General features: G+C 36.8%; 4 protein-coding genes across 8 annotated transcripts; 1 reads left to right on the forward strand and 3 right to left on the reverse strand.

Annotated features, from left to right (window-relative positions):
* The first annotated feature begins 17,534 nt into the window (after positions 1–17,534).
* On the forward strand, positions 17,535–27,541 carry LOC136230776 (GTP cyclohydrolase 1-like). Its single transcript, XM_066019954.1, has 3 exons — positions 17,535–17,596; positions 25,145–25,378; positions 26,054–27,541. Exons 2-3 carry the CDS (start codon positions 25,165–25,167, stop codon positions 27,247–27,249), a joined length of 1,410 nt encoding a protein of 469 aa, XP_065876026.1. The 5' UTR covers positions 17,535–17,596; positions 25,145–25,164; the 3' UTR covers positions 27,250–27,541.
* A 2,850-nt stretch (positions 27,542–30,391) lies between these two features.
* Positions 30,392–33,908, reverse strand: LOC136228764 (uncharacterized). Of its 2 annotated transcripts, none has more exons than XM_066017242.1 (9): positions 33,730–33,906; positions 33,586–33,646; positions 33,222–33,440; positions 32,864–33,045; positions 32,569–32,743; positions 32,285–32,496; positions 31,561–31,686; positions 31,313–31,416; positions 30,392–30,676 (listed from the first exon to the last, which is right to left on the reverse strand). In XM_066017242.1, exons 1-9 carry the CDS (start codon positions 33,788–33,790, stop codon positions 30,632–30,634), a joined length of 1,185 nt encoding a protein of 394 aa, XP_065873314.1. In that variant the 5' UTR covers positions 33,791–33,906; the 3' UTR covers positions 30,392–30,631. The 2 variants fall into 2 exon arrangements, with proteins under 2 accessions (XP_065873314.1, XP_065873313.1); XM_066017241.1 differs by lacking the exon at positions 30,392–30,676 and adding an exon at positions 30,950–31,176 and having other exon boundaries at positions 33,730–33,908.
* Positions 33,909–38,367: 4,459 nt separating this feature from the next.
* LOC136229184 (uncharacterized) lies at positions 38,368–46,962 on the reverse strand. Of its 4 annotated transcripts, none has more exons than XM_066017782.1 (6): positions 46,774–46,962; positions 46,221–46,453; positions 45,645–46,130; positions 39,768–40,773; positions 38,832–39,425; positions 38,368–38,721 (listed from the first exon to the last, which is right to left on the reverse strand). In XM_066017782.1, exons 3-5 carry the CDS (start codon positions 45,717–45,719, stop codon positions 38,989–38,991), a joined length of 1,518 nt encoding a protein of 505 aa, XP_065873854.1. In that variant the 5' UTR covers positions 45,720–46,130; positions 46,221–46,453; positions 46,774–46,962; the 3' UTR covers positions 38,368–38,721; positions 38,832–38,988. The 4 variants fall into 4 exon arrangements, with proteins under 4 accessions (XP_065873854.1, XP_065873855.1, XP_065873853.1 ...); XM_066017783.1 differs by having other exon boundaries at positions 45,645–46,133; XM_066017781.1 differs by lacking the exons at positions 45,645–46,130; positions 46,221–46,453; positions 46,774–46,962 and adding an exon at positions 41,967–44,014.
* A 5,528-nt stretch (positions 46,963–52,490) lies between these two features.
* Positions 52,491–54,298, reverse strand: LOC136230268 (anthocyanidin-3-O-glucoside rhamnosyltransferase-like). The gene has a single exon (XM_066019286.1). The coding sequence runs from the start codon at positions 54,037–54,039 to the stop codon at positions 52,636–52,638; it is 1,404 nt and encodes a 467-aa protein (XP_065875358.1). The 5' UTR covers positions 54,040–54,298; the 3' UTR covers positions 52,491–52,635.
* Positions 54,299–72,089: the final 17,791 nt, after the last annotated feature.

Here is a 72,089-nt window from a genome sequence, read left to right on the forward strand (position 1 = left end):
TACAAACACAAGCAGAAGAGAGAACAAGAAATCTGCACTGCACATTTAATTGTGATGAGACAGCTGGATGGATCTCATCAAACTTCCTCAACAGATAATGGATCCCACCAATAATAAGGGGCAGCTCGAGTTTGTGCAATTATCAGCTTTTTACATTCTTTTTCTTTTATCTTTTTGAAAAAATCAATTCATATCATTTTCACATCAAGAAATTATTTTTTTTTTCTTGAAAAAGCTATCATCATCTCTCGTAAAGAATTTGTCTTTTCAATTTTTTTTGTTTAAAAAACTGCCATCCATATTATTTTCTCATAAATAATTTGCCTTTTTAATATTATTTGAAAATTTGACCATGATAACATCGGGATATTATCGCAAGGACCAAAGGAGATAATCGCCTCAAATATGCCACGTGGCATAAGAAACCGCCCGGCGGATCCCCCTGGGATAGCTCTAAGAGATCCGCTGGCGGATCTCTAAGGCGAATCTCTCCATTTACTTAAATAACGGCTAACCGTCAACTCGGCCATAACGATCATTAAATGAATCATTAATAGTCTTAACCCGCCAGGTTAAGAGTAACTTGTAACCGCCATTAAATGAGCATTAATGGAGACTCTCTGGTTACCTAGGAGTTACAAATCTATCTACTATAAATAGCCTACGTCTAGGCTATCAAGGTACACTCACTCATACTTACTTTTCACTAAGCTTTGTCCATTCAGTTTATTCGCCATATTTGTTACTGACTTTGGCATCGGAGTGTCCCCGGCCGATCCCAACGGCGCCTCACAGGGACGTGGTCCGATCAGAAGTTTCATTTGTGTTATCAATTGGTGCGATGAAGGTGGAATCCTTAACCCAATAAAGGATTTTCGGTCACATTGAAACATCATGAATGATGAAATACTAAATCCCTCCTCGGGGATCGAGTCACCAGTAATCACACCATCCAGTGCTGGGCACACGGGTACGACCGCTCCCACAATGAATATCGATGGAAATATGCCCCCAGCATCCTTCCTTGATATGTGTGTTCTGGATATCGAGGCGCGATATGGGATTGAAATTGGAGACCGCCTTCGAGCGTTCACAACTATTCCTTATAGTAGTACGGTTTCTACGTCAGTGGTCTCGTCTCTACCTCCGTTAAACTTTGGTCTAGGACCAGGGGCTCGTAGCTCTTCATTCCTTCAAGCTCATAATGTTGACTCTACGGTAACTACCACGGCGGCAAGTGGATCACGACCAGTTATGAGGGAGCTGTTTCCTGGCGAAGGAAGTCGTAGGAATGACGTGGTCCCCCCTGGCGGATCAGAAGTTCCAAGGTTTAATCTTGATGGGCCGAATGTACCCAGACGACCACGAACGAATTCGTCCCTTGGGGGATTTAAAGAGCCCATTCGCAAAAAGCACAGAAAGAACAAAGATAAGCAGCCAAGATCTCCTTCGCCCCGGCGAGCAAAATCTTCACGCCGTGGCAGATCTCCTCCATCTACTGGTCGTAAAAGGAGTAAGAGACCGGAAAAAACGTCTTATTTAGGAGGACCGCCACCCCATCCATCTTCGGGAACTGTTGGACACACTCTGACAGGAGGTCAACAAGGAGGAAACGAGCTGAATCCTCCAAACAAAGGAAGTGGGGGAGGAGGCAATGGAGGAGGAAGGGGAGGCGGACGAGGAGGACATTCGCCATCGGATTCATCGTCCGAATCGAGTTCTTCATCTTCTCCGAGCAGATCGCCACGAAGAGATCGTCCCAGGGCGGAGCCGGAGAATTTTGATGACAGAGTCAGAGCCCTAGTGCTTCAAATGAATGAAGAAAATGCTAGGTATAATCCATTTGCCAACAGGGATTCGCCTTTTGCGGCTTGGATTGAAGCAGAGGAAACTGAAAGAGCGTTTAAAATCCCTAATTTGGCAATTTATACAGGTAAAGACAATCCGGAAGCTCATGTTCGAAAATACAGAATCATGGCCAGACTCAATCGAGCCACCGAACCTGTGCTTTGCAAAATGTTTGTCACCACGTTAGGAGGCCCGGCTTATTTGTGGTTTCAATCCCTACCTCCAGGCTCAATAAACAGCTTCGATCAATTGAGTAGGGAATTTTGTGCTAAATTCGCCGGTTGCATTCCTGCAGTGGTGAAATCCGGAAAGCTTTTTGAGTTAAAACAAAAGGCGAATGAATCCCTCCGAGACTATGTAGACACTTTCAATCAATTGTGTATACAGATCGTTGACGTAGACATCTCCGTAGCTGTGGAATGCTTTGTGAGAAACACTACTTGTAAAAGTTTGCAAGAAGACCTCATCCGCAAGAAACCAACCAGCATGGCGGAATTAATGGAACGTTGCAAAGATTTTATAGAGGTAGATGATATTCGCCGAGGCTCACCATCATCGCCAAAGAAGGATCGAGGCGAATCCCGCTCTCGAGACCGAGATCGGGACAGAGACAAACGTCAAGATTCTCCTCGAAACAAACGAAGAGATTCCAGGAACAAATCAACATTTGTCACCTCCTTCACACCTCTTAATGCTTCTAAAAGTGAGGTTCTTATGTGGATCGAGAACAGCCAGCACAAACGGAGCATTTCATACCCCGAGCCAAAAGGGGGGGAGTATACCAATAAAGGCAAGGATCCTAAAAATTATTGCAAATATCACAGGAAAAATGGCCATGATACGGATGCTTGCTGGGAGTTAGCTCGAGAAATTGAACGACTCATTGAAAGAGGTAAATTGGATCGGTTCATCCAAACGGAGGGAAAAGACGATGATAGATCCAAGGAGGATTCAAAGAAGAAAGGAAAGGGCACTATTAATGTCATAGCTGGCGGACCTGGTTATCAGCCAGCATCAAAAAAGACAAAAATGATCAACCTTGATGGGATATCGTTAAATCGCCCTTTTTCAGACGCATGTCCGGAGATTGCACCCCATGCGGATGCACTGGTCGTCACGATGATGGTTGAAGGCTGGGAAATTAGACGGGTGATGATTGATACGGGAAGTTCATGTAACGTCATCACTCGAGAAGCATTCATTAAACTCAAAGTTGATCCTGTCCAAGTGGAACCAACTATGGTCGATATTCTAGGAGTCACTAGTCATACCATTCAGACGAAAGGCCAAGTTATTTTGGAGTGCGAACTTGCTGGGGATGATCAAGTTTGGAAAGGAGATCTGGAGTTCTCAGTCCTAGATAGACAATTGGCCTACAATATTATTCTCGGACGACCATTTATCTCCGAAGTTGCGGCCCTTATCTCTATTCGCCATCTAACACTTTACATTCCTACGGTCAAGGGGGGGAGTGATGGTTAGAGGTTGTCAAAAAGTGGCTCAAGAAACTTATTCGGCTTCGTTAATGGTTCGCCCTCAATCTAAAAAGAAAACAGAAGAGGAATGCACTACAATAGCAGTGGATAAGGATGATGCGGAGGACAATACATTACCACACATGGCGAATCTCTTGAGCCGACGTGAACACTTAGTCAGAGAATGAAATGCACCTATGGTCTTGAGTACTCTTTTTTCTTTAACAAGCTTTTTCCCACGAGGTTTTTCTTGTTAAAGGTTTTAATGAGGCTCATTTGCAAAGACCTATTTCCTGTAATAAGGTGTTTCTTCCATTAATAAAGATTGTTGGTTTTATTATCCATTTTCTTTTTTATGATTCACTACTGCAATATCAATATTCCAGTCATAAAAAGGAGGCATCCAACACTCCTCACAATCACAACAGATCCGCCACTTGGCAGATCATGGTCACCAATAGAGTTAAAACGATCCTTGGACGCAAGGTCTTTACACTCTCTTATCCTTCCCTAAGAAGGACTTACAAGTACTACGGGCGGATCGTTTCACCTCAAAGATAGGTGGCAAAATGAACCCCTGGGCAGCTTTACTTCCTCTAAGGAGGAATAGAACAGCTTCAAACCTTCATAAAGGTTCATACGGTGAAGTATAGCTGGCCACCTACTTCAAACAAAAATCCTGAACATATTCACATTCAAAACACTATCGGGCACAAAAGTGTAAAAGTGAATTAAATAGCAATGTTTGGAATCATACTGGTTTTTACAAAAACTTATACAAACAAAAACTAAATGATAGCAGGGGCATCCCCTTTTACGCTTCCCTCACCAACAGGGCACACTGGAGGATCCTTTTTTCTCCACAGTTGTAGATTCGCCACCAAGAGATACCTCCTTGTCTCCTTTTGGTTCTGAATCAGCCTTAGACGGTATCTCCTGAAGATCATCCTCCACAGCTATGGTAGAAGGCTTAGCCTCAGGCAAGGTTCCTTTCATCCATCTTCTTACATAATCGCGGAGATACCCCTTGGCATCAGGCATCTTCTTGAACCTCGCCACATCCTCCGGCTCAGGAACGGCGAACTCAGGATCTGTAAAATCGATTCTGGGACGAGCTAAGGAGAAATACGCCATAAGCATCTCGCCATAAAAGAATGCTTGTTCGCCTGCCGTGTATTCCGCCTCCCCGAGAGCATCTTCATGATTTTTAGCATCGGAGGCTATCTTTGCCTTTAACTTCTGTATCTCCTCGTCTCGGTGAATCAAAGCAGCTGTGGCAGAGGCCAAGTTCGCGTTAGCGGAAGAAAGGTTGGCATTGACAACGGCAAAGGAAGAATTGGCATTTGCCAACTCTTTCTCCAGCTTCTCAACAGTAACCCTATCTTGAAGCAGCCCATTCTCCAAGGTACGAAGGCGAGCGTACAGCTGAGAAAAGCAAAACAAGTTAGCCAAAAAGCAGAAACAAAGAAATCATCACGTTCTTCCAAAAAAACTTACTGAAAGAAGCTCCGATTTCCCCTTTTGGACGTGGATCGATCTGGGGATTTGGTCATAGCCCCTTTGTACTTCTCCTACTTGTCCTAGAGCTTCGTACAGGTTATTCAAAAGCGATTCATCCTCGAAAGTTCGTCCAGCCAACTTGGCGGACCAAGATTCGCCAGTACTGGGCTTCGCCGACTGCATAAGTAAGAAAGACCATACGCCACTTCAAAATCTGACAAGCAGGCAAAAGAATTAAGAGATGCATTACCTGAACCGTTTTTTCAGTAGTCTTGGCGGATTTAATGGCATCCGCCATTATCTTGGTACTCCCAACGGTGTTGGGCCGCCTCTTCTTTAGAGGCGGATCAGCAGTCGTCTCATAGGGCGTTTGCCCGTATCAGTTTGAGGGATGGCCTCTTGATTTTTCTTGCGGGCTTCCTCTTCTCGAAATTGCCTGCGCGTCTCTGCAAGAGCACGATTTGCTTTAGATGCAGCCCTGCCAAAAGAAGATATCAAAATAAATTAAAGCTCCAAAAATAAATAAGGTACCTTGATCAAATTGAGTTATTTTCGAGTAAACAAGTTGATCCTCCACTCGGCGGATCAAAGGAATGTCGCTCATCATGAAGGCTAAGGCATCCTCATAAGTCCAGGCATCCGCCTTAATTTGCTTCATGAGATCCGCCACAGCCTCATCACCAAGCGTTAAGATTCGCATGTCTCCCGCCATGTGTAGTGGACGAGAGTTCCAGACTAAAGGAAAGTCCAATGGCTCGTCCTCCTTTATCCTCACATAGAAGAAACTCTCATCCCAGCTGTGCACGTTAGAAATTTTGTGGTAGAAGGGCGAATAAACACCAAATTTGGCGAATGTAAGATAGGACTCTGACTTCCTCTTAGAAGGTTTGTGAAAGGCTCTGAAGATACGACCATTATACGTTACGCCTAAATTTGACGCCAGATAGCAATCCAAGGCCATATCAAGCCAACCATTAGGATGTAGTTGGCTGACAACGATGTCAAAATACGAGAGGATATCCGCCAACATCTTGGGAAGAGGAAGGCGAAACCCTCTCTCAACATGACTACAAAAAACAGTAAAAAAGCCTGTCGGCGGATTGGAAGGGCGTTGATGTGAAGCAGGGAGTTGGGTTTCGTAGTTTTTAATCCATGGAAAGCGATCTGATAGGTTCGCCAAATCCGCGGCACTCATGCGAGACGAAGTGGATTCTGCTCGAGGTGTCTTCTTCCTAACAGGAACAGAAGAAGAAGCCATTGAACCCAGAAACCGGTTACGGGCGCCGGTCGGAGCGAAACTAGAAGAAGGATTTCAAGAGGAACGAGTCCGATAATGGCTCTGCACCGAGTTATTGAACTCAGCTAAACCGGAATTAATTTCTCCAGCAAGAGATTGGGAATCCTCCGATGAAAACGAAGACGAGGACCAACTAAAATCTACTTCAATGCGAGGAGAAGATGGCAAATTAAAAAGTTCTGAAGTTGACCCCGAAGACGAAGATGAACTTCTAAACATTCAAAAAATGATGTAAAGAACACTTACATGGAAATGCACAAGCTTGAGGTTTCTGAGAAAAAGCTCCGAAAAACAGAAGAAAATGGAAAGCAAGGGAGAAAGAGAACTCCGGAGAAGGAAGACGGCTTTTTAAAACGCTCCTAGGGCAGTGTGATTACACGTGTCAACCATCAAAGAACCTCGAACAGAGCGCTCATTAATGCGGAAGCGTGTGACGGCGCACAGAAGTCTAAAAGCCCTAAAGGACTTTAAAGGCATTTTGGGGGGGCTTCTGATAACATCGGGATATTATCGCAAGGACCAAATGAGATAATCGCCTCAAATATGCCACGTGGCATAAGAAACCGCCCGGCGGATCCCCCTGGGATAGCTCTAAGAGATCCGCTGGCGGATCTCTAAGGCGAATCTCTCCATTTACTTAAATAACGGCTAACCGTCAACTCGGCCATAACGATCATTAAATGAATCATTAATAGTCTTAACCCGCCAGGTTAAGAGTAACTTGTAACCGCTATTAAATGAGCATTAATGGAGACTCTCTGGTTACCTAGGAGTTACAAATCTATCTACTATAAATAGCCTACGTTTAGGCTATCAAGGTACACTCACTCATACTTACTTTTCACTAAGCTTTGTCCATTCAGTTTATTCGCCATATTTGTTACTGACTTTGGCATCGGAGTGTCCCCGGCCGATCCCAACGGCGCCTCACAGGGACGTGGTCTGATCAGAAGTTTCATTTGTGTTATCACATACAAATTTTTTTCTAATAAAGACATTGCGATTTTAATATATTTTTAAAAGAAAACGTGAACATCCATATATATTTAGAGATTAATATAAGATTTTGGATAAATACATCTCTAATGTTTATAGTCAAAAATAATTTTATCTCTAACGATTAAAATAATACAATTTTATCTCTATCAAGAACAAGTTTACCCCTAACATCGACAAGTTGAGTTAATTTGAGAAATAATCATCAAACTGTCTTCATCATACTTCACGTATGCATTATTTTATCACTCATTAGTAACAGATAATAAAAAAATATGATTAGACGTGAAAAATATTTAAAAAAATATAGTCTTTTGTACGAGTTGGATAAAAAAATTCATATATTTCTCTGAATTTATAAATACTAATACCTAATTTTATTATTAAATCATAAGAAATATGAAATCTTTTTTTTATAACCAACAGACGTGTAATCTGAAATTGAACCAACTTGCCAACATTACTGGTAAAATTGATGTGTACTGCCAATGTTAGGGGTAACATTGTACAATTTTAGACGTTAGAAGTAAAATTGCTTCTATTTGTAAATGTTAACGGTATTTTTGTACCTTATCTCTAAGATCTATGATTGAGCCTTAACTATCGGACCTTTTAGTTTAATTAGTTTCATGACATGCTATTAGGTCTTCTTAAATCAAACGGTCGAGGGTTCAAATCCTAACAACCTTATTAATTTGTGAAATTAAAATCGGGTTTTTAGTTCAATTGGTTCTATAACATGGTATAGGTCCTTTTAGACCAAATGGCCAATAGTTCCAATCCTACCAACCTCATTCATTTGTAGAATCAAAAATAAATAATTAAACCTTATTACATTTTTTTTTCTTAATTATGGTGGTGTGTCTTTAGGCTTTAGCCTATTTTAGAAAACGTAAAGGGCTATAATTGTGCCTTTAGCTTTTTACAAATTATTTTTGAAAAAACTAAAATTCATATAATTTTCTCATAAATAAATTGTATCTTTGATTTTATTCTTCTTGGAAAGTAGCTATCTATTATCATTTCCTTGTTAGGAAATTTTCGTTTTGATTTTTGTTTGGAAAAGTGGTCATCCGTATAAGTTGTCTTTTTTAATTAATTTATTTATTTATTTTTTTTATAGAGTAGAACTTGTTGAGTTGATTAGTAGCGAAATAGTAGGATCTAGCACGATCTCGTATAACTGGTCATGAATCACCCACATAGATGTTAGTCTCGAGGTGAAAATGATGGATTCACGAACTAAAGCATACTTCTGAGCTCGAGAGGGAGTATGTCGAGAGGAGTGTGTTTGAATTGATTAACCTTGATTGAAGTTAGGTGACTATCTAATTATAGTCTAGGTTTAACTTATAAATCTCTAATCATAATCCTCCATCTTTTTGGACGGGCTTGACCCGTTTCACTTACGGATGGATAAATATTTGGTCCATAACCTGAATATTCGTAACAGACTATACGTACGATTTTCATATAAACTTTTTTTAGTCTAGACCACATGTGTCCTCATTGAGATAATTCTGTATAAAGGATATAAGCTGAAGTGAGTATTATTGATAGAGAGCAAACAACGATATAAATAGGAATACAAACCTAGAAAATACAGAGATAAGTTTGTTGTAACAGAAAGATCTACAACTAATAACCAATAGATAATTACAAATAAATATTAGAGATATATACGAGATATTAATTTGAAGAGGTTAATCCTTATCACTCCCCCTCAAAATGGTCGGCCAAGTTGAGAGACCGATTTTGTGAACTAGGGAAGTAAAGACAGATTGTGAAAATGGTTTTGTAAGAGCATCCGCCAACTGATCATTGGTGGAGATATAAGAGACACGTAGAGTGCCCATTTTCACGGGAAAATTGATAATCAAGGGCAAGATGCTTCATTTTGGAGTAAAATACTGGATTAGCACTAACATATGTGGCACTGACATTGTCATAGTAAATTACGGGAGTGACAAAGGATATTAGTTTCAGTTTTTGAAAGAGATTACGTAGCCATAAAACCTCAACTGCCGCACTAGCTACAACTCGATATTCTGCTTCGATAGAGGAACGAGCTCGAGTGTGTTGTTTCTTAGATGCCCATGAAATTGGATTTTTACCAAGGTAGACAATGTAAGTAGTGGTAGAAATGTAGTCGTCTCTATCACGAGAAAGCATGAATTGTAAGCAAAGAGTTCTTGTAGAGAACAATACCCATGTTCGATGTTCCATTTAAATAACGGAGAAGACACTTGAGAGCATGCATATGATCTTCAGTTGGACACTGTATATATTGAGCCAATTTATTAACTGAAAAGTCAACATCAGGTCGGGTGATACTGAGGTACTGCAATCTGCCAATTATAGCACGATAAACAGTGGGATCAAGAAGAATTTTCCTAGCAGATGTCAGTGGAGGATTGGTAGCTTGAGGCGTTGCTGCAGGCTTTGCATCGGTCATGTTTGCCTTACATAATATATCAGAGATGTATTTTCGTTGGCTGAGAAATAAACTGTTGGTCCCTTGTGAGTTAGAGTTTAGTTCCAAAGGGAGGGGTGAATGGAACTATTGGGTAAATTTATCCCTTAATAGATTTTTCTCACAATTTAATTCAATAGCACAAGACAAAGAGAAGTTCGGAATCAGAGGCAATCTTTTTTTATTGCGTAATACAAATAAACGATGCTTGATTCTACTTCTAGTCTTTCTTAAACAGGAGGCAACTCAAAAAAGGGAAATCACGAGAAATTTTTAAAACTTTTTTACCTCGTCCATTTCCGGAGTTTTCAGGTCCATTTTTTAAAAAATTTTAGTTTTGCTCGGGAGAGAGAAAGAATTATCAGTTTTTAGAAAATTATCAAAATGGAGGCGGTGATAAGTGATTAGGGCGTGGTGAATAGCAACTCTCTATCTATATTTTCTTTGGAAAATGCAGATTTAAGTATGGAATGATGATATTTTATCCTTCCAAATAAAATCAATTTTATTTTTACTTTACATATATAAAATATTGTAACATTTTACATTTTAAATATTTATGATGTCTAAAATATTTACTGTGTTATTAATATGGATATAAACAACATGCTAACAACTAAGTTTACTATATATAAGTTAATTATAAAAAATTATCTAAATTGTTTGTATGTTATTAACACAGTTATAACCCACCTGTCAAAATTACGAAATTATTTGAATTTATTGACAAACTTATAGTACGAGTAAATCTGAGGATGATTTTCTGATGTCTACTAAGGTTCCCCAATGCCTAAGCTAACACATAAAATATGATTAAAGAAAGGTTGAGAACTGGCTACCCCATTCAGATCCCAAAATTGGCAGAGTTAAGGAAAGATGAACGAGAGATTAGGTCTAAATTATAGAGAATATCAGTATGTACCTTAGAGCATCTCCAATAGAGGGTGTTTGGAAGAGTGCTTGATGATGTGACAATGACTTTGATAACTTTTGAAAAGTGTCATATATTGGAGTGATGATGAGTGCTTGGAATTTTCAAGAAAATTTTCCACTTTTTGGCAACCTTCTAGCAAAATATAAAAAAATGATATAGTTGTCTACTATTGGTCCATTTTTATGACAAAATTTATGATGAAAATAAAATTATATATAAAAAAGTAATGGTTTGTGGGATAATAGTAGCAACTTTTAAAGTTGCTTATTATTGGAGTGTTTTTTTAACAAAAATTGCCGGAAGTAATATGAATGAGTTAGCAAATAAAATATTATATTTTAGTATGATTTGTTAATTTTGTGCAATCTTTATAGCAACCTCTATTGAAGGTGCTCTTAACTATGTAATACACAGTTCTGTTTATAAGGTGTCAGAGATAAATCTAATACTTACTCAGAATGTATGATCTAACTTAGCCTACAAATATTAGAGATTATATTATTCACATATAGCACGTCTTATCTGTATATTCAAAATACTTAGTTCCCTATTCTTAGCCTAACTTATAGGATTAGACTTTCACTGTAATGTGGAGTGTATTCTGTATATATTGGTTTTACACATCAATAACAATTACGCAATTGACCAAACTCTTACATGGTATCAGAGACCAAACCCTAATCCCTCCATACTCTCTCTTACATGGTTTGTCGATTGCCTCGTCACCAACGATCAGATGGTCCTGCAACTTATATCTGGCCTAACCGATGCATACGACACGGTTGGCACTCAGATTCGACACGGAGATCCCCTCCATACCTTTCAAAAGGCCATGTATATGCTAATTCTTGAAAAAACAGGTCGTGCTCGAAAGCAAAATCACACTCAAGACTCACTCTCCCTCACCATTGCATCCTCCGACTTCTCACCGTCGCACTTCCCATCGCCCCGACCCGCCAATCATATACACCATGCAACTCAATTCCATTGCGATGGTAGACACGACGGTCGCTATAGCCGCGGAAGAGGGGGTCGGTAAGGTCCAAGATCGTCGACGGGATCTAATTTTTGGCAATCCACCTTCCCGCCTTAGGGTTTTCCATACCCTTAGGCGCTGCAGCAGCCATGGGCCACCCCACCATATCCGTTTTCAACGAACCAGTGGCCAAATCAAAATTATTCTGGTCAACAGTCTTCTCATTCCGGAATACTTGGACCCCGTCCCGCCATGCAACAAGCAAATCTCACAGTAGCAAATCTAGCCTATGTGCCTACTGACATTGCAGAAGCCATGCACACCATGTCAATCACACCACCTTCTAAACAATGGCATATGGACACGAGAGCAACCTCCCACATGACAGCTCATAAAGGTACGCTCACTTCTTATTTTAATACGAGCCTCAATGGAAATATTATTGTCGGTAATGGTCAGTGTGTACCTATTTGCAGTTCTGGTAATGCATTTTTAGCCACTAAACACCATTCGTTAAAATTAACAACGTTTTGCATGCTACTAGGCTCATTAAAAATCTTATTTATGTTCGTCAATTTACTGTTGATAATAGAGTTTCTGTGGAATTTGATCCGTTGGGTTTCTCTGTGAAGGATTTACAAATAGGGACACCTATCATGAGAAGTAATAGTACGGGGGATCTCTATCCAGACGTGTCTTGCTCATCCACCCTTTTTTGTCTTATTTTTCTCTTACTGCACCGTCGTCTGATGTTTGGCATAATCGTTTGGGTCATCCAAGGCCTCTCATTTTGAACAATCTTCTGAATAAAGGTTTGATTTCTTGTAATAGGATTAAGAATGATTCTATTTGCTCTTCTTGTGTTAATAGAAAACAAGTTAAATTACCGTTTCACTCCTCATACAATTTTGCTTGCATGCCTTTTGATTTAATACACAGTGATATCTGGACCTCACCTACACTGAGTTCCAGTGGTCATCGTTATTATGTGCTTTTTTTTAAAACTACACGAATTTTTTATGGACCTTTTCGTTAGCTTATAAATCACAAGTCTATTATGTGTTTCTCACCTTTCATTCATTTATTCGTACACAGTTTGAACATGACATTAAAACGTTTCAATATGATAATGGGGGCAAATTCAGTAATCATGTCGTCAGTTCTGTCATAACAATGGAATGCAATTTAGGTTTTCATGTTCATACACATCTCCCCAAAATGGCAAATCTGAATGCACCATTAGAATGATAAATAATGTAATTCGAACCGTCATGAATCATGCCTCTGTTCCGTTTAGTGTTTGGCACCACGCATTAGAACTTGCCACTTATCCACTCAACATTTATCCTCACAAAATCTTAGGTTATCATTCTCCCACTAAAATACCGTATCAACGTGAACCCACCTACAGTCACTTACGTGTCTTCGGTTGTCTTTTCTTTCCTCCAGTCACATCTCTATCTCGTCATAAACTAGAGGCTCGCTCATTCCCTTGTGTGTTTTTAGGATATCCATCGAATCATCGAGGATACAAATGTTATGATTTGTCTAAACGATGAATAATTGTCTGTCATCACATCGTATTTGATGAATCGAATTTCCCTTTCTCCTCGACACTGTCCAATCATAAATCTTCCTCAACCGTTTTTTATCATGGCGACGACCTTCTACCGACACCGCCCCCCTACCGTAATAGTCCCTTCCATCCCCTCGGGTACACCCGCGTCTGACCCTAACGTTAATTCCCCTAGTTCGTCTCCTTCGGTCCGTATGTTGTCCCATTATTCGTCCCCGTCCTCCTAATCCGCGTCTGCCCCTTGCATCCATTCACCAGCATCGCGTCACTCTCCGCCATCCCAAGCCGTTTCTCCATCAGTCCGTATGTCATCACCCGGTTCGTCTTCTCCTTATCATTCAACTTCATCCCCAGCGTCTTACCCAGCCCTTATTATGGCGTCTTCTTCAGACACGACAAATCCACTTTTAAATTCCAATGCTCATCCAATGGTCACTCGAGCACAACATGGGATATACAAACCTCGTCGTATGTTAAATCTGTCCATCTTAATGCAACCAGTCCCCTCTCCTATCCCTAAAACACCAATTCTTACATTACGTGATCCAAATTGGACACAGGCCATGACTGATGAATTTGAGGCTCTTATTCAAAATAAGACATGGGTCCTTGTACCCCATCCCAAAAATGCTAATGTTATCCGTAGTTGGTGGATTTTCAGGCACAAAACAAAGTCAGATGGGTCATTTGAACGATACAAAGCTCGGTTGGTTGGCAATGGCTCAGGACAATTGGCTAGTGTTGATTGTGGGGACACGTTCAGTCTTGTGGTTGAACCTGCTACCATCAGGGCTGTTCTAAGTATTGCATTGTCTAAAAATTGGAATCTTCTCTAGTTGGATGTTAAAAATGCATTTCTACATGCTGATTTATATGAAACTATCTATATGCATCAACCATTGGGATTCTGTGATCCATAGCATCCAGATCATGTTTGTCTGCTTAAGAAGTCCCTTTACGACCTCAAGCAATCCACACGGGCCTGGTACCAACATTTTGCAACATTTTTCACAACAGTGGGATTCACTAACAGTGTCTGTGACCACTCTCTGTTTGTCTATCACAAAAGAACAGACACAGCTTATCTTCTGCTCTATGTCGATGATATAGTTCTTGTTACATCATCTGAAACACTTCAATCTTCTATACTATCCAAATTGGGATCTGAATTTGCAATGAAGGATTTGGATCTGTTACATTACTTCTTGGGGATCTCCATCACTCAGTCACCAGGCTCAATGTTTTTGTCTCAGCGAAAATATGCTTCCGAAATTATAAAAAAGGCTGGACTTAGCTCATGTAATGCCGCAGCAACACCTATCGATACAAAGCAGAAACTTAGCATATCTTCTGGTTCTCCGTATCATGATCCGATAGGATACAAACGACTGGCTGGTGCTCTTCAATATTTGACTCTTACCAAGCCTGACATATCCTATGCAGTTCAGCAGGTATGCTTGTTTATGCATGATCCCAAAACCTCTCACATGGCTTCTCTAAAACGAGTCCTTTGGTATATTCACGACACCCTTGATTTCGGTCTCCATATAAACGTATAATCTCTCGGACAACTGGTATCTTACACTGATGCTGGCTGGGCGGGCTATCCTGACACCCGTCGATCGACATCCGGCTACTGTGTCTTTCTTGGAGATAATCTTCTCTCCTGATCGGCAAAGCAACAGCCTACTGATGCTCGTAAAGTATATAGCATTTAATAGGACAAGTGTATCATATCGCAACAAGTAATATTGTGCTAAGCACGAGATCGAACCACAAAGACTATTTGTTACAACTAGTAAATCTACCTAGAATGATCTAATTGTTTAGAGGGTTGGATAAAGATTTGGGTTTGTGAATAACTAATTAACTAATTGAAAGCAATAAAGATACAAAATAAAGTGAACAATTGACAGGGTAGAAGGTGAATTAATGGATGGCACAATCTAGGCTGAGGAATCCTTTGATTAAATCCTATGTATGGGTTTAGGGAGTTCAGATTTATGTTTTACCAATGATTGAAGGTAATTGTCCCAAGTGAAAGACTAATGTGATCAGTATTCGTCCTTCCTATTCACATGCATTCGGGTGACGGCTTGATTAGGCATATACCCTAGGTCATGCAAAGCATTAGGTTTATTGACAACTAAGGCTAAAGCCGTAGCCCAGCCACAAAGCCTCATTCCTAGTGGTCTTTAGCGAAGTCAGGTTAATACAAATTCGGTATAGACGATTCCATGGTCAGGTTCTCGTCTATCTATAATCCTATCTAAGTCAGGGTCACGTGCATTAAGCACATTATATACATAAACAGGCTAGTTGACCATTATCAATGCTCATTCTAGCATAAATCATGTTCCTAACATCATCTAGGCATTAAGCATGCATAAACTGATCAATCAAAAGGCCCTAGTTCCCTAATCATACATATTCATACAATCAATTTCATCCCCATCCCAAATTGGATGGGGATCAGTTCATAGACAACCCAATCAGAGCAATAGGCATATATGAATAATGGAAAAAGCTTCAATTAAATATAAAAGGACAAGATAAGAGGGAGAGATAGAAATCCAGAACCCGCTTGTCGATTCTGATTACAAAAATAGAAGATGAGGAGCTTCTCCCATCAATTGTTCTTCAATAAGAAATAAAAACAGAAATAAACATAATCTAGAAAGCAGGAAAATCTAATCTAAACAAAAAAACTAAAGCTACATTGTGGAGGAGAGAAAGCCCTAACGGCTCTCTGATTTATTGAATGGCTAATCCCCCCCTCAAGGATTAGGATTAGCTCCCTATTTATAGAGTTAGGAAGGAAACCCTAATGCATCGAGGGTAAAAATGGTATTTACAAAGTATTTTAGTGGGCTTTAGGGCCCAATCCTGCGCATTCCAACAAAGGGGAAGGCGCTGGTGCACCTTCCCCCGCCTCGTCTTGTCGAGACAGGGCATGTCTCGACGAGACAGGTCCTAATTGGGGCGATTTTGCTCCGGCTTTTATCTGTTTAGGTCATTGGGCTTCCGAAAAGTGCTCTAATGGTCCCTGATGAATCCCAAAAGTGCTCTAACGGTCCCTGAATAATCCGGAAATGCTCCAATAGGCTTGCGTCTGGTTCGGAAATGCTCAAATAGGCCTAAAAACACCTGAAAACACAGAAAATGTCATAAATAATGGAAATTACTAATTTTAACTAAAAAGTAATAAAACAATACTGAAATTAAAAGGAAACAAAGGGAAAACAAACTAAAATGATCCTAAAAACCTATACAAATGGGAGTTATCACCTACCCTGTCCCGTTCCAGTGCTGAAGCAGAGTACCGTGGAGTAGCGAATGTTGTGTCAGAAACGTGCTGGATCCGCAATCTCTTGCTTGAACTTCGATGCCCAATTGACAAATCAACTGTCGTGTATTGTGACAATATAAGCGTCGTCTACCTTACAGGAAATCCAGTTCAACATCACCGCACAAAACACGTAGAGATGGATATTCACTTTGTTCGAGAGAGAGTCACAAAAGGCGAAGTCCGAGTACTACATGTCCCATCTTGGTATCAATTGGCTGACATCTTCACCAAAGGACTTCCCTCACCGCTATTCGATGACTTCAGGAATAGTCTCAATGTTCGCCCTCCAAACCTTTCAACTACGGGGGTGTATTAGAGATTATATTATTCACATATACCACATCTTATGTGTATATTCAAAATACTTAGTTCCCTATTCTTAGCCTAACTTATAGGATTAGACTTTCACTGTGTAATGTGGAGTGTATTCTGTATATATTGGTTTTACACATCAATAACAATTACGCAATTACACATCAATAACAATTACGCAATTACACAAAGTCTTACAACAAACACATGTCCATCTCTGAATTGTGGATCCCTGTTATAATAAGGACAATTTGTATTTTACTAAAATTGTTTTCCTTTGATTCCAGACTTGGAATTATGGACGTATTACATAATGATTTCGAAACTCTTCTCTACATGTTTTGGTGATTTGCACGTACTGATTTAGTTTGATCTGGAGGCTTGTGACACGTGTCTCAGATAAGATCACATGTATAACTTATTATATTCCCCAATATCAAATTATTTAAAAGATCCGATGTATCAATCACATAACAGTTAAACTAGCTCGTTAGTTAAGAAATGGAGCGGATAAGAAAACTGGTGAAGAATCCTCCGGTTTGAAGCTGGAGAATTGTTGTTCGGTTTGACAGTGAATTTGAGGTGGTCTGATTTCTATAATCTCCAAGTAGACAAGCCACTGTGTCAAACGTTTTTCTTTATTTTCCATCTTTCCCACGCTTTGTAATAAAATAATCTGAAAACTCATCATTTATGGGTATTCAATATATTTTAGCTTAATAAATTAATAATGCCATAAATTTCCAACAGCTATAAAATGATGATAGTTTAGAACAGAATCTGCAAACAAAGGTTTTTAGTCTACTCCTTTAATTTAGTTTGGCGCTTGGCTCTGCAATTCACAAGTCTCTATCTCCGAAGTAAGTCAGCATTTCACTTCTGCAACTTTTTTTAAAATCCCTTCAATATTAGTTTTCTGAATTTACTTATAGAAATATATTGTTTTATTGAATTTATTTAAAGTAATATATATTTCAATTTTATTATTTGGCCAAATTCAGGGGTGGATACAGGGAGGGGTTCCGCCCCTTCTGGCTGCCGGAACCACCATAATTACGAGTAGTTTCGACCTCCTTATCTCTACAAACTTTAATGCTGTGGTGGTTCTAATCCGTCTTCAAGAAATTTAGATTTGATCCTGAATTAACATCACAAAAATTAACTCAGATTCTGTTAGGCTATCTCAAAATCCAAAATTCATATACTTATGTATTTAGCGTGAAAATAAATGATGACGCTATGGCTTGTCCAATTTTCGAAGAAAGATATCCAAAGAAAATAAGAGAAACAACCATAAATAGAAACCACAGTATGTGACATCTAGTATCTTGGAGAAGAATTCTCCGATTTTAGTGTCATCACGAAACCATATCTTTTTACGAAGGGATATATAAGATGAGATAGGGATAAAAAGAACACGAGATAAGTTATCCCGTGTTTGTTTGGGAGATAGAAAGTGAGATAGATGGGGGATAGACCTCTTATCCCTCAAATCCTATACCCAGAAGGGGTTGGTATAAGGAGGTGAGATAAGCTCATACGATTTTAATAGGATGGAAAAGTATATCTTATCCTTCAAATTAATGTTATATAGTTTAAATAAGGTTAAAATAGTAAAATGTATTATTTTATCTCTATCTTTATCCATATCCCATGTACCAAACATTGAATAATAATTCTCGACTATCATATTTTTATTCTTATCCCAACCATTTATCTTTATCCCTATCCCAATAGAATACCAAACGCCCCGTTAAAGTTAACTAAAAAAACCTTTTATATGTTTTTCTTTTCTTTTAATCAAAGTACGGTTGTTGTTGCGGTAAGTAAATTAAGAAATTTCAGTTACCACCGTAAAACTAATAACGTGAATTTTATCTATTTATTATCCCCTTTAATTGTTTTTGGATCAATTTCAGATATATGTCTTGTGATTTTACGTCTTTATAAATCGGCATCTGTACGTTTTTTTTGTTATGAACCGAAACTTATGATTTGTAAATATTTTATCTTTTTTTTGTTGACCTTGTCAAATTTGAATGATAACGACTTCAAAATGAAAAATTTTAAGAATTAAATAATATTTTAAAGAATTTTAATTCTTCAACTTTTCAGGTTTGAAGTCATTTAAGTATTATTTTTTTACGAGAAAGACAATTAATTTTAGAGAGAATAACTTTTAAAATAACGATTTTAAAAAATTAAAATATTTACTAAACAACTTTAATTCTAGAAAATCATCATTTTGAGATCGCTATCGATTAAATTTGATAAAGTTAATAAAAAAATAATTTTTTTTGTAAAACTTAGGATTCAGTTTGTAACAACAAAAAATACAAATACCAATTTGTTCGTAAAAACATTTATTTAAATTAACCTTTTTTTTAGAAATCGCATTTAATTTTTCAAAAGTAAAAATTAAATATATATGTATATATATAATATTATTTTTCTCCAGTAATTTTCACCTGGGCAGTGACTGATCAAGTGAATTTGATTAGTCATTGTTAGATTAGGAAGTATAAATCTTAGCCTTACGATTATTTTAATCTTCACCATAAGATTTTAATAAATCTAAATCTAACAGTGACTGATCAAATTAACTTGATCAATCACTGACTACGTGAAAACAATCATTCATCCCTTTTCTTTCTTTCTCTTTCTTTCTTCTTTCTCTTTTATTTTTTTTTTATTTTCTCCAAATTGAAATTACTTTGAGAATTTAAAAAATTTCTGGAATACTTTTGAAAGAATTCCTTCTGGGAGGAATTAGGGAACATTCCTTTTAAAAGAAATTGCTGAAATTCTTTAGAAAGGAATTTCATTCTAGAAAAAAATTTAGATGAAAGAAGAAGAATTTTTTAAAAGAAGTGTAAAAAAATATTTCTGACTTTTAGCCAAAGGGGATATGATTTTTTTAACAAAATTATCTTTTGTCAGGTCATCTTTTTCTTTGAATGGGTTTGTCAGGTCATCTTAAAAAGGTATTAATTGAATTTCTAACAATAATAGTCAGAGTCTTTCTTTTGATAAAAAAATAAAAACCACAAAACTTAAACGATAAATCAGTGTAAGTATATGGATTTTTTTTTTGGGAATTAACCCTATTTTTTTTATCTAGTTGAAAATTGGAGAAATTATACCAGTTTCAATCAGATTAAAACTAGCATTACAATGAAAACATTATTAAATCGAGCATTGATGAAAGAAATTTTCTTAGAAAAACATTATTTCGGAGTAAAGCCCTCAAAAGTCGGAGCAAATAAAGGTTTGACTCTTAAAGTTGACAACTAAGGGGGTGTTTGGTTCATTGAAATCATGGTATGCAGTATGGAATCATAAAGTTGCGATAGGACAAAAACAAGTTCAAAGAGGGGGTTTGTTTGGCTAAGGTCATCTCCAATCGTGCTCTCTATTTAGCATACTCTATCTTCATTTTTCTATATTCTATCTTTAAATATAGAGTTGCTACGGTAAAATTTCTCTAACCATCTACTCTATTTTACCTACTCTTTAAATATTTTCTTATTATTATATTCATTTTTCGCATAACATTTGTATTCTTTATTTTTTTGAATCTATATTCTTTATATTATTAATCAAAATATATCTATTTATTAATTTTTATCATGTTTTATAATTTAATATTTTTATTTAATGATAATTATTAAAGTCAATAATTAATAATTCAATTAATTATTATTATTATTATTAATTTGAAATATATTTTTATAATATTGGAAAAAATATAAAATTTAACATGAATAAAGAAATACATTAAAAAAAATTAAAACATTTCAATAACACTAAAGAGAAATTATATTAAAAAAACTAAAACATTTCAAAAACACTAAAGGAAAGTACATTAAAAAAAACTAAAACATTTCAAAAACAATAAACATTACAATTAATGAAAAAACAAAGAAATAATTATATCGAATTACCACGAAACTTCCATAAATGCTCCATCAAAGCATTTTGAAGTTCAAAATGTGCAGTTTTGTCCTTCATTTTCTTATATCGCTGAAGGAAGTTACAAAAATAGGCCTTCTCATCATACACATTTTCAACTACTGGTGTTGGAGCAACAACTGAATCCATAACTGGTGCACTCAAATCACGTTCATCTTCAATAATCATATTATGCAGAATAATACATGTTTTCATAATATCATGGAGGACTTGTTGTTTTTCTAGTTTGTTTTCGTTTTTTCTAATTCGTGTAATGTTTTTATAATTCGTGTAATGTTTTTCTAATTCATGTAACATTTTTCTAATTCGTGTAATGTTTAAATGTTTTTCTAATTCATGTAATATTTAATGTTTTTATAATTATAATTAAATATTTAAATGCACAACACAATAAAAAATCAAATAACACTACAATTAAAAATTAAATAACATGAATAATCAAATTAAAAAAAATCAGATTTAAAAAAAAAATCAGATTTTTAAACAAATATTATATAAAACACACTATATTATGAATTTAAAACAAATATAATATAACACATAAAACAAAATAAAATAAAATATCAATTAAGTAAAAGAAATAAACATATTTAAAAAAAAAATATTTTATATTATCTTGCCTTGCGGCATCTTTGCCGCAAGTATATCCAGCTCCATTGGAACTGGATTTTTCAAGGGCTCTCTAAAAATAGAGAGCCTTTGAAGATGGCCTAACTCATTCTGATGTATAAGTCAGCTTTGTGAGAAGATTTGATGATGATCGCAATATTAAATTAAAATTGTAATGTAAACTTAATGAATGAAGTAGTGTCTTGCTCTATTTACAGTATATGTAAACTTAAAATTGGAGAACGACTCCAGTATTTTAGAGGCTCTAGGCATATTCGTACTTCATTTTTCTGCAAATTTAAATTTAGTATATAAAATATAATTAATTTAACAAACTTTTTGGTAATTTGAAGTATTGAGGGAAAACAGATTTAACTCCATGTATAAAATAATGCAATTTCAAGCTTCATTAATGAAAGATGAGTTTTTTTAATGTGCATTTTTATGTTTTGGATGTCCTCTAAACCTCTAGCATTATGACCACCCAATAAAGCTTGAAAATTGTTAATGAAAAAACTCATATTCCGTTAATGACATTGAAATTGTATCCTCTCGTAAATGCTAAGCTTAAATTGTATTGTTTTGCATGTAGAGTCTAAATATACTCTTCCTACCATATAATATAATAATTATTCATGAGGATAATTTTTAACAGCCGAGATGTTAATAATTATTGTAGTATAATTGAAATTAGTTTTGGATTTTATAAGAAAAAAAATAGAGTGGAGACTTCCTTAAACGGGAGGTCCTAGGCGGCTGCTTATGTGGCCTCCCCTGGAACCGTCCATGTTGTGATCGAGTTATGAGAGGTTGTTATAAGATTTGGAGTGGGTCGTGTTACGTGTCACCTGTTGATAGATGAAGGTATGCCCGTAGATTGGAACTGGGCATCCTTCACGCTCACTTAGTCCGTGATTCACGATATTGGGCGTGATTGCTATAACAAATTTATCCTTGACATGGTCTACGGAGGCTTCCCAAGGCAAGATTCTAAGACTAGATTGTACTACTAAGTAGATTTTTTATAATGACTAAGGATGACAACGGATACGCTATCCGTGGGTATCTGAAACTATCTGATCCTAATGAGATTACATATACTCTGTATAAAAAGGTATTAGCTTAAAAAAATTACCCGTGGCGGATAGAAGAATATCCCATAGAGCACCCATTTCTGCCATATATTTGACTTCTATCACTAAACAATTTATTCTACGATTAAGATTGATTTAGAATTTTAGAATTTTTAATATTTATTAAATTTATAAGTGAATTATTTATGGATGATTAATTCAATTTATTTTTTATTAAATTTATAATATTTTTACTTTATGTATTACTATCATTGTACGTGTCCTCTTCCCAAAATATTGGTCCGCAGTTTATAAATGCGACATAAACATATTTATATATTCCCCTATATCACCTACCTAGTATATGGAATCAACCATTTTACCTTCGATCCTAGAGAATTAAAGTTGATTCTACCCTCTTCCGTAAAGAAAAAAAGAATGATTCTACCCTCCAATTTCTTTTTCCTTCCCACGTTTCTTTCTTTCTTTTATTTTTTTTAACACGCATTTGTTTTCTCAAACTTAAAAATAATTTAACAAATTTTAAAAATATTAAAGTGAATGAACAAATTTTACGTGGTTATTAAAATGTATGTGATCAACACGGTTGATATAATCAACAAAATTTTAAGTCATCTAAAACTAAAATTATAAATAAATAATAAATTAAATTTAAAAACCATATTAAGAGGTGTTTGATTGGGTTAAATGTATCATTGGTCACTGAACTTAAATTGTTATTTTAAAATGGTAACTCAACTTCAATTTGTCTCAATAGAATCAATCAATTTTGAGTTTTGTCTCAATTAAATCACTATGACTAGACCTGGCAATTATCGTGTTCGAGTCGTGTCATTTCGGGTTCGTGTCAAAAAGAGTAAACCCAAACCCAACCCAAAAACTTTCGTGTCAAAGTCGTGTTAACCTGTTCGGGTTAGTGTCGATTTCGTGTCGTGTTTTCGGGTTACATGTAATTTTGTTATGTATATATATTAATAATAACTCTTAAAAATATAAGAAGATATGGTACTGTTTTTAAACATTTTATATCATTTTTAGATTAATATGTTAACAATAATTATCGAAAAGTTCGATAATATCATGTTAGAGGGTCATGTAATGTGTTTATAACAATTTAGGAAATTCAAATCAATATTTGCAATTGATAATACTAATTTTATTATCTTTATTAATAAAGTGACATAAAAAACACGAGAGAATATAACAATAATTTTCAATATCCGTGTCATTTCGTGTCGTTTTCGGGTTCACATATCAACACTAACCCAGCCCAAAAATTAGCATGTTAGTTTCGTGTCAACCCAAAAATGACCCATTACCTATTAAGCTCAACACTAACACTAAAAATCCGTGTCGTGTTCGTGTCGTGTGTCATTTTGCCACCTCTAACTATGACGATTTCAGTGATTAAAAAACATCAAAATTGTGACATAAGTGATACGTCAATATGAGACAACTCATATTTCTAACCGAAATGACACATGACATCTACATATGCGCCACCTGGCTATCACGTGTCGATTATCATATGAAGAAAAAAAAAACTAAAATTTAGTTTTGTTCGTAAAGTTACTTGACATTGTGGCTGTCACATTTCGTTTCGGTCAGAGATTTGAGTTAACTCATGTTGACGTGTCACCAATGTCATTATTTCGATGCGTTTTAACTACTAAAATCAACGAAGTGACCTAATTGAGACAAAACTTAAAGTTGAGTGATTTTATTGAGACAAATTGAAGTTGAGTGATCATTTTGAGATAACCATGTAAGTTCAGTAACCAATGATGCATTTAACTCGTGTTTGGTTACCTACTTTTTTACCTTTTGTTTACCTTTTCACTCTAAAAGAGAGAGTTTTAGATGTTTGAGTAGACACCTCATGTTTACCTTTTACAGGTGAAAAGGAACTTTTTTACAAAAACATGAAATCTGTCTCTTTGGAAAGTAGCCAAACATACCTAATCAAAATCTTTATACCAATAATAACTGAACATTGATTTCGATTCCAGACTAAATAAATAAAATAAATAATTGTGATTTCGATTTTAAAATTTGAATCAAGCACTCTCTCAAATCAATTAATTGTAATATTTAAAATTATTATTTTATATATAATTAATGTATAAAATTGTATTTTTGATTGAAAAACATATGACAAGGAAAACATTGTGATGAGAAAAAACATCAACAAATTCTTTCTTATCCGTTTCAACTCTTGACACTACGGCAAACATTCAAATAAATAATCACCCAAGCGCATAGGGAGATCTTATACCACCGGAATTGCCCCGTGATTTGTTTGTATTAGTAATTAAGAATTGAGGAATACATAAATAAATAAATAAATATAATAAATCTGGCAGAAGAGAAGAGGCATGAGGAAAGATGAGATCCCGCGCTCTCCTTCGAAAAGTGTAATTGTTCAACTTGGACACCATTTCGGGACCCACATCCCGATTAGGCGACTCTCTCTAATAAATTGAAGGATCCACAAATTCCTAAGATTACCGCCTCCCTACGCTCTTCTTTCACCAAATCTCACCCACCCACTCACTTCTTCCCTGCTGCACTCCTTCTTCTCTACTTTTTTCATGTCCGCCTTTTCTTTTACTTCTTTCCACTATTATATTCGATTTTGTTTCTCCATTTCTCATTCTTCATTGTCTTCCTAATTTGTTTGCTTATTGCAATATCTGACTTCGTTTTTTAATTCTGGAATCCCCACTTGTTTAGTTCTGGGATTCATTCTGTCAATGGGCGCCTTGGATGAGGAGCATTTTCATGCTGAACTTGAAAATGGATTGAAAGCCGACTTCCTTAATCTCGGAATTGAACAACAACCTCAGAATTTAGCTATTCAAAATGCTGTCAGAGTTCTATTGGAAGGTCTCGGTGAAAATATCAATAGAGAAGGTATCAAAAAGACCCCACTTCGTGTTGCCAAGGCCCTTCTCTATGCTACCAAAGGTACTTTTTCTATTGCTCTTCCTTTTTTTTCTTGCTTATTTAATCAGCTGCCAATTGCATTCAGTGTTAAAAGTCACAACTTGTCATATATAAAGAAAGCATTCATGTTATAACTATTATTGCGGACCACGTGACAAAAGGACAAATTATGCTGCTACAAGAAGAGACAGGAAAGACAGCAGATAGATGCTTTAAACTGCCCATTCTCACGGGATTGCAATGTGTTTTTACATTGATAGGACAAGTAACATTTAGAATGAATATTTTGAGCATACCTTGCAAACTCCTTTTATAGCAACTAACAGCTTTTCCTTTTTACATTGCACCAGTAGCATGTAATGTCATTTAGTAATTGCAGAGAAACACGTCCTATTCAGTCAAAGTATCTCATATTTTGGCCTTATTTTGTGAACTCTGAAGTGTAGATTTACCAGTTTAGCTGAGAGAGCTACCTTAAGATATACTTTCTACAACATGTTTATTAGTACTTAAAAAAAAAAATGTAACCTGTATCACGATGGCTCTCATTGTTCTTGAAAAAATGAATTCCTTTCCTGGTGCATATATCAAATGCGATATAATATTACCGTTGTTGAGTGTTTCTCAACTATATTTGGCTTGATAGTAGAGATTTCTGCTGATTATTCATCAGTACATCTCTATTGTTAATTTCAGGTTATAAAGAAAGCGCTAAGGAAATCATTCACAGTGCTTTGTTCCCTGAAGCTGGTTTGGACAATGCAGTGGGTCATGCAGGAGGAGTGGGTGGGCTCGTGATTGTTCGAGATCTTGATCTATTCTCATACTGTGAGTCTTGCTTGCTTCCAATTCAGGTTAAATGTCATGTAGGTTATGTCCCGAGTGGTCAGAGGGTTGTAGGATTAAGCAAGCTCTCTAGAGTTGCTGATGTTTATGCAAAGCAACTCCAGCATCCACAGCGTCTGGCAAATGAAATCTGTTCAGCTTTGCAACAGGGGATCAAGCCGGCTGGTGTTGCAGTTGTGCTCCATTGTTTACACATCAATTTTCCAAATTTGGAATCCTTCTTAATTGATCCAAATCACCAAGGATGGGTAAAAATTATGGTCCATTCAGGTTCTGGTGTTTTTGAAGATGAAAATGCAGACATATGGTCTGATTTTCTAAGTCTTCTGAAGCTCAGAGGTACAGACGTATCTCAGATGAAAGAGTCTCCAGAGCAATGTTGGTGTCCGTCCCAATCTCCATCAAATGCTAAATTTTCATCCAAGATTGAATCACCGAACCAAGAAATGGTCAGTGCAGCTGCATCAATTCTTATGTCTATGGGAGAAGACCCATTAAGGAAAGAGCTTGTTGGAACTCCTAGTCGGTTCCTGAAATGGTTCATGAACTTCCAGACTACACATTTGGGAATGAAGCTAAACGGCTTTAGTTGTGACGGGACAGATTCTCTTAAAGTAAATGGGGATGTCAGCCAGAATAAAGAACATATGTGCTCTGAGCTGAACCTATCACTTTGGTCGCAGTGCGAGCATCATTTGCTGCCGTTCTATGGTGTTGTGCATATTGGTTACTTCCCTGTTGAAGGATTTAAGCCTATAGGAAAATCTCTTTTGCAGTCAATAGTATATTTTTATGGTTTCAAGCTCCAAGTGCAGGAAAGACTTACCAAGCAAATTGCAGAGACTGCTACATCATTGTTAGGTGAAGATGTGATGGTAGTTGTGGAAGCTAATCATACTTGTATGATTTCAAGAGGTATTGAAAAGATTGGAAGTAGCACAGCTACTATTGCTGTACTTGGTCGATTTGCTACAGATTCTGCTGCAAGGGCCAAGTTCTTGCAAAGTATTCCAAATAGCAGTTCTGGGGGATCTTTACTACACTAATCATTTTTCAGAAGTGGTTCCAGTCATTTCTGGCATTCTGGTGAGCTTGGTCAAGGTTTGTGTGCTTGATATTAAGGAAGTTGTGACAATAAAAGAAATGGTATAAGAATCTGTATGCAATAATAATGTTTTTGTTCTTCTTTTATGTTTACTTTCTGTAGTATATGCCTTAAGATTGAAATTAAGAAGGCCTATCATTTTTCTTATCATTATTTTGTCAGCATAATTGTTTTCCCCATGTATTTCCCAGTGTTAAGGTTTAAAGTATTCATACAAGTTCAAGACATGAAAACATCTGGCTCTCTTCCTTTTCCTTATTATTCCCTTAGATACATTGATGAATTACGAATTAGTATCTCTATTGCATGTGGATAGCCATTGCTACCGTGGAGACATCTGAAAATTTATACCAGACTTCAGTATTCCTGTTTACTTTCCTTCACAACTTTTACAAAGTACTGTTTCTATCTCATTGCTTTGGTACTTACCAGCAACCTGTCCTATCCTAACAAAGATAAAGACTACTGACAAGAAACTTAATCGTCAAGGAATTTTTAACTCTATTTCAAAGCATGACTGTCCTTGCAATATTGCATATTATTCTGATACTAAAAGAGAGAATGATGAACCTCATAGGAATCGGATATCATTATCCTTCAACTCTACAAACATGATATGTTTCATCTGTTTTGCAGAAAAGCTCCATATGGTAAAATAATGAGAAACATATACTTTGAAGCAATTCAGGGTTTTTAAAACAGGATGGTCCAAGGAATTTGCTTTACACTTTCATTGACCAAGTCCCGTAAACCCTCTAAAAGTAAGAAAGCACGGAATATGGAAGCCTATTACTGTAAATATGGGGCAAATGGGTCAGGAAGTGTTGCAAATACTATTACTCTTGCTAAATCTGGCATGGTGCAGTTCAAGACAGTACAAAAAGCTATTGATTCAGTTCCTGCTAATAATGATAAATGGATTAAAATCCATATTGCTGCTGGTCAATACATGTAAGTGTAATTTATTAATTGTTTGATTATGATGTTATTTTTATTAGTTTTTGGGAAATTAAGTAGTTAATTTCATTATATGCAGCGAGAAGGTGGTTATTAAGCGAGATAAATCATGTGTGTTTCTTGAAGGAGCAGGGCGAGAATAAACAGTTAAACATTATAAGATTCATCAGTTATTTCTTTGGTTCTGTTGCATCTATTTGTATTCTCTTCTTTAATCTACTTAGTTTTGGTGTTCTGTAAACACTTTTCTTTATTTTGGCATATCCAGATTTTATGGATCCTCCTATGCCACTTTGAATTTTCTTTTTATATGTCTTTGTGTTCCATTTTAACAAAAATACTTCAGGTCTAGCTTTTATTAACTTCAGTAGAAATAATGTGACTCCCTTTTGAAGTATTTAGAACCCGTTTGTTTCTACTTTCTGGAGCTCTTGTTTGCTGTTTTTATCCCAAACCGGACATGATGAGCTGTTACACAAGGAATCAGCTGCTGTTCGCATCAGCAGTATTTAGGGACTTTTCGCGAAAAGTACGTTTTTATTTTATTATTCCTTTCATTACCTTTGCACACAATGTACCTTTATACCTATTTTCGCTTCAATTGCCAACGTCTCTTTGAAGCTAAAGGTTTTTCTGCTGCAATTAGAAGCTTTTGGGGAAAACACAAATTTCCTTGATTGGAAATTGTTTCCAGTGTGCATTTTAATCTGTTAGCCTTTCCAATTTTTGAATTCATGATATTCTAGTTCTAATCTTTTCTGATTAGTTTCTTCCGTCTCTTCTTGTTTACAGGTATAAAGCTCTTTCTTATCTTTTCTCCCACTTTTAGATTTTCTTTGACCTGTTTTGGAATGGATTTATGCCTTTCTTCCTTTTGTTCTCACAAATTAATGCTTGATCATGAATTGAGGTCAAACAAATGGAAATGAAATTTGGTGTGGCCATTTCTAACATATCTATAATGTTAGTTGGAACTTTACTCTGTTTTACTTCCTTTCAGATTTTGTTTTCCTTGAATACATCAGATTGTTTTGTCATGCTTGCGTATTGGTATGTCAAAAATAGGAAAGGAAACTACGTGGCCATTTTTACAGTTATTCAGCTGAATACAGAAGTCTTATTCATTGAAATGGTTGTTTGTTATTATCTGAGGCTTCTTACTTGCTTCTCAAAGAATTAACTTCAAAGTTTTCTGTAATGCTCAATCGACTTCAAACTGTATAGGATGATCTTACCACTGTATTCTTACCATTGTAGCAGAGTGAACAAGAAGAAGCCTTTAGTCTAATGGTGTTTAATTTGATGGAATTAAGATATATGCAAATGAATATATGATTATTCATGTGTAAGGGCTTCATGGATTTAGTGATGGAGGAATGAGTTTAGGATCGTTAATTTATGAATGTTATGGTCATTATGTATTACAAGAAACAGATGAGTTCTTTTTCTTTCACCTTATTCAGTATCCTGGACAATTATTTTCATCAAAGGGAGATTCAAATAGGTGCTTAAGTTTACTTTGCACACTCCTATGGCTCTGTGCTCAACATTGCTTATAGTTAAAGCTTGCAAAATTGTGAATCTATTTCATCATAAAACTGGTTGTTCCAAAGGAAAAATTTAACTCCATATGATGTTACTTCCATTGAATTCTATTTCATTTCAATTTGCAGTTATCTATGAAGTCTTGATGATCCAAACCTGTAAATTTGTTCACTAATGTAATGGCTAAGCTGGCAATATGATTGTAATTGTTGTTTTTTCCCGAGTATTATAAAAGTTTAGGGTCAGTTTTTGAACTTTGAAGCTCTTAAGCTCTGTTTACGAGACCCAATATTATTGTTGTTGGCTCTTTGTATGACCCTGACCTACTCATGCATGTGTTTCAGGAATTTAAGTGTGGCTGATGCTCAAGCAAACTTGGCCATACATCTTCCTGGTAAGATTGCTTGTTTCATCAAGCTTGCCTAATATAAATTGTTTTCTAATATTTTAGTCATTCAGTAAAAATTAGATTTCCGGGTGTTGACGGCCAAGTTCAAGCAGAATTTGAATAGTGTTTAATGATGATGGAGTTCGTTATTTTCATACCCCTTTGTTCTGTTTGGTTGCCCAGGCTTCAGATCTTTCAATTGCTAACAGGCTTAAGATAGTCCAATTTTTCAGACAGGAAGTACTTTACAAAAAAAATTGAACTCTATTTAAGAAATAAACAAAAGACGATATTGACCTCACTAAAACATAATAAACTAACATTCAGTAGAAGACTGTCATCCTTAAAGCATACCCATGCCTATTTTTCAGTTCTGATCAAGACTCACTTCAACAAAGCATGTCCATTACTTATGATTTCAACTCCCACTTCTTCATTTCTTCATAAAGGTTTCAGCTATTTCCCATGTAGTTTGAATCTGTAAAAAGCAAACAATCAAATTCATCTCTACTAAATACAACCCCAACCAATTTTGTGTGAAGATATATATATATATCTATATCCATAGCCTATTAAGGTTTAAATTAAGACTCCTTGGGGCGTTGTGGCTGGTTCTAAGAATGGAATTTCTTACGTAGTAGGATATGCTTGAAATCAAATAAAAGAAGCATGACAAACAAAGCCATAGCAAAACCTTTTGCACAATGATACTTAGCAATATTTGATGAAATGTTCCAATTTTGACAGGGTATATGTCCAAACCATAACACCAGTTGATTCGATTATAATACATCACATCACAGTAGACTGAATCTGATTCTATTCTAACCACATATGTCTGATAGAATGCCAATCTATATCAACTTCTGATTTGTGAAAGCGCTTCTGTTGCATATTGATTTTGATTGACATAATTACAACCCCAATTATTACAAGCAAATATACAAATGCAGATGGAGATACACCAAATCCAGGAACCTGCAACCAATTTATCACCATTATGCAATCCCTTCATCTCAAATATAAAATCAAATCATAGAAACGCAAATAATCTTATTTTTTAGCAGGCAAATGCATTCTTAGAAATTGAAGTGCATAGGTGAAGGAATTAGACCTTTTTGGCTATCCAGTCTTTAGGAGGCAGGTTTTTATCAGCATGCTCTAGGGCATAACGCAGCATGTCAACTATTGCCAATTCGGTTACTGGATCAGAGCTTTCTGCAAACAAACACAGTAGATTGTGACTATTCCTCCAAACTCATCCATCATAGAATTTATTGAAGAATAAAACGTAGTGCAAAATCTCAATCAGAAGGCGGATGATATGACTGGAAAAAGAACATATTGACCAAGTAGGATCACCTGGAATATCAAAAATTTGCTTGGCTGGGGGAATGCCTAGTAGCTCTCCCAAATGGACACGGATACGAGCACGGTCAGGAAGTGAGAGTAGGTCCCCATGTGTGACAGCAACAACAGGTTTATAGTCTGTAATGCAAGGAAGATGGAAGCTCAAAGCCATAAACATAACATAAAGACAAGTTATTTAAAGATTGAGAATCACAAAGAAAGAAAAGAAAAGAAAACATTAAGGTGTCAGAAGAGCTAGCAATTTCCATTTCCCCAAAAGCTAAACAGTTGCAAATAATGATTGCACTATTGCTGAAAGCACTAAACTACAAATATTGAATCAAATAGCAGATATAACTTTGGACTTGGAGAACAACATGGATATAAAGAATATACACCCAGAACTGAATTAAAACATCATTTAAGAGCTCATGGAAACAGAAAAGTGTCATCACATCAACATTCCAATGCATGCATAACTTCTGTAAAGATGATTTACAATTAGCGAACAAATATATTCTACTGAAACAAGTGCCAAAAGGTAGTATATCGATATGTCAGACTTGATATTAACTAGATGTTCATGTTATTTAGCAATCATGTGACATAAAACAAGATAAAGTGAATGAAACAACAAAAGATAGAGAGAGGCTAAGCCCTCTCCACTGTTAGGAACTTAGAATGAAAGCATAGAATATGGAAAAGCCTAAGAGAATGATGAGGAATTTCCTGATACCTCTAAATGACAAGTATGAGAAGTTGAAAGTTGTAGCAATCATCTGTGCATATGCTGTCCCTTCACCAACTTCATTGTCCATAGATTTCAGAAATTCAAGTCCACTAACTACATATATAACAAAGTTGACCATCCTCTTCTCTTTAGACCGGGTACCATTACTACGAGCTTTGTTCTTCATCCTGATCCTTAAACTTGAATCATCTGATTGCCTGGAAGAAAAGTTATCAAACACAAAAACTCAATGTACCTATGGAAAATAAATTTGTAGCCAAAGTTCAGACCTGATGACGAGTTCTCCATGATGGACACCTTTTGTGATCCAATCTTTTAGCATTTCAACATTATCAGAAGTGTCACCAGACAAACTGCGGGTGTCATATAGACAGAAAGCAGTTGAACCTCTTGGAATCATATATTCCTGAAGAAAGTAGGTCCCGTCTCCAACAGAAGAATTATCTGGGGGAAAAAACAACGGTTATGTCAAACAGACATAACTTAAAAGGAAAATTGAGAATCACATTTATAGAAACAGCATCTCAAGTAAATTAGTAAAAAAACAATCTTAACAAAACAGACATGATACTTGTGCTCTGTCAGGTGCAAACTTGTCTTCTTCAAACACCCTTGATATTCTATTAACTAGACTGCTTTTTCCAGATCCCTTAGGGCCAACCAGCAAGAGAGTAGTAGTTTCTGGCACATTATAGTCTTGCAATTTCATTCCACCCGCCTTCTCAATCCATCCTCCAGGCATATAACTACATAATTACCAGACTAATAAACAGAACAGAAAATGTATGAAGTTCAAGGAAATGATCTCATGCTACGACATTACAACTTCCAAATATAGTGATTCAACATAATGTCAAGAATCAAAAAGCTTCACTGAAACTCCTAAATTTATCATCCATCAGATGTAGAAAGAGATGAATACCTCAATATGTTGGTCTTTGCCTGGTTGAGATTGTCCGTTCTAATTTGCAAGTGGTCATAAGTGTGCAAGACGTCCTTATAAGCATTGTATCTCTTCCTCCGATTGGCTTCCAATTCCAAGGAAGCTGAAGAAATTCGAGGACCCATTTCCTCGAATCCTTCAAAAGCAAAACCAGTTCTATTCACGGTGTCATGCTTAAGTTTTCCGCACAATTCATCACTGTTGATCAAAACGCAAAATCAGATTAAAAAAAACTAAACGCAATAATAAATAAAGGTTAAATGATAAAAAAAAAAAAAAAAGATAAGAATAAAGGTTAAGGTTTTATTTGTGATATAATGTCCCAGTTAAAGGTAGAAAAAACCTGGGAAGAAAGGGAAGGGAAATAGGTGATGATGGTTCTTGTGCAACTGAGGATTCATCATCTGCATCAACAAAAGGATGAAGAAGAAGGAAGAAAAGAAAAGAAGTTAGGCAATTAGAGAGAGAGAGAGAGAAGTAGCAGTACCAGTTACAGTTTCAGTAGGAGTGAGAGTGAAAGGAGAAAAACGATCAGCGTCACCACCCATGTTTAGAATATGAAGATGATCAAGCTCGCTATATTGATACTGAAATTAAGTAGTATTATTTCTTGTCCGTTAAGAGTCCTCTTTTAAGAAGAGGTTCCATCCATGTCAATGTCAACAGAATTCCCCCATGCCATTGACACGTGCTTGTTTCTTCTTTGTCTCATCTGTGACTTCAATTACAATCCATTTTTCCAAATTTTCCAAAAAAACTTGATTAGGTTGCACAACAACCAAAATCAGAATATGGGTAATATACAAGTGTTACGGTCGATCAATAACTTATATCAAAATAATATGCTTTACTTTATATATTTTTTTTTTTTTTTTATGAAAGATTGGGACACGATTAAAAGGTCAGACATCCCAACTAGGTTGGTATTCCTAACGCACTTTATACTTGAATTAATGTAATAATATTTTAAAATAGGTGCACAACATCTTTACATATTAATATTTCGGTTGGTTCGGTTCGGTTATTTGTTTTTTTACATTAAAAAATGTCATTAACAATTATTTCTATGTAAGGTTAATATTACATTGATAATGATGTTGTTGGACATTTACTTATTATATGTACAACAATTTTTGTTTTTGTTTTTGGATTTTGATTTTTCTTTTGAAAATAACTAACCTTTTATTGAAAGAAAAAAGAATAGATTTTTTTTTTATATAGAAATGAAATCAATATTATAGATAGTTTCATATTTTTTTTTATAGAAATTGGGACGAGACAGAACTTGGGCGGAGTGAGCACCCGAGACCCAAGAACTGACAAATCCACAATATATTAAAAAAGAAAAAATGGGTGTTTGAACAAGAGAAGAAGAAAGAGAACAAACAAGAAGAAGGGGGAAGGAGAAAAGTTTAGGAAAGGTCAAGAAAAACGTAAGTGAGAAATATTACAAATGTCATCATTGATAAACTTGTGGCAAAAAGCAGGTTCTAAAGGCCACCAATTGATCACCGAGAAAAAGACTCCAAACTTTGCCAATGTATCAGCAACTCTATTTCCTTCCCTAAAGATGTGTGTAAAAAGAATATTTATCCTAGAGCAAATGATGAGACAATACAACCACTCTTGACGAATAAGATAATCGGCAATCCAATAAATATCATGCTTAATAAAAATTCCAATAATATAATTCTAAATCAAATATAAGTTAAAACAATAAACGACTTACACCAGTTATATAATAATAAATCTAATTTCTAATTATACTTAATTTATTTCGGTCGGTTTGATTAATTCGGTAATTTTGATTTAAAAACCGAACCGACCGAAATTACCGAAATATTACAAAAAAAAAATAAAACCGAAACCGAACCTAATAGACCGAAAACTGAACCGAAATTTTTTTATTAATATATTGCGGGTTTGTCAGTTCTTGGGCCATGGGTGCTCACCCCGCTCAAGTTCTGTCTCGTCCCAATTTCTATCGAAAAAACTGAACCAAAAAAACCGAAATTCTTCGGTTCGGTCGGTTATTTCGGTTAGGTTCGGTTTTTTTATCACCCCTAAATTGTAAATACTTATTTTATTTTTTTTGGTTAGGTTCTGTTTATTGAAAATAACTAATTTCTAATTATACTTAAGTTTTCAAAAGTTAAAAAGATTAAATAGTTAATATTAATATTGTACTAAATTTTCAAACGAAATTAGTATTGTATTTCCAATAAAATTAATAGGAAGTAGTGACAATTCTATCTTTATCTCCAATAAAAATGCAAACATACCAAAGTTATAACAAAAATGTAAAGATGCCACCAATTTTTCTATAAAAAAAAAGGACCGAAGGTGAAATTATATAATTTGACAAAAAGTTATATCAAAATTTCGAAATAAGGACTGAAGGAGAAATTATATATTTTGGCAGGGATAAATTAGATTTTTCAATAAAATTTAAGTTATCTTAATATAGGTCTTTCATTGGTATAAGTTTAGTGGGATAACTCACACACTATCTCTCTAAAAAACATGGGTTAAGTCATTCAGAGGCGGAGACGGCCGAGGGCTCGGGGGGACCGGAGCTCCTCCAGTCTCCGGCACCACCCCTGAGTATTATTATAAATAGGCGGTTAGGACATGTGAGTTTTTTGAAAATATTACAAATGTCAAAGATAAATGGAAAATAAAAGTTAGAATAATTAGACCATGGAAAGTGCCACCGAGATTCATCAATGGATATTTATTTTTTCATTTTAATTCATGAATTTCAGTTCTTACTTTATTAAATATTATGTATGTTACAACAATTGAGGTGAAAATTGAAGGAGATTTTCTTATAAAATTTAATAAAATCTTGGAAGAGCAGAAAACATATACTTTGAGTAATTCAAGGTTTCTGAAAATACTCGAGATTACAAAACAACGAAACATCCATTTAAGCTGAATTTTTTGTACAAGACATATGTCACGAAATATAAGTGTACAACTATTAAAAAGAATTTATTTGATTTTGCTCCAATTAATCATATCCAATTATTAATTCTTTTATTACTTGATAAAATTCAATGTCTTCTGCACCCCATGAGTCTCTTATTGTTCATGCTATGTTTTTTTTTATATGTTTAGGGTTTAAAGTGTTATTTGATTTGTGTTAGTGAAATTCTTTTTCCTAATTTTTAAGGTTTTATTGATTTTTTTATTACTTGATAAAATAATAATATTATATTATTATCTAGCTTTGTTAAATGAGGTGAAAAACTTAGTCGGAAACTGTCTTTTACATTTTTAGATGCTGAGTGAGTTGATATATATATTTGTTTCTTATATTTAATATTCTTTTTGTTAATTCAACCTTAAACATAATTATTTTATACATTATGTAAGGAAAATCAAATTCATTACCATATGGGATGATTATACTCTAGGTTTAAAATGTTATATTACTACGACTAATTCTCCATATGTAATAATTCTCCACTATACCAAGATTAAAAAGTTTGGAGGTAAAGTAATTTTATTAATTATTATTATCATTTTTGCATTAAATATGTTTTTATACACATAATACATATCGTGGCCCGGCACACCCTTGTGATGGCATCCCTCTCCGGACCCTCGCTAAAGCGGAAATGCGTAGTGTACCAGGTCGCCTTTTTTTTTAATACATATGGTGCATCGCACGTGTACAACCTAGTTTTTAAAGATATTGAGTTCTTCACCAACAGTTCTTTTAAATAAACTGTTGTGAATGGCTCAATGCGTGTAAAAATTACAGAGCACGTGTTTAATAAGTAAAAGTTATAAAAATCAAGCGCTTAATCAATGAAAGATAAAAAATTCTGGAAGCTTAATATGCTTTTTTTTTTCTATAATAATAATAAAAATGAAATGAATTGAATATACTCAATTTATTTTTACTAGTCATTTTTATATATTAATTTGAAAGTGAAATTTTAAATTCAATTATTAAATAGTATTGTTTAAAATAAAAATATAACACAAAAGTTTCATAAATCTTTAATTTTTTATTTTAATTCTGTTAGTCGTACAACGTGTAGTATTTTGAATTTAGAAAAAAAAATGAAAAAGTTATTTATTTATTACAAAATAATTAAATAAATGTTAAAAAAAAAACAAGGTTATTTATAAAATTGGTCCAAGAAAAATGGTATTTCGAGAATATTATAATACCTATATGCTAAAAAAATAAGTTCTAATGTCTGCGCTCTTAAAAATTAAATTTATAATCTCTAATTTTCACACACATTAAACGCATTAACTCCTTATTAAGAGTTTGGCATCATTAATTTTTAAAACTGAAAAAATTCAGATTTAAGAATAATCAGAAACTTGATTGTTAAAAACCATAAAAATTGATGTAATACAAAATTTTATATAGTAGATAGGATTGACTTGGATTTGAAGTATAAGTCTAAGTAATTATATAATTAGTTATGTAAAGAAAAACGTAAAAGAATGTAGTTTTTGTATAAATTTTTAAAACTATTTAGTTTTGAATCAAAAAATTAAATTAATATATAATTAATGAATTGATCACGAGCGAAATTCATAAACTGAATTAACAAATTGTTCATGAACAATTCGTGAACAGCTCACAAACAGAATGTTAAGGTTAAACTCATCAATTTTCTTAGCTAAACATAAACAAGCCAAATCTCAATTACAACCTTAAACACATTCAATCAATCAATCAATCTGACCAAGGCGAAAATGCAGAATACATAAACAAGCTTGAAATTTCAAGGATAGGTTTGTAAGTAACCATTATTAAGACATTTACAAATAAAAATTAATTTAGCGATTCTTCTTCCAAGATAAAATATTCAGTACATACAAATGGCTAGCTTACAATCAGATTTTATTCACTGTTATAAATGACAACAGATGAACATCAAAATTCAATAAATAATCAAAGTGAGAACTGTCTTCCTTTCTATAATTGAAGGAACCACAAAAACCTATATCAAAACCGTAATTTTGAGCATTGCCATTACTCATATTCAACAAATTATCCGAATCTGCAATAAAATGGTATTATACTATCTATATACTCCATTATATACGATATAACAAAAATGACAATCATGTCGTTTCAATCAAATTATCTCTGTAAATCGAATAAAAAATTATCATCATTATATATCATATACTATGCAATTACAAGAGAATGAATATAGCTTTGTTATTTAATTCTGTCCTCTAATTTACAAATCAAGTATAGTAATCCGTCCATCTTTTCACCATACAAAATCAAAATTCTATGCTACTAAGCACAGCAGTCTACAAAAATACTTCAACCAACCTCGTCTCTTATGCTACCTACAACCTACCTAACAAGAATCTCTCGACTAATACTATTTTCTTAACATCTCCTCCCTCACTAGTAATGTTTTTTCCATTATAACCCCAACAAGGCGGACGTCATAAATTAGTACAATTAAGTCAACACAACCCCTTAATAAACCTGAAAAAAATAACACAATATGCACCAAATTTTATTAGTTAAACAGCCAAAGACATTAAGGAAAATAAGTCAACAAAGAGATATAGTAAATTATTTACTTCTATTCATACCTCAACAAATGCACCTGGCAGAATTCCAATTCCAAACAACAGGCAGTCTCCTTCTCAACAATGAGATGCCGCAGTCCGTCTGATAGAAAAGAGAAAAACCACCCTATCAATTTACATATGGCAGAGCTGATATATCGGCAGACTATCCGAAAATACATCAGTACGGAATGACATATGGCAGAGCTGCTATATCGACAGACTCTATCCGAAAAGCTTCTGCCCACACTTGTTGTGTTCCTTCATTCCACGAAGAACCTGTGCCGGTTGCCTTCTTTGATTGTGACTCAACACTGCTATACAACCAATTCATTTCATCCACATCAGACCATTCCTCCATTTTTGGTACAGAAAGTATCCGACTAAGATACTTCATGTCAGGATGCGGAGGCTTCGAAAAGTTTTCACCATTCTGTTTAGCTTGTATACCAGATCCTATGGAGCCATTGATCTTCTGTTCCTTCTCATCCACTTCATGATTATTAGCTAATCTCGGCTCGGATGTTAGCTCAAAAGTAGTCTGACATGGTTCCAATTTTTTTCCATTTTCAACAACAGGGTCATTTCTTGGAAATTTGTTAGCCCGACTCCCATTATCTGTGAAAATGTAAAAAAGAATAATTCAAATCATTGATATAAAATCAGATATATTGATCATCTAAATTCCCCAACCAACTAAATCATAAAAGCAATGTACAGTGATGGAAAATCAAAATGAATATGAAATATACAATACAAGTCCGAAAAGCAATCAGATCAGCTTGAGATAAGAGAGATTTTAATTTCAGACATTTGAGGGTGGGAAAACATACCATTATTAAAGCACCAGAGAATAGGTAATTAGACATTGGATCATCCAATTACACTGATGGAAAATTACCATACTAGGGTTGCAATCAACAGACAATTGATAATTGTACAATACAGGAAAAGACTCACCAAGCACATATCCATTTCTCTCAAGCTCCTTACGTTTGCCAAGATTTGCTACAGCAGCAGTACTTGTGGTGCTTAAATTTAACGATTCTGGTGATTTCATATTTCTGAAGTCTAAAGAGTCATTTCTCTCAAGCTCCTTAGGTTTGCCAAGAATTCCCACGGTAGCAGTATTTTTAGAGCTTAAATTTAAGCATTCTCGTGATTTGATATTTCGAAAGTCTAAAGAATCCTTGCTACCCTGATGTACTCTGGAGACATTTTCATTTGGCTTGAGCTGCTCTTTACTTGGTTCAATTATCTCCTTCGTCTTCTTTTTCTCTTCTTTACCCCTATCTTTATCCTTCGATCTTTTACTCTTTTCTCGCTCTCTATCTCTGACTTTATCACCCTTATCATCAAATTCCTTATGTTTACTCTTCTCTTTTCCATCCATCTGCTTCTCAACATTTTTCTTTTCCTCCAATTTGATGATTGCTTCAACTCTATCAACTCCTTTATCAAAGTAAGAGAAGTTTTGTTCCAAAACTCTCGTTTCACTTTGCCCATTAACTTTTCTAAGATCTGCAATCTTATTCTTAACTTTATCTTTTTCCTCATGTTGATTGCCAAAACTTTTGTCAGGCAGCACTGTCCGCACCAAATCTCCTCTTTCAGAGGTAGCAACCTTTGGAACCATTTGACTCCTTGATGCCCTGTCTTCATCCCTAATTCTTTTGGCCAATTCTTGCAAATGTAAAGAATTCTTGTCCTTGTTGTCACTCTTCTGCAGGCTGTTTGAACTAAGCTTTTCTCCATTAGATAACCTTGGCTGCCCTTCAAGTTTTTTCTCATCTGAAGTCTTGCTTTTATCTTTATCCCTATCCCTATCCTTGTCTTTGTGCTTCTCCTTCCGTTCTTTTTTTTCCTTGTGTTTTTCTTTACTTCTATCTTTATCTTGTTTTTCTTTACCTTCTCTTTTTTCTTTCTCCTTCTTATCTTTCTTTTGCTTTTTCTCCTTGTGTTTCTCCTAAAAAAGACATTTTAATTAAAGACAGGTTAGTAATAATATATGCTAAAAAAAAAGTTGTAACCAGATAAATGTAGACATACAAATAACAGCCATAGCAACAACATATCGAAAATTACTAAAAATGACTACCCTGGTTTGTGCAAAACCTAAAAATTGACTACAATATGCACGAAAAATCAGGCACATTTTAAAAGGAAAATAAAACCTCATATCTATGCATGGCCCTCACAAGAAGCCTTAAGCCTAACCATCATCAGAATCTCAAATCCTGGCCAACTTCAGAACTGACTCCTTTTCAGCTAGTCACGGATTAATGGACAAAGCAAAACTGACAACAGCAGAGAACAACCAAACATTTCCCAACTAGTTAGGATCAGCTATATGAATTCTCTTTTTCATTCATTCAGGTTCTTTGCAAGATCCTATAAAAGATCTAATATAATCGGAGGTTAATTCAATAAGCTTCATCCAAGTTAATCTTGATCTTACTTGACCCTTCTTAACTACATAAAACTGAAACAATGTTCAAAGATACTTTTATTGCATATGGTAAATAAAATATGTGCAGCGGATTCATGTAAACATTGGTGAAGATAGACAATACCACAAACCATCAGTGAACACCAGTAAATAAATTATATTTAATTGTGAAAAAGAAAGCCAAAAAATAGTTTTGTTTGCAGTTAATTTCCAAAAATAGTCTCACATTTGTTACAACATACAGTTCAATTCTTATTGTTTCAAAGAAGAAGCACTGTAATGCAAGTGTGGAAGTTTGAAGGCTCAACTACTCCACAACATAAATTGACAAAAACTTTGTAAATGCATAACCAAGAACTAAATTATACAATGCAAAAGCCATAGTGACTCGAGTTACTAATTTCGAATAGAATGTATTAATGTATTCTAAGCTCAACTTAAAAGGCTTTAGAAGTTAACTCTTTTCTTGAATATTGAACTTTTAAGGAAAAAATAAAATAACTTTGTTGTCAAGACGAGTTAAATTACTAATTTCACAATAGCAAAGGCCAAACCATATCTTTTGACAAAACCAGAAGGGACACCACAAAATAACTCTCTAATCTCAAACAATTGAAAAAAGAGCATCCGCAAATTGACACAATAATGAAACAAATATTTTAACATATGATATCTGCTAGTGTTTTAAAAAGACATGAAATTTACATTACCAGTAAGCAATTAAATTTTTTCTTGCATTTTATAGTTTCATAGCCAATCACGAACAGTCTGGAAATGTACAAATCAGTGAAACCAGAAAAGAAATAAGGGCGATGCTCCTCCACTGCAGAAAAGCAAAACTGCAATAAAATTGCCAACAAAATAGGCATACTTTGTTGAATTGCATCCTTTTTACTTACTCCACAGATCACGGGGCCCATAGCACTTTTTATCTTTTCCTTCTGACTATCCTTCTAAAGGACTCAAAACTCGACCACGAAAGGTCCCATGAGAGTGCTAATTTACGTTCAAAAGAATTATTAAGATAAAAAGGGGTTCAAATTATCAATTGGAAGGTTAATAAGGAAGATAATTTGCAAACTAGTTTTTGATGCGTCTCCAACACATAGATGTAAGTCAAAGCTTTGCATCTTCCACTCTACTCTAGGCCTTTATAAGCAGTGTTGTTAGGAATTCACTAGATCCTTGGGCAAAGCAAGGCGAGGCATTAGCATCACCAAACATTCAGGGCGAGCGCCTTCAGGATCAGCCTAGGCGAGGTCCTCCGTCCAAGTGCTAAGCTAAAAAAGGCATGCCTAGGGTATATTTTAGCTTTTTTTGGAAGTTTTAATTCGAGAAGGAAACATCAGCATTTGAAGGGTGCTAGAAAGGGAAGATTCAATTGTGCAAGGAATATAATCTCATTAATTATAATGTCTACCTTACATTTTAAATGCACTTCTGGAAAAGGGATTAAAAAAAAAAAAAAAAATCAAAGGTAACATCATAATTAATGATTTGGTTTTGAAATCCAAATTTTGTTCCCAGAACAAAATAAATATAATTAATGAAAGAGGAGATTAGCTGAAGATGAATCGGACAAAAGAAGACATTAGTCTCCTTAGAAACAGCCAGTCAACCAACAAACTACCAGCTATGTTGCACGGACACTTCTAGTTAGTAGCGTTTCTGCATTTCGTGTCCGTGTCCATTTCTGTTTGTAGGCTATTTTATGAAGGTTATACTTTAAAATTAATGTTTCCCGTGTCCGTTTCTGTGTCCATGCAACCAGCATTCATAAGAACTAGAAATATAAGAAAACAAACAAACAACCAACCTTCTAAGCAAAAAGAAAATAATTTATAACAATCTATGCAGCTATGCTAATTCTCAGAAACTTCCAATAATGCTTTCGGATATGTTTCTACCCTTACTTTAAGGGGTACCTCGGTTCACTGGGGCAAGCGCCGAGCGCCTCAGGGGATTTGAGGTATCATCACCCTAAGAGTCCGTAGTGCTTTCAACAACACTTTTTATTAGTGAGGACTTCATGGGGCATCATAACATGTTTTTTAAAGTTTGGGCATCTACGCTTTGTTCAACTCCCCACCCAACAGAAAAAGAACTAGAAATATATAATAATAATAACAATAATAAGTTGAGAAAGAAAAAAAGGAGAGGAAGAGGTATGCTTGGAAACAAAAAATTAGATCCAGAAAAAGGCACACCACTGAAACTAAATCCAGGAGAGGTTGAACATGATCTCAGACTTGCTAAATATGTATGCCAAATTGCATAATGTACAAGAAACAGATTAATCTATTACAGCATGAACAAAGATAGTAGGCTAGCGGTGCAAAAAGAAATTTCATAGACATCAACCTTTAGGCTTGATGAAAAGAAATTACTTTGCCTTAACGGCTCTCGGATCCTTCCCTTTCACAAAATTGCCTAACCAACTTGAAATCCACAAAGAGATGAGCAAAATAATGATCCACCTTCATTGAGAAGAAAGCATATATGAAAAATAGGTTTCCACCCACTGTCCAGATAATTAGAAGTCGGAATATGTTCCAAGGTGAAAAACTCTTCCAACAGCTTAATCTTCTTTTAACTACGGTGATCAAAATTTAATTGCTAACAATAACACCCATGAAATTTAGATGTCGGTCATTTTCATTAAGTCTATCTAATGATTTGGCACACTGATCACTGTATTTGTCATAGAAATCTAAACCTCAATTAATAAATTATAGGAAATTATACACTTTGCAGTGCAGAAATTTTCAAATTTACAGTTTTACATCCTCCACTTGAATTTAAGACAATATAAACATAATCCATTATATAGTCAAGCATTGAATTACATGACTGCTATTCACTTGACATACAGTAAATACGAGAAAACCAACAACATCAGAAGCTCCTAATAGCAAAAGATGACCCTGCTAACAAAGCAAGATCTATTGTGTCTTAAGTTTCTTTAAATTTGCTATCTTTTGCAAGATCCCCATTAATACATTAGACAAACTAGATTGGCAATAATACAGAGTCAACTAAAAGAAACAGTTCTAGCCCTCACAACAAAAATCATTTCCTAACCTCACAAAAGTTGATCATAATAGCCAAGCATTTAACAAAATGGCTTGGACTTTAACCAATATAAAATAAGAATAAACCAAATGCAAAAGCATTTTAGAAAAATGGAAAACAAAATTCTATTTGGTACTCCGGATAGCATAGCTACCGAATGGATAAATTAAGAATGCTAAAGTAGATGGACCAAACTGAGTGCCAGAAACGGGAAGTAACCGATCAGATCATTTTCTGCATAGGAATACTTAAATTAACTATACCAAATCTACTTACTAGAACAGCTTACTCACAACATATACATCCTAGTTTCATTCTTCACTAGTGCCACTTCAGCAACAATTAAAGAGCATACCATCAATCAAATCATATTTCATTATAACCGATTTTAGAGAATAACATCCATGGGCTTCCAAAAAATCCATCCACTATCAATCCAAGTAGTAGCTCAGAAAGAACCAGAAGAAACTAGAGTAGCAGCATTCTACAGAAGAAGATCAGTGGAAATAGCTTCCAAAATAATCTGAACTAGCCTAGAGGGACCCTAGTTCCTAATATTTTGGACTACTTTGCAGAGAACATTGGAGCATCCATAAAGGCATATTGTACAATCAAAGTATTAGAAGAACTTCGTGTGCAATACTGGAGCAGATATATGACTACATAAAGCAGCAGCAACAGATATTATAATCTATCCACTGTACTCTAGCCACTCCAGCTAGGTGTATGCTAAAACTACTCCTCCCTGGCATACGTGCTCGCTCGAACACAAACAATATGCATTTTAGTGGGTTTGCATTTTAAAAAGGTGCAAACTGCTTGATATACAATCATAAAATGACAGGATTTCAGATGCAATAAATTTGAAAATCGCATGTAGCATAATTTTCTCTGCTTTTGATATCAATTCATGCAGTCTCGTTTCCTATCTTCACATATATGAAAGTTTTAAGAAATTTCCAGTAAGCAAATATTGCAGCTGTTACTAGTGTCTCCAATAAACAGAAGTCATAATAATCATCTCCAAACCATTCCTCAAAGTTGTTGTCTTCTATGGTTTTTCCAACATGGGAGCCCCCTAATAAACATGATTCTACCTATCACTAAAGTTTCATATGACTCTTTCCAAAAACTTAGGGGGATTTCACTGTCCTCAAGTCAAAATAAATAAATTACCTTGCAAATTCTCCAAGGCCTATATCACTCAGGCAAAACATGGTTCAACAAAAACAAATAGAATGGCCAGGAAAGAAAGATCTGAAACATGAAGACGATTGAAACTAGCAGATGCTGGTAACTAAAAAGCTTATATGAACCTTTTTTAGTAAGTCTGTATTATCAATTCTGGCCTTCTCATATCCTGGAGGCGGAAATGGGAAGCAGCGAGACATTGCAGGTTACCCTGGAAATGGCAAAGTTGGATCTGTCAGCAGAACAAATAACTTCTAGATTCCTGTACTGTTGTTCCAACACAGGAACAGACCAGACACTATGCTCTTGTCCATGCACCATGTCCTTGCAATCATTTCCAGCTTAAAATCACTCCATAGTCCTCCAACTTGTCAAATTCCCAATTATCCTCTTATTGACAAACAACTTTCAGGAGTTCTCGAAATTCCACAAATGTTTGACTCGGTAAATTAGCACATGCACAAATGTTCAATGTTACCGCAATTAAGAATGAACTAGGTCCAGCAATCAGCAGAAAAGTTTTTAGCAACTCTGAATCTGGATGGCAACTCTGAAATTGGAAGCAATTTGATCCTTTGTGTTTACCACTAGGCCAGCAGAGGAATCAAAACCTGCTGGTAAGCAAAAACGAAAATCAGGAGCTTCCGTTACACTAAAAGAATCAACAACTAAAACTCATGATGCAAAGCATCTATAACCACCTTGAATATGCTTCCAAGTAGCTCTCAGTTTGCGGCCAAACAGTAAATTTCCCTTGCAGATTCAATGTGCGTGTCAGAACTGATCCCAAAACCTCTACTTTGGTGAAAAATAATATCTAAAACTAGTTCCAATCCTCAAATTTCTGTATATACAATACGAATTTTTCTGATCATAACCCTAATACTCCAAAAACCATAATTAGGGCTGATTCAAGTGACGATCCGATCAAACCCTAGAAGAAAAGGAAGAAACAAAGTAATGTCAAGCAAAGCACCAACTTAAATAAAACCCCTAATTCATAATCCAAAAAAAACCATCAAGAACCACAGTAAAACAACACAGTGAATATTTTAACGGTTGGATTAAGAAAAGCAAGATAAAGAGCTTTAATGGTGCTTGAAAACGAAGATTTCCATAAAAGAGAACAGGAAGAATAATTGAAGGGGTGTGATAATATTTTGGAAGTAGACAATGTATAAGGAGATGGGTAAGATCTCCAAAAAAAGAGGAAAAGAAATGCTTTGAAAGTGGTTATTTTCTGTATGCATATACCTTGGTTTTTGTATTTGAATGTAATGAATATAAGGTTTGGTTTGTGTGATATCAGATCTTCTGAGAAATCTCAAAAATAGGTGTAACTTAGAGGGGTTTTGTTGTTTGTTCTCTCTCTGTGTGTGTTTGAGATCGTCTATGTCTATGAATTCTCGCAAAAAAAAAACCCCAAAAGGGCAAGGAAAAGGAAAAACGTTGAAAGGGTGAGGAAAGAGTATTTATAGAAAGGAGAGAGAGAAAGGGAGAAACGTGTCAAAGGAAGAATCCAGAGGGTAACTGGATAGGAATTGGGCATAAGGTTAAGGTTTTGGTCCACTTGTTTATTGCCCAATTTCACCCCCTCCCTTGTATTGTTCTTTTCTCTTTCAATTTTAACCATGTACTTTTCCCCATGGGATTACAGGCCCAACCCAACAACAATATTAGCCTCTAAACTTGTTCAAAACTAAGAAATATGTAATGTTTGAAATATGTTCATCAAAATGGATATACTAGCATGGAAAATAAGTTCACATAGAAACTTAAAGTTGGTAAGTAAGATTAATTTTATTCTTAATGTTTTGAAAGTTTGATCAATTTCAGTCATTATTAACCAACCAAACATTCTAAGCATACATAAATATTGTTGCCTCTATTCAAATAACAGCATGTTGTAAGATTTTTTTTTTGTTTTTTATATAGTTTATCTGATTTCTCGGTTCGATACTCGTCAAGAATTCTATAGTGAATCCTCTCACAATTAAAGTTTTGTGTTATCCTTTTATCTTACTATTAATTATTGGAATAAAAAGGGTAACAATTCTATATATAAAAACAAATATTAATTTTTGCAACGACCGTTTATTATGGTAACAGTTTTTGTATTTATAACAGATTTAATTGTGCATTTGATTTTAATCCTATGAATAAATTTCCTTGTTTGCATTTCTTTGTAGGTATTTTACAGGGTATTATGGTCATCCCGAGAGAGCAAAACGAGTTGATTCTTGGGAGCTTCTTCGTAATCTCTATATTTCTTCTAATCTCCCATGTTGTTACATAAGGGATTTCTATGATCTTCCTTCCCCTGAAGAAAAGAGGGGTAGGGTTCCTCATCCGCAATTTTTGTTTCAAGGTTTTCGAGATGCTATAGCTGATAGTGGGTTGATTGATATGGATTCTATTGGACCTTCTTTTACTTGGGAAAGAGGAAGGGTTCTATAAATTGGGTGGAGGAGAAGCTAGACCGAGCTTTTGCTTATGTCTCATGGATATGTTTTCAAACGTTATTGTAAAAGTCCTGAATTTCTCTTCGTCAAATCGCTTGCCGCTGCTAATTAATCTGCAATTTCAGACTCACAAGGTTTGGCTAAACGCTTTAAATTGGAGAATGGGTGGCTCAAAGATGTAATGTGTCATCAAATTATCGAGTTATGGCATCGTTGCAATTCCTAACCTTTTCATCACAAAATTCGTGGATGCGGTATAAAGCTTACCCAATGGGGTGATGAGTATATAAGGCAACTTAAGAATCGTCTGAATGATGTGAAGCGTGATATAAGTAATTAGAGACAAATAAGAGATGAAGTGGGCGTTGAAGAGTTAAGGGTGAGCCAAAGAGTGTATTTCGAATGGTTGGACACTTTGGAGATTTTTTTGGAAGCAACGTGTTAAGGCCCATTGGTTGAAGGCAATGGATGCGAATACCGGGTATTTCCACTCTTTTGCAACTGGAAGGAAGAAGCGAAATAAAATTGAGAGACTGAGAGATTGTGATGGTGTGTGGAGGGATTGGAAAAAGGGTTTAAGTGAAACAATGTGTAGTTATTTTCAAGAGTTGTTCACTTCCTCTAACTCTTTCTCTGTGGATGTTAGGGATGAGCAAAACAACCGATAACCGATAACCGAAGTTTTAGTTTGGTTCGGTTATTTTAATATTCTAGATCGGTTCGGTTTTAATTTTGGTAATCGGTTCGATTACTGAAAAAATATATCGGTATAATCGATAACCGAATCGAATTTATTATATAAATATAATTTTATTTTTACATGTATAAATATCTTATAAAATATAAAATATATACTTTTATCTTTATATATATAAATTTTGGTTCATTAGTTTTTTATTTCTTCAATTGTAACTTTTATACACGAGTATTATTTAAAAACCAATTAAATAAAAACTAAATATTATGAGTTTTCGGTTATTCGGTCGGTAACCGAACCAAACCAAAAATTTTTTATTAAATAAAATTCGGTTACCAATCTTATTCGGTTCGGTTCGGTTATGAAAATAGCATAAAAATTGGTTCGGTTAACCGAACCAATGCACACCCCTAGTGGATGTGCTAGATTATATTGATCTCGTTATTTCTTCATATCAAAATTAGGAGCTTATTAGTGTGGTGACAGAGGAGGAAGTAAGAGCTGTTATTTTCAGTATGAATCCTAGTAAAGCTCTAGGACCGGATGGGATGAATCCTGCTTTTTATCAGTTTTTTTTGCCTTTTATTAGGGTAGATGTGGTGGTGGACGTTTGTAGAGATTTTTTTGTTACTGGTATTTTGCCTCAAGAATTGAACAATAAAAATATTGTTCTCATTCCTAAAAAGGAACATCCCATAACAATGATAGATTTTTTTGCCAATTTCTCTTTCTAATGTTTTATACAAAATTGTTAAGATCAGTGCCAACAAATTAAAACCACTTTTACATGGTATGATTTCTGACTCTCAAAGTGTTTTTATTCCTGGTAGACTTGTTACAGACAATATTTTAATTGCTTTTGAGACTACTCATCATCTGAAAAGGAAGAATCACAACATTAATGGTACTGCTGACTCAAGATTGATATGAGTAAGGATTATGATCGTTTAGAGTAGGGTTATGTGAGAGATATGCTTTCTAAATTTGGTTTCATTACTCATTGAGTTAATTTTATTCTTACTTGTATATTCTCGGTCAAATATCACATTGTTCTTTAAATTAAGTTTTTATTTTATTTGCTATTAGTTACTTAACGATCACCTTAAATCATTGACAATCTGAAGATTAAACTTATGGTTAATTTAATTGTGAATTTGGACCAATTAATTCCCGTGGACACGAAATATATTTTACCATTGTATTATTTGATAAATACAATAGTTATTAATAAATTTTGGATAACGGTCATTGTTTTAAACTATTCTTATATTTTAATGGGATAAAATATTAAAATAGTGTTAAGATTTTTTGAGAAAAAATTTAGTCTCCACATACAAAACATCACAATTTGAGTCTCAACGTTTGTTAAATGACACAATTAAAGTCATCTCTAACAAAAAGCGACACATCAGATGACACAACATTTGTCAATTTGTAATGATAAAAATAAAAGTGATATTGCAACTAAGGGTTTAGGGTTTAGGGACCCCTAGGTATAGATGGGTCACAATCATCTGAAACATTTTAAGTATCCCCACTTTTTTTTTTTCTTCTTCTTAAAATGTAAGTGATATCAACTTATAAACTCACTCCCATTTTATAGCCTACATTTATTGGTCAATCAATCTTGTTTTTGGAGGTGAAAATAAGAGAATAGGAAATTAGAAATTTCTCAAAAATTAAAATTAATTAAACTATCATTTTCTTAAACTTTAAGATCGAATGCTACCTAAGAAAGTAATGGGATAAATCTTCCACAGAGCCTTTTTATCTTTTATAATTATTATTTTATCTTAGTAATTTATAAAAATAAATAAATAAAAGGAACATTTAGGCTTATATTATTCAATGCAGTGGGGTTAGTATAGAGAAATGTTAGGGTACTCCTAAAATAATATCACAATCGATAAATTCACAATATATATATACAGTAAAACCTTTATATAGGAATGCATTTGGGACCGGACTATTTGTATAACAATTGAGAGGTTATCACTAAATAGAATTCGGTATAATAAAATTTCTCAGCACATAAAATTTTAAATTTTTATCAAGGCATGTATGGTTTATATATAATGTATAACAATAGATATTAATAGAACAAATTAAATATTTAGAATTTCAATTTAGAATTTAGATTTTCAATACATAGATAATTGGAAGAGTTCTGTGGGAAAAATGTGAACACCAATGAGAATACTAAATATTTATAAATTCAAGTTGTAGTTTATGTTTCCAACTTATAGATAATTTCAATAGTTTTTTTTTAATATTTTATAATTTAGTTTGAATTTTTAATATATATATATATATATATATATATATATATATATATATATATATATATATATATTAATTATTACTATATAGAGGCATAGTTTCTAAAGGTGGAACTTGAAAAATGTAAGTCTAATGCTTCTCTAGCCCCCTTAACTTGTCCAAATTGGTCATTTTACCCCTCCAACTCATCGAATGTTCTATTTACCCCATTAACTCCATAAAAATGGTATTTCTCACCCCCTTAACTTGTCCAAATTGGTCATTTTACCCATCCCCAACTCATCGAATGTCCTATTTACCCCCTTAACTCCATAAAAGTGGTATTTCTTACCCCTTTAGAGTGCAAAATTAATAGGACTTATTCAAATGAGTTTGAAAATATATTTTTCTAATATCAACTTTTTTATTTTGGTCTTAATTTGATAATTATATTGATTCTTCATGTGTTTATTACAATAATATTGTATTACAATAATAAGGTACCAAAATAGGCCTATGGTTTTTGAGGAAGTATCAATTTAAGTTCCACGTACAAAATAGCACCAATATAGGTTTAACGTTTAAAAAAAAGGTATTAATTTAAGCATCGATAACGGATTGTAAGGGGTGAGAAATACCACTTTTGTGGAGTTAAGGGGGTAAATAGGACATTCTATGAGTTGAGGGATAAATGGATAAGTTGAGGGGGTGAGAAATACCACTTTTATGTAGTTAAGGGGTAAATAGGATATTCGATGAGTTGAGGGGGTAAAATGACAAATTTGGACAAGTTAAGGGGATTGTGATGATATTAGGCCAAAAATGTATAACAAATAACGTTTGGGAGGTTATTCCTATTTATAACTGGCCCAAATTGGGACCGAGTTTTTTTATAACAAAATAGAGGTTATTCCTATATAAAGTATTCTTATATAGAGGTTTTACTGTATATAGTTTTTCTTTCCACCATTCATATTCATATAGTGGGATTTTAAAACAATTGATTGGAAATATTACTCACATTATTGTAAAATTTCTTGGTTAGTTAGGCCTTGTTTGATAAAACACTTAATTGCTTAAATTAAAATGTTAAGCACTTATTTAATTTAAGTGCGTTTGATAACAGTTGTTTTTCCACCACTTAAATTAGTTAATTAAGTTAAAAACCACTTATTTTGATAAGTCAAAATATTTAACTTATCATTTTAAGTTAAACATTATCAACTCATACTTTTTAAAAAATTAAATCATTCAATATTTTCAGCACTTATAATATTCAGCACTTAAAATTCAGTACTTATTTTTTCAGCATTTAATTTTCAGTTTTATCAAACAGCACCTTAGTGTGGTACTACAATTTTGTTTTTGCTTTTATTTTCTGTTATTCACTTTTTATTCTAATTATAAAATTGATTAAATAATTATTAATTTATATATTAACACAGCCTAATATTAAAATGAGCACATGCAAATACTCTTCTTGTTTTTTTTTTTTTTTTTGGTAAAAACTCTTCTTGTTTTTAATTATTTATTACCACTCCTACATAATAATAGTTAATAGAAAACGAGAAAACTTTAATCAATAAGATTCTTCAACTAAAAACATGAGTTGGTTTCCAAAATAAAAAAGGAAAAGAAATTAAAAACATGAGTACATGCAAATATTCTTATTGTAAATTAAACGCCATTATCCCTTAATCAATAAACACGAGTCTTCAAGTCTTCAACTAAATCCGTAATGAACTTATCTTGAATATCTGAATTCAGCAGAAACTCTCTCCATTTTTCATGATTCATTCTCACGGATTTCCCTGGCTCTTTCTCGACATCCATCGTCACTTTCCTGACAGCTTCTTCAACATCAAGTTTCCCAAAATACCCATCTTCATCTCTCCTATTTACTTCCACACCAACCTTCAAATCACCACCTATAAGCCTCGAATTCAAGAACTGATCACCCTTCAATGGCAGAAGAACTATTTGACAGTCATTCATTATACCTTCAATCAAAGAACTAAACCCTGCGTGACACAAAAAACACCCTACATTTTCATGCCCCAAAATACCCTTCTGCTGAACCCAACCTGTGTGCACCATTCCTCTTTCTTTCACCCTTTCTATAAAACCTTCTGGAAGAGTACGTTTTAGCTCTTCCTCAGCTTCGATTCCAGCAGGAAAATTCAGTACCAGAATAAATGGCAGACTCGTTGCTTCTAAACCAAGTGCTAGTTCTTTTATCTGTTCATCTTTTAAGAATGTTTCACTCCCAAATGAGCAGAATGTTACAGTCTTTGAACTGAATTGACTTAGCCACTTTCTCCACTTCTCATCTAGAATGTTAACACCGGAATCCGGCTCCGGATCGGGGACTAAGGGACCGGTTAAAAGAACTTTTTTTCCGAATTGATTTCCGATGAAATTCAGATAAGCTCCTTCCATTTCATTGCAGGTTTTGATTATTAGAGCATTTGAAGAACTCATCGCTTCCACAGTTCTTTGGTACACGCTTGGACCTTCGTAGAACTTCTTGTATACGTAAAGAAGATCTTGAGCTTCAAATCTGTTAATGGAAGTAACAGATGTCGAAGGAAAACCAGGCGGTGATTTTAAAAGATCGTCACTTTTTGCAGTTTGAGATCTAAAGGGAACCATAACATAAGCAAAAGAAATTGCAGAAAAGACAGAGAAAGCAATGGTTTTGATTCCCAATTGAGAAGCAATTTTGGGAACCCAATTTACAAGAGGATCAAAAATGACGAAATGGGGTTTGAGTTGGATTAAAAGAGAATTCATCTGGGGTTGCATAAGATCAAGAGCTTTCTTGAGGAGTTCAGCCATTAGAGGAGTCATTTGAGCAGTGCTGTCAAGGTTAGGAGGAAGACCATCAACAGGAGGGATTGAGATAGGTATGATTTGAGCAGAAGGAGTAAGTAAAAGAGATGATTGAATGCGAGTGATATTTCCTGGAGCTGAAAGGAAAGAGATTTTGAGTCCATGGGAAGAGAGCTTGTTTGCAAGCTGAACAAAAGGGCTTATATGACCGAATGCTAACCATGGGAACATCACTATGTGAACCTCAGATTCAGGAGCTATGGCTGCCATTGTTTTTACCTCTTCTTTAACAGATGATATGAATAGATAGATCAGATGTTGGGATGGTAACCAAAGCTTTTAAATATATGTTTTCTGAAACACCATATTAAAATATTACACGGAATGTGAATTTGAATAGATGAATAGACGTTACATATGTTTGGTATGAGAATGGAAGGTATAATCAATTGTCACGTGCTGCCTCGGCCGCCGCTTCCTTCACATTCGTCAAGGTGCCTTAGCTGCATTCTGCCTCGATCAGCTCCTCACATGCTAGAGGAAGACTCATCTTTCCTACAGCTTTCCTATATATGTAATTAAAAGATTGTAGCCAGTTCCCAGTTAATTCATATTAGTTCAACTTATTCCTAATAAGAAGAATGAGTAATAGCATAGCTTGCAATCTTTAAAGCATATTTCCTATCGCATATTTGACTTGCTTTACACACTCCAGTTGAAGTTAGAGTTTCAAAGTATCAATTTTAGAAAAACTAGACTTCTCTCACGAAGTTTGATTTTCAGTATGACCATTTTTACCACGGTTTAGACTCTTCGCACATGGCTTCTACCTTGATAATAAAATATTGGCTTTAAAAGCCCGGCTTTAGGCCTTATTTCGCTTATGAACCCTAGATTTTTCTTCTATCTTTCCCTCTCTATCGGTTTATTTAGCCCTCTTATTCACCCTATGTTTGCTTTCACGGCTTGGCCCTTCTGCCGGCTTAGGAGCCCTTTTACCTAGCTCGCTTAGGAACCCTAGGCTTTCCGCTTTCCCCTCTTTAAGCTCAATTTCCGAGCTGAAGCTCTCCTCTCCACGTGTGATCCACGATACCTCCCATCTCATCCTATCAGCTTAGCACGCATTCCATAAAGAGAAAAGAAAAGATTCCAAGATTCAAGAATGTAGAATCAAGATATTGATAATCATATTACTCACATGTCTTTATTGTTTCTACCTTTTTCTTTAAGGATTTTTTTAAAACTAACTCATTCTACTGGTTACTGCTATAGCTAGTGCTAGTGTTGTACTGACTTACTGGTATATTGCTAGTGTACTTATATTACCATGTAAACTTTGAAACTGAATTTACAGAGCCTTTCTTCGGAAGGATGTAATTGATGATGAGGTAGTGAGCTTGTCTGGGCACTTGGGCCATATAAGTGGCAATTAATTCTCCAGTATGTCTTTTCGGAGTCAAATACTTCAGAGGGAAATCTTTTACGTCTCTTTCATCTCCAAGCTTCTGGAGTTCAGATCCTTCTAGGTTTAAGTCTAGAAGGCCAGCCAACAGCTCAAGGGTGATAGAGATGGTCTTGCCATTAACAGAGTTTACCAGAAAGCCCGAGTCCTCTTCAGCAACCCAAAGGTTCTCGTAAAACCCAATTACGAGTTTAGGGTAGATGATGCTCCGAAGATCAAAGAAGGTTTCCCATTTCTGCTGCTTGATCCAAGTAGCGAAGGGTTCAACAGAGTTTATGAAGAGCGTTGTGAAGTATCTAGATTTGTGCACTGGTGGGTTTACTATTGTGTGAAGATCTGGGTATATGTTAGCACCATTGTATATAGTGTTTTAGGCATGGTTTTAACCCTATTTATGTGTAATTATCATCTATTTACCATGGATTATGTGTTATTCTCTCCATTATATGCTTGATGTTTGCTTTGAGGTGTTTTAGGTACAATTGAGGAAGAAACGGAGTAAAAACGGAGCAAAATGAAGGTTGAAAAGAATCTCTACTCGGCGAGTAGGGCTTGCTACTCGGCGAGTAACACAAGCTTTTTGATGAGTTAAAGTTACTCGTCTAGACCACAGTCATCAAGCCTAGTCAAAGAAATAGAGCCAAAAGTCAACTCTGAATGCTCGATCCTAGACACCTACTCGGTAAGTAAGCCCCCTTACTCGGCGAGAAGCTTTACGAATCCTGCTCCAACTCAACTTCAATTATTCAACTCTAAATCAAACACAAACACCTCAATCCGATTCAGAGATAGAGAGAAGACCTAATTAGACCAGGATAGTAGTAATAACACTATACATAGAGGCTAGAAACATTGTATAAGGTATTAAATTTCAGTTATTCTTAATTTCAACATAAAGTAGTTCTTAGTTTTGTTCGTTTTATATTCAAGTAAGTTCAGATTCGTTTTGTATTCAATCAACCAAGGTACCTGCGTTCTTTAGTTGTAAGATTTCAATATTGGTTTATTCTTCATCTCAAGTTTATCAATTTACTTATTAAAGTTCAATTCTCTTCATCTCATATTCTATCTCATATTGAATCTTAAAAACGTATTTGACAAACATGGGCTCACCTTCTTTACATCTTACCCCCAATCTGTGTATTGGCTTCATCATGAGCTAAATCACCCTTTGGCTGAGATTAAAGGTGAACCGTGTTTAGCGAATATGGTTTAAATCAAGTTAATGTTTAAAGTGTGTTGTGAAAAGAAAATAACTAAAAGATTAAGTCAAGAATAATTGTCTTTCTATGTTGAGACCTAATCAAGTAATTCGTATAGGAGTTGAATTGTGAAACCTAATCAAGTAATCAATTCAATCAAGCAAAACCTAACTTTGCTTATTGATGCCCGTTTTATATATACGTGCATGTGAAGGCAAGTGTACCTTAGTCGTGTATCAAGTAATAAAGTGAAAGTAGAGTATCGTTCTCACGCGGATGGTGATTATAAGTACTAATCGTTTTGCTCACAAACTATTATTTAAACAATCGAAAGGTAGAGTTTGATGGGTCACCAAGTTAAGACTTAATAAACAAGTGAAATGAAAATTAAACAAATCAATTGAGAGATAACTTATATTGAAGAAACTAAGGCTTCTAGCTTCACTTAACCTCTTTGCTTGGTAATAACACTTAACCCCTTTTAAGTTGTTTTATCATTTTTAAGATGACGATTTTTCTTATTAACTAATAGATTCTCGAGATTGGCTCTAAACTCTCAATTAACTACTTTCCCTTGGTCTGGCTCAAGTAATTAATCTAGAGAAGCATTAAGTTTTATTAATCTAAACCTTTTTAACCTACTTTACCTTGGTCCGGCTAAAGTGATTACTTAAGACTCAAGAAAAACCGCTCGAGTAATTACTTCTAAACTTTCGATTAATTACTTTCCCTTGGTCCGACTCAAGTAATTAATCCAAAGAAGCATTAAGTTTTCTTAGTTCCAAACCTTCGATTTATTACTTTCTCTTGATCCGGCTCAAGTAATAAATCTAAGATTTGTAAATAAGATTCATGAAAAACCTTGGAAAACCAATAATCCACATGATAACAACCAGATATAATTTACGGGACCAAAAAGGTTATTTACCAAAACGACCATGTATCCAGACGATCAGGAAAGCTATGGCGTATCAAGCAAGCCATCAAGGTGGCGGATCTCATAGATTCCTCCACACGCCATCCGTAGTCAAACCTACGGGAGACCCGCCATCATGCCTCGATTCGCCCAACTAACGGTCGAGTCGATTCTCAATAAAGGCAACTAATAACCCATTAATGAGCTAACGGTCATACTTGAATAGGATCAGTAACCGCCATTAATGAGGCATTAATGGAGACTTTCTAGCTACTAGGAGTTACGACTACATGACTATAAATAGCTTGCATTCCAAGCTATTGAGGTACACACTTTACACTCTCCTTAAACCCTACTTTGTCAATACAGTTTATTCTCTTCTCATATACTGACTTTGGCATCGGAGCTTCCCCCCGTCGAACCCAATGATGCCCACCGCAGGGAAGGATTTCGATCAAGAGTTCTGCACCGGTCATCAATTGGTGCGGTGAGCATGGAGGTCCTAATCCAAAAAAGACTCAGTTCACAACCCAAACATGGCAAGTGGGGGATCAAACCCCTTAACCGGAACTACAACACCAATCATACCACCATCAGTTAATCCTTCTTCAAACGCTGGTCGCGTTGATCCTGATACGCCAACCGTTCACGATGAAAGGGACATGTCACTAGAATCCTTCTGGGAGATTTGCACGAGTGCCGTAGGGAGAGAGCACGGACCCATTATGGAGGGTCGATTAATGGCCTACCTGGACAATCAAGATGTAGGAGGAGCCACGACAGGGACTATTCCCCCGCTGAATCGGCGTCGTCCGCCAAGGCCAACCCTATCCCAATGGTAAAACGCCTATCTAAGGCCCGGTACTTCCCGTGATTCATCATTTTTTCTCTCCCAGCCTGTGGATTCAACAATCGTTAATCCGAAGCTCGCTAGTGATATACCAATAAACCGAAGGTTATTTTTCGATATACCAGAGGGAAGTCGGAGGAACGATCAGGGACCCCCGAGGAACACGACAAACCCAGGAATTACTATTGGCGGACCTCGAGCTCCTCCAGTACAAATTGGAACGCCGGTGGATCAGGGTCAAAATAACCCAGCGGCGGATCAGCTAGAGGGCAAACGTGATGGTCACAGACATAGGAAACGAACCAGATCACATAGGAAGGGACGATCCAAATCACGTTCACATCACGGACGCCGAACTGAATCCCCCCGATGTGGAAGATCGCCCCCACCTCCAGAGCGAAGGGAGGATGAACACCGAGCCGGGTCACCTCGCCAGGCCATGCAACACCCGCCACCAAATCGAGGAGGAGGCGGGCGGTCTCCACCAAGGGGATGGGGTGGCGGCGGAGGAAGGTCACCATCAGAGCCTTCATCAGAATCTAGCTCTTCTTCCTCACAACGAAGCAGGTCTTCTAGTAGGAGACGCCCGAGAAGGAATCAAGGTTGTATAGCGGATCAGATCAGGGCAGAGATATGCGGACAGAATGAGGAAAATGCTAGACACAATACGTTCGCCAACCGTGAATCGCCCTTCACTGCGTGGATTGAGGCCGAGGAAACTGACAGGCATTTTAAGATCCCAAACATACCAGCCTACTCCGGCGAGGATAATCCTGAAGCTCATGCGAGGAAGTATCACATGTTGCTTGGACTTAACCGTGCAAGTGAAGTAGTGTTGTGTCGTATGTTTATCACCACGCTAAAAGGTCCAGCGTACGATTGGTTCCAATCTCTCCCCCCGGGATCGATAAACAGCTGGGATCAGTTGAGTAGGGAATTTTGTGCAAAGTTCGCAGGATGCATTCCGCCAGTGGTTAAATCGCGAAAGCTCTTCGAGCTAAAGCAAAAAGAAAATGAGTCTCTTCGGGAGTATGTCGACAACTTCAATAAGTTATGCATTCGCATTATTGATGTGGATCTCTCCATGGCAATTGAAGTAGTGGTAAAAAATACAACTTGCAAGAGCTTGCAGGTGGATCTAATCAGAAACATACCAAAGAATATGGCGGAGCTGATAGAGAGGTGTAAGGATTTCATGGAAGTTGATGACATCTGAAGAGAGTCGGCGTCTCCTCCAAAAAGAGGGAAATGCTAATCCCGAAGGCAGGATAAGGAAAAAGAAAATCCCTCTGACTCATCCTCCCGAAATAGGCGAAGGGGCTCTAGGAACAAATCAACATATACGCCATCGTTTATGCCGTTAAACGCCTCCAAAAGTGAAGTGCTAATGTGGATAGAGAACAACCAGCACAAACGGGGCATTTCATACCCCGAACCAAAAGGGGGAGAGTACACTAATACGGGGAGAAACCCCAAGAATTATTGCAAGTACCACAGGAGGAACGGTCATGAAATAGATGCATGCTGGGAGCTGGCTAGGGAGATTGAAAGGCTTATCGAGAGAGGAAAACTGGACAGGTTCGTCTAGAACGACAAGAAAGGAGATGGCGATAAGCCAAGAGATGAGCCGAAGAAGAAGGCTAAAAGGGTCATTAATGTCATCGCTGGCGGACCCGGGTCTCAGCCTGCACTAAAGAAGGCAAAAACTATCGCTCTAGATAGAGTCAATCGCCCCTTTGCAGATGTTGGTCCAGCGATCCCTCCACATGCAGATGCTTTTGTCATCACTATGACGGTGGAAGGATAGGAAATGAAGAGAGTAATGATAGACACTAACAGTTCGTGCAATGTCATCACTAGGGGAGCATTCGCCAAGCTCAAGGTCGATCCTATTCAAATAGAGACCACCATTGTAGATATCCTGGGAGTAACAGGCCACACAATCCAGACAAAGGGACAATTGACGTTGGAATGCGAATTAGCAGATGAGGATCAGGTATGGATGAGAGATCTGGAGTTCTCCATCATGGATGGTCAATTGGCATACAACATCATCTTAGGGCGGCCTTTTATCTCAGAGGTGGCGGCTCTCATATCAATACGCCATTTGACGATGTACATCCCTACTGCCAAGGGAGGTGTGATGATCAAGGGGAACCAGAAGGTTGCTCAGGAGACATACTCTACATCCTTATCAATTCGCCCTCAGTCCAAGGCCCTTGGAGATACAGAAATGTTCCTCATTGCAGATGGTAAGCAAGTACGGATCGCCAAAGGATTAAGAGTTGAGATTAAGGAGGATGTTACGAAAGTTCTCCTCGAATCAGAAGACGTGTTCGCATGGAAGGATGAGATCCTCACAGGGGTCAGTCCAGATGTGATCACTCATAAGCTCAATATCGCCGAAGACGCAGTCCCCGTGGCTCAGAAGAGAATGAATCATGGGCCGGAGAGACAGAAAGTGATCGAGGAAGAGATATCTAAACTGAAAAAGGCGGATGCCATCGAGGAAGTTATTTACACGCAATGGCTGGCGAATGTGGTCCTAGTTAAAAAGGCAAGCGGATCATACCGCATGTGTATCGATTTCACGGACCTTAATAAGGCTTGTCCCAAAGACAACTACCCTTTGCCTTGCATTGATATCCTAGTCGACGGAACCACAGGATATGCAGTATATTCCTTCACAGACGTGAAGTCGAGTTATCACCAGATCCTTATGGAGCTATCAGACAGGATCAAAACTTCCTTTGTAACTCACCAGGCGACTTATTGCTTCAAGGTCATGCCTTTTGGGCTTAAGAACGCTGGAGATACTTACCAGCGGATGATGAACAAAATATTCGAAGGAAGAAAAGGTGACAACTTCTCTGTTTATGTAGATGACATGATCATTAAGAGCACCACCATGGAGAGGCATGCAGAGGACATAAGAGAAGTCTTAGGAGTCCTTTGCCATCACAACATCAAGCTAAATCCTGAGAAGTGTACTTTTGGAGCAACTTACGGAAAATTCCTGGGGTACATGATCAGCCAGAAAGGGGTAGGTCCCAATCCAGATAAAATCAAAGTTGTACTGGATATGAAGGCGCCACAAAATGTCAGAGAGGTGCAACGCCTTAATGGGTGGATCATAGCGCTTGGTCGATTCATCTCATGCTCTGCTCGTAGATGCCAACCTTTTTATGAAGTGATCAAAAAATAGAAAGCATTCGAGTGGAATGAAGATTGCAAGCAAGCCTTCGAAGGGATCAAACGCTTCCTCTCAAAACCACCTCTAATGAGCAGACCTTTGGAAGGTGAGAATCTGTACATGTATGTTTCTGTTACTGATAAATTAGTTTGCACAGTCATGATAAGGGAAGAAGATGGCCAACAATATCCGATCTACTATGTAAGCAAAGTCTTAAAAGATGTCGAAACTCGGTATTCAAGATTGGATAAGATGGCATTGGATGTGGTCACTACTTCGGTTCGCCTGAGACCTTATTTTCAAGCACACACAGTCATCGTTCGCACCAACATACCCATGAGGAAGGTATTACAAAAGCTGGAAACTTTAGGGAGGCTGATGGAGTGGGCGATCTGCCTAGGCAAGTTTGATGTTCGTTATGAGGGCAGATCCGCCTTGAAAAGCCAAGTCTTGGCAGACTTTGTAAACGAATTCACCGAAGAGGGCATAAACCTTCCCAAGCCAAAAGTGGAGGAATGGACGATGTACACGGATGGCGCTTCTTCAGCGGAAGGTGTAGGAATAGGCGTAGTAATCAAGGGACCTCACTACATCAAGTTATATTATGCTGCGAAGTTAGAGTTCCCTGCAATGAATAATGCAGTAGAATATGAAGCCTTGATATTGGGGCTACGCCTGCTAAAGGAGATTACGTGTTGAGCGATTTCTGCAAGTGCATAATTGTAGGTGCCGTGGCCTCGCCCGGGCGGACCGGGGGGTGGACACCGTTGATGACAGATGCTGTGATTGGCGCCGAAAGCAACCAATCGCGGAATCAAGCTGCTCGGTAGGACCGGAGCCTGGAGTATGGAAGAGTCGCCACCCACGAATGGGAAAATGAACACCGATCCCTTGCGGGAGACCGATGAGGGTTCAAGAAACTTAGGTACGAGCCGAGAAGGCTAGCTCCTTTCCGGAGAAAGGCTACTAGGCACCCCGACATCGCCCGGTTATGAACCACCGGCCTCCTACTTAGCGTGTTAGGCGATAACGGACTAATCGCATATCTCTTTAAGTTTAAAATTCATTTTAAATCTTTTCTTTCTCGCTTTGAAAACCGTTTTGAGCATGTTATTTGAAAGCCATTTTAGTAAAGAATCACTCATTTTGCATAAATTTAAAGTATATAGGAGAGAGAGGGGGAGAAGAAAGAATTAATTTATTCACAGTGTGATTCATGCTTCAAACTATACACTAACTCTAAGCTAATTTCATTCCCCAAAAATGAGTTTATTTACATGGTTCGTACCTTAATCGCCGTTGGAACGATTTAGGTACGTTTCAAAACCCCGTTAATTTATATGACATCGACTCGAATCGCCGTTGGAACGACTCGAGCGTTTGAAAACGTTGAGCAAAAAGTTTTAACCCAAAAATGTGATTAAGCATACAAGTCCATTTATTTTTGTACAAAATCATTTTGGATAGGAAGAAGATTCAAAAACTCTATTATTTACAATTAAAAGACAGTTTTAATTACGAGGTTCGCTTAATCCTCCGTTGGAACGAATTAAGGTTTTAAAACGTGATATTTTGGAAATCCATTAAAGTGATAAAAAAATTTCATTAACATTAGGAGCTTCTAGAAAACTTAAGTTTAAGTAAACAAATTAAACTCTCTTTTTGTGGTTTGTTTTCCCTTTTCTCTTCACTCAATTAACCTCTAGTTACAACAACTAACAATTTAGTCTAAATCCACCCAACCCAAATACATTTAAAGAATATATACATATAGAAAGTCCAAAAGGGAGAATAACTATTCATATTTATACATATATACAAAAATGGTAAAATAATACATATAGATCCAAAAGTGAGATGAGAAAAAAATACTAATAATATATATATAAGTTATTAATAAGTGAAAACGGTAATATACATAATACGAGATACGATACCCTTTTATTCCAATTCAAAATATGTAAAAATGATAGACAAAATTCATAAAATAAGAAAATTATATTCAAGCCAAAATAGTTTTTATACATAATAGATATATAAAGAGTAAACCACTCAAAACAATAAAAGAAAAAAAAACACATACATATACATATAGTTTTACAAAACCAAATTAACGTAAATTATACCCAAATGTACAAAAATAAGTAAATATCTAAATAATCATTAGATAAATACCCCAAAAATAAATTTAATAGATATACTATATAGTTATATACATGTACATAGGAATAAATGTCAAAAAAGTTAAGAAAAAGGCTTAAAAATGGATTTTTAAAATTCCAGCAGCTTTACCGACGGAAAATCCGTCGGTAAACTGCCTTTAGTGACAGAAACAGCAAAGTTACAGAATCAGTCCCAAACTTTCCAGATTTATTCCAACACTTTAAATCTACTCTATTCTATCATTTTCGTCCCCGAACTACCCAAATCGGGTCATAGTCTATAACGGAGTATACCAAAGCGATGTTTTATTTCCAAAACGTTAATTTAAAAAGCTTTTCTAAATTCTATATTTACAACGTTTTAATCCCGAACTCCCCTTAAATCGGGTCACGGTTCGTGTTGGGACTTTAAAACAAGGTTTTTATTTCAAAAAACAAAACAAAACGTTTATTTAATACGAGACGGGAATTAAATAAATACGGGAAAAGAAATAAACGTGATAAACAAATAACTAAATAAATAAATAAGGAAACAAAACTATAAATAAAATAAATAGATGAAATAAATAAAATGAGTCTAGTCCTCGGATAATACCTCAAGATCGGTATTGACGGCTTGATGTCGGTCGATTCCACGAGTTATGATTTTTTGGTGTTTTTGGTGTTTTGATAAAATATTAGACTTTTAGGAAATTTGGATTTTTTAGGAAAAAAAATGTTTTCTCCCAAAAATTCACTTTCTCTCTCTAAAATTTTTTTCTAGAGTGAGAAGCTCCAAAATCCTATCTGAAATGCATGAGGATCGGTGCCTTTTATAGGCACGGATCCTAAAATTTTGGGCGTCACCCGGCAAGAGCTGGGCGACGCCCAAAATGAGTTGGGCGGACGCCCAACTTAAGTTGGGTGACGCCCAACTCGCGTTGGGCGATCGCCCAACGAAGGTTGGGCGTTCGCCCAACGATTTTTTGGCGTCCGCCCAACGTCGTTGGGCGTCCGCCCAATGAGCGTTGGACGTCCACCCAACGAGCGTTGGACGTCCACCCAACAAGCGTTGGGCGTTCGCCCGACGATGGCCGGGCGATGCCCGACACGACCGGGCGGTCATCGAACGTCCGTCAGCGGCATCGACTGTGCGTCGGGCCGCGCCCGATGCCCACTCTCCGACGGGCGACGTTTGACACTTGGTGCGTCGGACGGGCGCCCGACGTGCCACGCACCATCGTTTACGGAGTGACGATCGTTGCTGGGAGCGTGATTCGTCACTCACCGGCCGACGCTCGGCCTCCGGGGCCTCCTCGCTTACTGTCGTAACAGTGAACCTGCCCGACCTTACTCAGGAGACGCCGAATTTATTAGTGGGGCTTTCAAGTGCCGGTTTGATAACATTAGGATATTATCATGAGGACCAAAAGAGATAATTACCTTAAGATATGCCACGTAGCAAAGGAAGCCGTCTGGCGGATCACCCTAGATCAGCTCTAAGAGATCCGCTGGCGGATCTCTTAGGCGAATCTCTCCATTTACCTAGATAACGGCTGGCCGCCGTCTCGACCATAAATGATTATTAAATGAATCATTAATAGTCTCAAACCGCCAAATTGAGAGTAACTTGTAACCGCCATTAAATGAGCATTAATGGAGGCTTTCTAGTTACCTAGGGGTTACGAATTCCTCAACTATATATAGCCTACCTTTCTAGGCTATCAAGGTACACTTACTTTTACATTCTCTAAGCTTTGTCAATACGATTTACTCTCCATATATTCTACTGACTTTGGCATCGGAGTGTCCCCGGCCGATCCCAGCGGCGCCTCACAGGGACGGGATCCGATCGAGAAGTTTCTCCAGTGTTATCAATTGGTGCTGTGAACGTGGAGTCCTTGACCAAATAAAGGATTTTTCGTTCACGTTGAAACATCATGAATGATGAAATACAAAATCCCTCCTCAGGGATCGAATCGCCAATAATTACACCATCTAGCGTTGGATGCACAAGCACAATCGCCCCTACGATGAATATTGATGGAAATATGCCCACGGCATCCTTCCTTGATATGTGTGCTCAGGATATCGAGGCGCGATATGGGCTTGAAATTGGAAACCGCCTTCGGGCATTAATGACTATTCCTCCTCATAGTAGTACGGTACCTACATCAGTTGTCTCATCTCTACCTCCGTTAAACTTCGGTCTAGGACCTGGGGCTCGTAACTCTTCATTCCTTCAAGCTCACAACGTTGACTCTACGGTAACTACCACGGCGCCGGGTGGAGCGCGACCGGTTATCAGGGAGCTGTTTCCTGGTGAAGGAAGCCACGGGAACAATACGGTCCCTCCTGGCAGATTAGAAGTTCCAAGGTTTAATCGTGATGGGCCGAATGTACCCAGGCGCCCGCGGACGAATTCGTCCCATGGCGGATTTAAAGAGCCCATTCGTAAAAAGCGGAAAAAGAACAAAGATAAGCAGGCAAGATCTCCTTCGCCAAGGCGAACAAAATCTCCACGCCGTGGCAGATCGGCTCCATCTACTGGTCGTAAAAGGAGCAAGAGACCGGAAAAAACGTCTCATATAGGTGGACCACCACCCCATCCATCTTCAGGAACTGTTGGACACACTCTGCCAGAAGGCCAGCAAGGAGGAAACGGTCCAATTCCTCCAAATAGAGGAAGTGGAGGGGGAGGCAACGGAGGAAGAAGGGGAGGCGAACGAGGCAGACATTCGCCATCGGATTCATCGTAAGAATCAAGTTCTTCTTCCTCTCCAAGCAGATCGCCACGAAGAGATCATCCCAGGGCGGATCCGGAGAATTTTGATGATAGAGTAAGGGCCCTAGTGCTCCAAATGAATGAGGAAAATGCTAGGCATAATCCATTCGCCAATAGAGATTCGCCTTTTGCGGCCTGGATCGAAGCAGAGGAAACTGAAAGGGCGTTTAAAATCCCTAATCTTGCAATTTACACAGGCAAAGACAATCCGGAGGCTCATGTTCGAAAATATAGAATCTTGGCCAGACTCAATCGAGCCACCGAACCTGTACTTTGCAAGATGTTTGTCACCACTTTGGGAGGTCCAGCCTATTTATGGTTCCAATCTCTACCTCCAGGCTCTATAAATAGCTTCGATCAATTAAGCAGGGAATTTTGTGCAAAATTTGCTGGCTGCATCCCTGCAGTGGTGAAATTTGGAAAACTTTTTAAGCTAAAACAGAAGGCGAATGAACCACTTCGAGATTATGTGGACACTTTCAACCAGTTGTGTATACAAATCGTTGATGTAGATATCTCCGTAGCTGTGGAGTGCTTTGTAAGAAACACTACTTGTAAAAGTTTGCAAGAAGACCTCATTCGTAAAAAGCCCACCAGCATGGCAGAGTTGATGGAGCGCTGTAAAGACTTTATAGAGGTTGATGATATCCGCCGAGGTACACCATCATCGCCAAAGAAGGATAGAGGCGAGTCCCGCCCTCGGGACCGGGACAGAGACAAACGTCAAGATTCTTCTTCTCGAAACAAACGAAGGGATTCTAGGAACAAATCAACGTTTGTCACCTCCTTCACACCTCTCAATGCTTCTAAAAGTGAAGTTCTTATGTGGATCGAGAACAGCCAGCACAAACGGAGCATTTCATACCCCGAGCCAAAAGGGGGGAGTACACCAACAAAGGAAAGAATCCTAAAAATTATTGCAAGTATCACAGGAAGAATGGTCATGATACGGATGCTTGCTGGGAGTTGGCTCGAGAAATTGAGCGACTCATTGAGAGAGGAAAATTGGATCGGTTCATCCAAACGGAAGGAAAGGAAGATGACAAATCCAAAGAGGACCCAAAGAAGAAAGGAAAGGGTACCATCAACGTCATAGCAGGTGGGCCTGGCTATCAGCCAACATTGAAAAAGGCGAAGACGACCACCCTTGACAGGACATCACTAAATCGCCCTTTCTCAGACGCAGGTCCTGAAATTGCACCCCATGCGGACGCATTGGTCGTCACTATGATGGTTGAGGGTTGGGAGATGAAGAGGGTAATGATTGATACAGGAAGTTCATGTAATGTCATTACCCGAGGAGCATTCGCCAAACTCAAGATTGATCCTGTCCAGGTAGAACCAACTGTGGTGGACATTTTGGGAGTGACAGGTCATACCATCCAGACGAATGGCCAAGTTACTCTGAATTGCGAGCTTACTGATGATGATCAAGTTTGGCGAGGAGATTTGGAGTTTTCGGTCTTGGATGGACAATTAGCCTACAATATTATCCTCGGGCGACCTTTCATCTCCGAAGCTGCAGCTCTTATCTCTATTCGCCATTTAACGCTTTACATCCCCACGGTCAAGGGGGGCGTGATGGTTAGAGGTTGTCAAAAAGTAGCCCAAGAGACATATTCGGCTTCCTTAATGATTCGCCCTCAATCTAAGGAGGAAGATGAAGAAGAACGTGTCACAATGGCCTTAGGCGAAACCGAAATGTACCTGATGGCAGAAGAAAAGCAGGTACGGATAGCTAAAGGACTACAGGGTAATATCAGAGATGCAATCTCCAAGGTACTCTGTGAGGCCGAAGATGTCTTCGCATGGAAGGATGAAATTCTGCCTGGAATCAGTCCGGATGTAATCACCCACAAACTCAACATTGATAAAGATGCGGTTCCTGTGGCCCAGAAGCGGAGGAATCATGGTCCAGAAAGACAAAAAGTGATAGAGGAGGAAATTTCCAAGCTCCAGAAGGCGGATGCCATTGAGGAAGTACTTTACACTCAGTGGTTGGCGAACGTCGTGCTAGTCAAGAAAGCTGGCGGATCCTACCGCATGTGCATTGACTTCACAGATCTTAATAAAGCTTGCCCCAAGGATAACTATCCTTTGCCATGCATAGACATGCTTGTAGATGGAACTGCCGGTCATGCAATGTATTCCTTTACTGACGTGAAATCAAGTTATCATCAAATCCCTATGGAGCCCTCAGATAGAATCAAGACCTCGTTCGTGACACATCAAGCTACTTATTGTTTTAAAGTTATGCCCTTCGGGCTCAAGAACGCAGGTGCTACCTATCAGAGGATGATGAACAAGATATTCTCGAACATTAAGAATGATAATTATTCTGTCTATGTAGATGATATGATCATTAAAAGCGCAACTGCGGAAAAGCATGCAGAGGATGTAAAGGAGGTACTGGACATACTTCGCCATCACAACATCAAGCTAAATCCAGAGAAATGTACTTTTGGGGCAACATATGGCAAATTTCTAGGATTCATGATTAGTGAAAGAGGAATTAGCCCAAATCCTGACAAAGTCAAAGCAGTCCTAGAAATGCAACCTCCTCGGAATATCAGAGAAGTACAACGCCTCAATGGGCGTATCATAGCCTTGGGCAGGTTTATCTCTTGCTCAGCTCGTAGATGTCAGCCTTTTTTCGAAGTTATCAAGGGACAAAAGGCGTTTGAGTGGAATGAAGATTGCCAAAATGCATTCGAAGGAATCAAGCGGTTCCTTACAGAGCCACCCATGATGAGTCGACCTATGAAGGGGGAGGATCTATACATGTATGTGTCAGTTACGGATAAAGCCGTATGCACAGTCATGGTGCGAGAAGAAAATGGCCAACAATTCCCCATTTATTACGTGAGCAAAGTTTTGAAAGATGCTGAAACCAGATATTCGAAGTTGGACAAAATGGCATTGGCTGTCGTGACCACGGCAATCCGCCTAAGGCCATACTTTCAGGCGCATACCGTGATAGTTCGAACCCATATACCGATGAGAAAGGTATTGCAGAAGCCGGACACTTCAGGAAGGTTGATGGAATGGGCGATTCGCTTGGGTGAATTTGATGTAAGATACGAGAGCATGTCATCTTTAAAAAGTCAGGTCCTGGCGGACTTCGTGAATGAATTCACTGACGAGGGGATATCTCATCCCAAGCCTCCGTTAGAAGAATGGTCAATGTATACAGATGGAGCTTCCTCCGCAGATGGAGCTGGTGTGGGAGTTGTGATCAAAGGTCCCCACTACATAAGACTGCGATACGCAGCAAAGTTAAATTTCCATGCTACTAATAATGCTGCTGAGTACGAAGCCTGATATTGGGCTTACGTCTACTTCAAGAAATCACCCCGGAGCAGATTGTGATCTACAGCGATTCTAAACTAATGGTGAACCAAGTAATCAAGAATTACGAGGTGAAGGACGAGGTTCTGGCCAAGTATGTAGCAGAAGTCAAAAAGATTCTGGATAACCTTGAAGCTAAAGAAACTAAGTGGGAATTGGTTCACATACCAAGGGAATCCAATACAGAGGCTGATCAATTGGCCAAAATGGCTTCTAGTGAAGTAAACTGGGCGGATCCAGATTGTCCCTTCGAAGTAAAAATGGCTCCAGCATTTACTGCTGAAGAAGTGTCCGTACTTACAACAATGGAGGATGATTGGAGGACAGTCATTCGCCAATACCTACTGAATGGAACATTACCTGAAGACAAGGAAGAGGCGAGGAAGATTGTCAGGAGATCGGCTTACTTCTCCTTGATCAATAATGGTCTTTATAGAAGGTCTTTTAGTCATCCTTGGATGAAATGCATTCTACCAGAAGAAGGGCAACAGATCCTCAAAGAGCTACATGAGGGGTCTTGCGGGTCACATGAGGCATCCGCCGCGATCTTGAAGAAATCAAGGATAGCAGGGTTCTACTGGCCCACAGCCGAGTTAGATGCCCAGAGTTTGGTAGAATCTTGTCATAGTTGCCAGATTCACGCAAATGAGTCACACACTACCAAGCACATTCAAAGGCCAATCATTGAAGGCCGTCCGTTCGCCCTTTGGGGAATTGACATCGTTGGACCATTTCCTCCAACTCGCCGGCAAAAGAAGTACGTAATAGTAGCGGTGGACCATTTCACCAAATGGGTAGAAGCCGAGGCTGTTTCCTCCATTACAACAGAGCAGATAGTGGAGTTTGTCAAAGACAACATCGTGGGAAGATATGGCATTCCACACACCATCATCACTGACAACGGGACACAGTTTAACTGTGGCAAATTCAAGGCTTTTTGTGAGGGATTGGGCATCATGAACAGATTCGCCTCTGTTTATTATCCTCAGTCCAATGGAATGACCGAAGTGACCAATCGGACGATTGTAAAGGGGATAAAAAAGAGGTTGGGAGAACATGATAAAAAATGGGCGGATCAACTTACAAGTGTTTTATGGGCTTATCGCACAACCCCAAGAACCGCTACGGGAGAAACGCCGTTCGCCCTTTCTCATGGAGTGGAGGCCGTAATCCCCGTGGAAATACGAGTCCCCAGTGATCGAGTGGCCTTTTATTGTGAAGAAGACAACGATAAATGACTGAGGGAACGTCTGGATCAGGTCGAGGATCGCAGGGATCAATCCTATGTACGCATGGCAGCATATAAATAGCGGATTGCATCCTATCATGATAAAAATGCCAAGATTGTGGATCTAAAGATGGGAGATCTTGTGCTTCGCAAGGCTGATAAAGTCCAGTCTCGAGAAGGCAAAGGCAAGTTGGGGATCAATTGGATAGGTCCATACCAGATAGTGGAGAAGGTGGGACCAGCCACATTCAAAATACAAGATACGGAGGGCAAAACGCTGCCACGCACGTGGAATCTCCAAAATCTCCGCAAATACTTTGTTAGAAAATAAAGTACGGTCTTGAGTACTCTTTTTCCTTTAACAAGCTTTTTCCCATGGGGTTTTTCTTGTTAAAGGTTTTGATGAGGCTCATCTATAAAGACCTGTCCGCTGTAATAAGGTGTTCATCCCATTAATAAATATCGTTGGTTTTATTATTCATGTTCTTTTTATAGTTTACTGCTGCAATATCAATATTCCAGTCTTAAAAAGAAGGGGAGGCACCCAACGCTCTCCATATTCGCAATATATCGCTATCCTAAAGCACATAAGAGGATCAATCTTATGGGCAAATCCGTCTCCGGGCGGATCCCAATCTCCAATAAGAGTTAAAACGATCCTTGGACGCAAGGTCTTTACACTCTCTTATCCTTTTCAAAAAGGAATTCACAAGTCCTACGGGTGGGTCATTTCACCTCAAAGATAGGTAGCAAATTGAACCCCTGGGCAGCTTTACTTCCTCTAAAGAAGGAATAGAACAGCTTCAAACCTTCACAAAGGTTCATACAATGAAGTATGGCTGGCCACCTACTTCAAACAAAAATCCTAAACATACTCACATTGAAAACACTGTCCTGCGCAAGGGTAAAAGTAAAATAATGTTTATACATAGCAATGTTTGGAATTATACTTGAAAAGTTTTTACAAAAATTGCTAACTAAATGATAATAGGAGCATCTTCTTTTGTGCTTCCTTCGCCCCCGACGCTCGCTTGAGGGTCCTTCTTCTCCGTAATCAGGGATCCGCCTTCAAGAGATACTTCCTTATCCCCTTTTTGTTCAGAATCATCTTTGGACGGCATCTCCTGGAGGTCATCCATCACAACTGTGGTAGAAGGTTTGGCATCCGGCAAGGTTCCCTTCATCCATTTTCGCA

Source organism: Euphorbia lathyris, chromosome 5 (genome assembly GCF_963576675.1).
Source record: "Euphorbia lathyris chromosome 5, ddEupLath1.1, whole genome shotgun sequence".
Taxonomy (NCBI): domain Eukaryota; kingdom Viridiplantae; phylum Streptophyta; class Magnoliopsida; order Malpighiales; family Euphorbiaceae; genus Euphorbia; species Euphorbia lathyris.

Excerpts from the sequence above, each read along its gene's own strand:
- LOC136230776 (XM_066019954.1), top strand. The coding sequence starts at position 25,165 with ATGGGCGCCTTGGATGAGGAGCATTTTCATGCTGAACTTGAAAATGGA. Across the intron at positions 25,379-26,053 it reads CCTTCTCTATGCTACCAAAG|GTTATAAAGAAAGCGCTAAG; the intron begins GTACTTTTTCTA and ends TGTTAATTTCAG.
- LOC136228764 (XM_066017241.1), bottom strand. The coding sequence starts at position 33,790 with ATGGGTGGTGACGCTGATCGTTTTTCTCCTTTCACTCTCACTCCTACT. Across the intron at positions 31,417-31,560 it reads GCAAATTTTTGATATTCCAG|AAAGCTCTGATCCAGTAACC; the intron begins GTGATCCTACTT and ends GTTTGTTTGCAG. Across the intron at positions 31,177-31,312 it reads AAGACTGGATAGCCAAAAAG|GTTCCTGGATTTGGTGTATC; the intron begins GTCTAATTCCTT and ends AATTGGTTGCAG.
- LOC136229184 (XM_066017781.1), bottom strand. The coding sequence starts at position 42,176 with ATGGGCCCCGTGATCTGTGGAGTAAGTAAAAAGGATGCAATTCAACAA. Across the intron at positions 40,774-41,966 it reads AAAAATTTAATTGCTTACTG|GAGAAACACAAGGAGAAAAA; the intron begins GTAATGTAAATT and ends TGTCTTTTTTAG. Across the intron at positions 39,426-39,767 it reads GAGAAATGGATATGTGCTTG|ATAATGGGAGTCGGGCTAAC; the intron begins GTGAGTCTTTTC and ends ACATTTTCACAG.
- LOC136230268 (XM_066019286.1), bottom strand. The coding sequence starts at position 54,039 with ATGGCAGCCATAGCTCCTGAATCTGAGGTTCACATAGTGATGTTCCCA.